The following is a 58,737-nucleotide window of genomic DNA, read 5'->3' on the forward strand; positions in this document are numbered from 1 at the left end:
ATTGTTCTAATTGACAGACAGAAATACAGTGGTACCTCCGTTTACAAACTTAATTCATTCCGGAGGTCCGTTCTTAACCCGAAACAGTTTTTAACCTGAGGTGCGCTTTCGCTAATGGGGCCTCCCGCTGCCGCCACGCTGCTGCTGCGCGACTTCTGCTTGCATCCCAGGGCAAAGTATGCTACCAGGAACACCTACTTCCGGGTTAGTGGAGCTTGTTACCCGAAGCGTTCGTAAGGAGGACAGTACGTAACCCAAGGTTCCACTGTACACAAGACTTTAGGTGCTGCCATGGGCCTCCACCGCACCTGATAACAAACACACACACCACCCTTAATGTAGCTGCATTCTCCCCCCCCTCCTGCCACCACCATGGAATCAACAGCCCAACCCACCTTCCCTGCTGGGCTGCCAATGTGGCGTCTAACCTTTGGAAGGGCAGTGATGCCACTTTAGAATAGGACTGACCTTGATTGCCATCTGTGGTGGCCACCATCTTTGGATTGCATAGATCATTGTGTTCTAGGTAAATTAAGATGGTGGGCAGCCACCATAGATGGGACCTAACCACGGCTCCCAATAAAAAGCAGCAGTGCCTCCCGCTGCTAAGACACCACCAGAGGAGAGGGGGGTAACACTGAGGACAGTGAGTGATGGCATAGCTGAGTTGAGCTGCAGTGAGGTCCACAGCTAGTGTGCCAGGGCTGCATGTAATTAACAGCATGTGGAGAAAAAGTAAGGTTGCATACACTAGTTCTATTCAGTGGTCTCCGCTTAGGAGATATGCACCTAATTCATAGACAGCATGGGGGCAAGCCTGGCACACATGCTGCAATGACAGGGCTAGCACACATGGCTCTGCTCTTTCTTCATATGCTGTTGATTGCATGGAGAATATCATGGCGAAATAGAGTTCAGTGAAGAATGTGAGTTGGAATCAAAGTCTATATTGTGGCTGGAATAGGTTGGGAGGGACAGTCACCTGGGCTTTCTATTGATGTGAGAGGAAGTGGAATAATGTGCTGTACTCCTTTTTCGGGAGTAAAGTTACATTGATGGCAATAGTGGAAACAATGGCTGAGTGAGTGTAGGATTTGGACTAAGCCACCTGCCAAGCCTCTGCACTTCAGCCATTACAGGCTCTTTCCCTGTGATCATTCCTGACTTTTCTGCATTCAGTGTAAAGGCCTGAATAAAATTTCAAAGCATGTGCAGCTGAGTGCATTCTCCCATCAGATCTTCACGCGGAATGCTTGATAGGACACGATTCTACTTTTAGAGCACAAGTGGTGAACCTCGTGCCAAATTTGGCCCTATAGTGTTCTCTGGCTGGCCCCCAGGACTCTGCACAGGCCACACCCATTCACCAGGCATGCTCAACACCCTCCTTGAGTGTTTTGCCCTGCTAGAATGTGCCCTTGAACTCTGACATTGCAGCATAGAGAGGAAAGCATGAGTATACAGTATGGAGAAACTAGCCTAGTTAAATAAGCAGGGAGACAATATACAACCTTGTCGTACTCCTTGCCCAATTTTGAATCAATCAGTTGTTCCATATCCAGTTCTAACTGTAGCTTCTTGTCCCATACAGAGATTTCTCAGGAGACAGATGAGGTGATCAGGCACTCCCATTTTTTTAAGAACTTGCCATAGTTTCCTGTGGTTGATGCAGTCAAAGGCTTTTGCATAGTCAATGAAGCAGAAGTAGATGTTTTTCTGGAACTCTCTAGCTTTCTCCATAATCCAGCGCATGTTTGCTATTTGGTCTCTGGTTCCTCTGCCCCTTCGAAATCCAGCTTGCACTTCTGGGAGTTCTCAGTCCACATACTGCTTAAGTCTGCCTTGTAGAATTTTAAGCATAACCTTGCTAGCGTGTGAAATGAGCGCAATTGTGCGATAGTTGGAGCATTCTTTGGCACTGCCCTTCTTTGGGATTGGGATGTAGACTGATCTTCTCCAATCCTCTGGCCATTGCTGAGTTTTCCAAACTTGCTGGCATATTGAGTGTAGCACCTTAACAGCAGCATCTTTTAAAATTTTAAATATTTTAACTTATTTAACTTATGTGAAGAATTCATCATGTGAAAGGCTGGACTAGATGAATCCCAAGCCAGAATTAAGATTTCCGGAAAAAATATCAACAACCTCAGATATGCAGATGACACAACCTTGATGGCAGAAAGTGAGGAGGAATTAAAGAACCTTTTAAGGAGGGTGAAAGAGGAGAGCGCAAAATATGGTCTGAAGCTCAACATCAAAAAAACCAAGATCATGGCAACTGGTCCCATCACCTCCTGGCAAATAGAAGGCGAAGAAATGGAGGCAGTGAGAGATTTTACTTTCTTGGGCTCCTTGATCACTGCAGATGGTGACAGCAGTCACAAAATTAAAAGACGCCTGCTTCTTGGGAGAAAAGCAATGACAAACCTAGGCAGCATCTTAAAAAGCAGAGACATCACCTTGCCAACAAAGGTCCGTATAGTTAAAGCGATGGTTTCCCCAGTAGTGATGTATGGAAGTGAGAGCTGGACCATAAAGAAGGCTGATTGCCGAAGAATTTATGCTTGTGAATTATGTTGCTGGAGGAGACTCTTGAGAGTCCCATGGACTGCAAGAAGATCAAACCTATGCATTCTGAAGGAAATCAGCCCCGAGCTGAGGCTTCAATACTTTGGCCACCCGAAGAGAAGAGAAGACTCCCTGGGAAAGACCCTGATGTTGGCACTAGGAGAAGGGGACATCAGAGGACAAGATGGTTGGACAGTGTTCTCGAAGCTACGAACATGAGTTTGACCAAACTGTGGGAGGCAGTGGAAGACAGGAGTGCATAGCTGCCAAGTTTTCCCTTTTCTCGCGAGGAAGCCTATTCAGCCTAAGGGAAAATCCCTTTAAAAAGGGGATAACTTGGCAGCTATGCAGGAGTGCCTGGTGGTGTGCTATGGTCCACAGGGTCACGAAGAGTCAGACACGACTAAACTACTAAACAACAATAGCCTTCTAGTTATTGTAATTGCTCTGCTCACTTTTGCCTCAGGCTTCACCCCCCACTAGCCCGTGGCCCCAGAAAACTGCTCAGAATAGACTGTATCCCATGAGCTGAAATAAGGTTTCCTAACCCTGTGCCAGGCATAGAGTGGGGCGGCAAAGATCCATGTTAAAACAGATACTGCAACAAATAGACACATCTGTCGGCAGATCAAATTAAAGCAGCAGTACTGACAAGTTTTACATACAATACAGATGAAGTTACGTTTCACACTTTATTTTGATGCGAGATAGGAAGATTCCTAGTTGCAAAGTACTTAACTCATTAGTCCACATGTTTGAAACTCAGCCTAGAGAAGTTATGGAAAATATTCTCATTGGGCAAAGATACTAGAAGGGCTTGTTTGTGCTCGTTCCATAGCTGTGTGCTTGTGATATACAAGAATATACCCATGGCATTGCTACTTTAACTCTGACGTTTATTTATTAACACAGTGACGTTTATACCATGAGATCAGGGTACTCATTTGAAAGCCAATCTAATTAAAGCACTTGAGGATAGCGAGCTGACAGAACGAATGTCTCTAGATGCATTTGAGCCTCTGAGGGAGTTTGGGGTGTACCATGGCGGAGTCTTCAGATGCTCCCTCACTTCTGCCTGCAGTAAGGAAGAAGAAAAGCTTATCAATCAAGGACAAAATTAGTATAATAGCTGCAATAGAAAGTGGCAAGAAGAAGACAGACATTGCGGAAAGGTACGGTATAAAGAAAAACTCCTTGTCCTCCATCATGAAGAACAAAGATAAAGTTTTAGAAGCCTTTGAATTGTGGCAATTTGACCCTAAAAGAAAAAGGTTAAGAACTGCATTTCATACAGATCTGGAAGAGGCACTGGTGAAGTGGTACAGAATGGCTCAGTGTTCAAATATACCAGTGAATGGGCCGATGCTACGCTTCCAAGCTAATGATTTTGCACAGAAACTTGGACATAACGATTTTAAATGCAGCAATGGCTGGCTAGATCGTTTTAAAGCAAGGTATGGACTGGCATTCAGATCTCAGCCGGTTGTAGCTACTGCTCGTACTACTTGTACCACTACTGCTACCACTACAGAGGATACAGCAACTGCTTGGCATCAAAATATTCTGTCTTACTATTTAAAGGTTTATCAGCCAAATGATATATTTAACATGACGGAGACAGGATTGTTTTATCAGATGTTACCTAGTCCTACTTTTACATTTAAAGGAGAAACATGCTCCCTGGGAAAACTAGGCACAGAAAAAATAACTGTAGTGGTTGGCGTAAATATGGATGCTTCAGAAAAACTTCCGTTGCTTGTTATAGGAAAGAACAAAACTCCCTGGTGCTTTCAGGGTGTCACATCACTGCCTGTGGAATATCAGTCAACTACTATGGCACAGATGACTTCAGAGCTGTTTGATCAGTGGGTGAGCAAACTTGACAAGAGATTTCAAATGCAGGAGCGTCACATCATTATTTTTGTGGACTCTTTCCCTTTTCACGCAGAGGTAAGGAATTTAAAGTCTATCAGACTTGTATCCTTTCCTTCTTGCTCACCCTCCAGATTTACAGGTGTGAAACAAAATATCACCAAGTGTCTGAAAGTAAAATACCGGTGCCTTCTTATCAAGAGATTTGTAGACTGTGTTGAAAGTGGTAAGGAATTCACGCTGACTTTGCTTGATGCAGTTGACATGTTATACTTCTGTTGGAGGGCTGTATCTCCAGGAACAGTTGTTAAAAGTCATAGCAAAGAAGGGTTTAGATCACAAACTGGGGAAAACATTGATGAGGACACAGAAACGGAAATTAATTTTGATTTGGCTGCCTATGCTTTGGCAGCAGGAGTTGAGTTTCCAAAAGGCTTGTCTTTGGAGGAATTTGTAGCTTTCAATGATGACTTGATAAATTGTGAAATGCCTCCTAACACTGAAATATCACAGGCTAAAAAATGTACTTCAAGTGGAATTTATGAGAAGGATGAAGATGATGACTTTCCAGGATGTAAACACCCCTTGCCATCAAAGAAGGAGGCCCTTACTGCTTTGGATACTCTTCGAAGATTTCTTAGACATCAAGATTTGAAGGAATCTCTTCATACTTCCTTCACAGTTCTGGAGGACTTTATTCACCTTGCAGCATCTAAATAAGTACTTTAATGGAAACTACTAATTGCTTAGTTCGTTTTAAAAACAACTCTATCATATAGTACAGGCCTATAAAATTTGAGGCCTATTATGCTAAACCCGGCCTATGAGCCTTGTATGGTGGATTTTGCTGCCTCCATGGAACTGCAAAAACCCGGAGAGCTGTCAAATGCCCACCACATCTTAGTGCATGGCTGGTGGATTGTGTCTGCCTTGGCAGGTCACAAACTGGACAGACCCAATGAACAATGCAAGATTTTGTGGATTGTGTTGCAATGGTGCTACCCTGATCCATAATTCTGTCTACGCTCTCAAGTTACAGTTGTATTCTTCTCACACCAGAAAAAATTCAGAGTAGCATTTGAGGCTGACAACAACCCTGTAAGGTAGATTATGGCAAGAGATCGAGGTGTATCTTTGTAAGCACTGCTGTATAACAACTAGTTTATGTTAATGCAAGGTATCCTAAAATAGTAGTTTTTCTTTCTGCATTGATTACAGTATTATGATTAGATATTTATTTATACCCTGCCTGATGGGACTCAAAGCAGCTTACAGATATAATGTTCTGTTACTGCTTTCTGTTTCTTTAGCTGAAGATGCTTCCCCAGCTCTTCCAGTCAGTAGCCCTTGAGTGGAATCTTGGCATATTGCTTTGACAAGCAATTCCCCACCATCTAACACATCTAATATTATACCCTTAAAGAGATCACATTACAAAACTAACTGTGAGATGCATAGCAGCAAAGTGGGTCAGGTTTGACATGGATGTAAAATGTGACTTGAGCTGCCAGCATGAAGTACTTTACGCAAAGTGTGTGAAGAAAACACTAAAATAAATGAAATATTTAAGACTAGAATGTACTTACATTTCACTGGCTCTGTTTCACATGATGCAGACTAAATAAGTTATTTTGTTATGAATTAAATCAAGTAACATTAACAGATAACAATATATACCCACATGCTCAGGCCTTTATAGCAGCTCAATATATTAGGAAGATGTTAAGACCCAGAGGATACAGACTGGGTATCTCCCATCCTAACCTATCTCCCTAAAGCTGGGGAAGAAACAGAACTGGCGAAGAACCAGAGGTCTGCTTAGAAAGTGTATACTTAAGTGGGCAACTGGTGCATCTTGGCACCCAGCTGGTGATCTGAAAGAGAATGGCCTGGCTTTCCTAGCGTAAAACAGCTCAGTGTGTGCCTGACCTTTGCCCTGCTTCTTTGTTCATTCTAGCACTGGATCCTGACTGGGTCTCCCTTTGCTTTGTGCCACAATTCTGCCTGCGCTTTGGTCTCTGTGCCTGGTTGGACTCCACTAAGATGAGCTGATCTCGGACAGAAGCAGAAAACGATCCAAATAACTGGTGGTATTCAACTAAGTTTTATTAAAAGCAGACCCACTGAAATTAATGAACGCGACCAAGTTAGATCTGTCGTTTTTAGTGCATCTACTCCAAGCAGCATACCACCCAAAATACTGGCTAAATATTTTCTGAGCTGTTCTGGATAAATAAAAACAAAAAACAACCCTTCCTACACAGTCTGAAATTTCCAGATGCTTCAGACTATAACTCCCACGAGCTCCAGCCATCCTGGGTAATGGATGGGAATAATGGGAGTTGCAATCTGACTGCTTTAAGGAAAACCATTTGGCTCACTCTGACTTTAGCTGCCCAGATGGGTGGGGTATAAATTAAAAATTATTATTATTATTATTATTTATTATTATTATTATTATTTAAAACTCTATTTCTCTGCACCTGATGGCAAATTATAGTGCCTTACATAAAAGTGTGTGTGTGTGTGTGTGTGTACACAAGATTCTGACTACTATTCTTACCACCACAGCGCATGATGGTGATCTCATGATATAATTTCAGCAGTACTGTTTATGGCAGTATTCTAAAACGTGTATCCCAGTACTACAGAACTTTCTCTCTCTCTCTCTCTCTCTCTAATATATATATATATATATATATATATATATATATATATATATATACACATACACATATATATATACATATATACATATATAATATGTTACTCTGCCCATCTGGTTGATGGTTTTCTTTTCTTTACGTTGCTTAATTCATGTTTATAGGGGGCAGGATCAAAGGCACTTTGCAAAAAATACCATACACAAATTACATAATCTTTGGAAAGTGATCCTGAGTATGTACTTTGGCTTAAGAATGTAAGAGTGCCAGAGAGCAACTTAGAGGTTTATTGGCAGGGCAACAACTAAGGCTATGCACACATTGCATTTATTCTGGCTCTAGAGTGCTCCCACTGCTGGTTTTTGAAACCGTGTACACGTGACATTAGTCGCAATCCATGTCTATGATGTAGTTCCTCAAATAACAGAGGACAAGTTTGCTCTATCTTCTCCATGACAGCCACCCAGATATTTGAAGACTGGTATTATACCTACCCACTGCCTTAATCTTTACAAGGTAAATTTATGGTGGTATGGTTTAGCATTGATTCCACTTATAAAAGAGAGCATTGCTGTTACCTCATCCCTGCCTTTGTATGTCTTGGGATGTGGTAATGTTGTTTCCTGAGTAAACAGTCATTGAATGACACTCTCACACACCTGGAAGAAGAAGAAAAGAGAATTATGTTAATACTATTTGAGTTAGGGATAAGGTAAATACATTACCATAACACTGCTAACAAAATGCATCACACAAAGTTTCCGTTTTATTACTTGGTCTGTAATTTCATTTTCGGGTTGTGTTGGTCCTTCCCTAGCAATGTCCCTGCTCTTCCCCACTGTTATAACACTCTTGCTTCCTGTAGTTTTGAGGCCCTTCAGATTTGGTTGGTCCAACTACCTTTAGCCATGCTGGCAGGGGCTGATGGGAATTGGAGTCCGACCACTTTTGGAGGGCCACAGGTTCCCCCAGGTTGCCCCTAGGTCTTGTTGATCCAGTGTGACAGCACTTCCCCCTCCCTGCAAAATGTTGTTATGCTCATAAATCCTACTTGGGTGACTTTAAAAGGTGAACTTAGTGGACCATGAAGTCCCTTAAGAAAAATAAACCTATATTTGGCAAGTTCAGATACGCAAACAGTGGAAGCAGAAGTAAAAGAATTTAGAGAAACTGTTGAACATCGGCATTACAAAAGAAAAGTCATTTAAAGATTTATTGCTTCTTAATGAAATTTGGTTCTCTTTGGATATGCATATTCTGGGATTCATCACCCCTAGGAGCTAAATATAGTTACTCTTTTGAAAACTCTACTTTCAAAACTCTACTTTTGGGGGGTGGGAACCCTGCCTGCAGCCAGGCTTTGGTCCAGGCATCCCCAAACTTCGGCCCTCCAGATGTTTTGGACTACATTTCCCATCCTCCCCGACCACTGGTCCTGTTAGCTAGGGATCATGGCACTTGTAGGCCGAAACATCTGGAGGGCTGCAGTTTGGGGATGCCTGCTTTGGTCAGTAGAGTGTACACACAGTTATAGCCAAGAGCAGGGGAGGCTTGTGGGATTCAAGTTGTTTTTATACAGTACTAGAACTCCCAAGATCCTCCAAGTGGAGCTAACTGCAAAAGAGATACATCTAAAATTAAAGAATTGTGATCCCAGGAGTTTGAGTGCTAGAACTAAATGGAATTCACAGTCCTTCCATACCTTTCCTCCAAGGTGTCTTTATTAAGAGAACAAAAGGAAGGGGGCTCTGTGTCAGATGCCAAAGGGGTGGTGCCCCTCCTCCAGATCTTAGATAGCTAGAAGGACAAAGCCTGAGTTGGAGAGCAGAGTTTGCTGTGATGTGACCTAGAGCAGGCATCCCCAAACCTCCAGATGTTTTGAACTACAATTCCCATCATCTCTGACCACTGGTCCTGTTAGCTAGGGATCATGGGAGTTGTAGGCCAAAACATCTGGGGGCCATAGTTTGGGGATGCCTGACCTACCGTGTTTCTCATATTTTAAGGCATCCCTACAAAATAAGGCATGGCAGGATTTTCCTGAGGTGGAAAAATATAAGGCATACCTCGAAAATAAGCCGTACCAGGTGGTGGGAGCAGGTCTGTGGCAAAGAAGGGTTGCTGCTGCCGCGTTAACCCCCGGGACCTGGCTGCAGCCTCAGCGCGCAGCGCGCGCAGCCCCAAGACCCGGCTGCAGCCTCAGCGCACAGCGTGCACAGCCCCAAGACCCAGCTGCAGCCTCAGCGCACAGCGCGCGCAGCCCCAAGACCCAGCTGCAGCCTCAGCGCACAGCCCCAAGACCCGGCTGCAGCCTCAGCGCACAGCCCCAAGACCCGGATGCAGCCTCAGCGCACAGCGCGCGCAGCCCCAAGACCCAGCTGCAGCCTCAGCGCACAGCGCGCACAGCCCCAAGACCCAGCTGCAGCCTCAGCGCACAGCGCGCACAGCCCCAAGACCCGGCTGCAGCCTTTGCGCACCGCACGCTGACACCCGGGACCCGGCTGTAGCCTCAGCGCGCAGCCCCAGGACCCGGCTGCAGCCTTTGCGCGCGGACACCCGGGACCCGGCTGCAGCCTCAGCGCGCAGCCCCAAGACCCGGCTGCAGCCTTTGCCTGCCGCACGCGAAGCCCTGGTGGGAGCAGGTCTGTGGTCTGTACAGATACCGGTACCGGTACTTAATTAAAAAATAAGACATCCCTTGAAAATAAGCCATGGTGTGTTTTTTTCAGGAAAAAATAAATATAAGACGTGTCTTATAATATGAGAAACACGGTAGAGGAAAAAGCTGCAGGCTGTAAAGGCAAGGAGAGAGTCAGAACTGGGGTGTTAATGCTGTGAGCCTCTCCATCTCAGGCTCAGGTTGTATATATGTGTAAACAAACCATATATCATAAAGACACCACAGTCTCTGCTGTGCCTCATTTCCAAAAGGAAACATAAATCCTGGGTAAGTGCCTGGAACCCCTGGAATCTCTCACTGCTCAGAGAATGGGGTGAAGTCCAATACTATTTTATTTGGGCAGGGTGTATGGAATTGTATTTGTTGCCATTGTAAAGCAGTTGGGAATCAGAAATCCTTGCCAGTCTACTTCAGATTACGTAGTGACCTACCAATAGATTACAGTCTACCTTCTGCCCATTCCTCCCATATCAGATGTGATCCTATGCACACTGATTGGAAATAATCTCCATTGACCATAAAGGACATTGTTTCCAAGTAAACCTGCCAAGCACTGAGCTGGGAAGTCTGATCTAAATTACAACAATGTTGCTCCTGTGAGTTTACAAAGGAGTTAAGCAGAATATGATAGCAATCTTTAGAATTAAAAAACAAACAAATGTTTTAACATATATATATATTTTAAAAAACCAGAGCCTCAGCTTTGTTCTAGCAATTCCAAAAATTGAGACTACATATTCCTCACCCCCCAGGCATTTACCTTCACCAATTTAGGTTCAGCTTTCAAAACCACCTTAATAATGAAACGCTCCAAGCCCTTAAGATGCACATCTGTTGTTGTTAACATTAAAACCCTTCTGTAAGTAAACTGTAGCAGGTCATAGCAGGGCACTAGAGGGCGCTGCTAAAGCAATAATCAGAGTACTGTATATGTGTGGTTTGGTGTGGTGTGGGAATTAAACCCCAAAAATATCCAGCCAAAAGTTTAAAATGATATTGGTGGTTTCGTATTCTGCATAGTGTTACTTGTTCACTTTTAAATGGACCTAGACGTATTTGGTCTCTTTTCCTTGTGTACTTCTTAAATATTATGGTTGCAAGATCTTCAGTGAAGTTCTATTTTTAAGTTTTCATTTATATCAGTTCTAAGGCGATGTGGTACTTCACATATGAGGAAAGAGGATGGGGAGAGAAGAGAATACTTTTCACTCTTAAAACCCACCCTTTGGACACATAACCAGGGCAGGGAGCAAACCTGAACAAGCAATATAGCACACAAACACACCTGAGGTACTGGGTCACTTCTATTTTTCAGCCTACTGTACCTCACGGGATAAAGGGGGAAGCTATTTATGCCACAGGAAGCGTGGGGTTTAGAGAGATGAATAAATAAATCAATATGATTGCTTTAAAAAATTGAAAGTTGAACTCCGTGCCCCGATGCCACATCTGGCAGAAAGACCTGATGTAGTCAAGAGATGAGGAAGGTAATGTATTTCTGGTCAGCTGTGACGTGACCATTGGGCAGAGGGAGGCAGCTGCCTCAGGCTTCCCTTGCTGAGGGGTGGCAGCGCAGCAGCGGCACCTCCTTGACTGTTCCTCTCTGCTGGAGGGCAGAATTGGGTGTGCCAGGTAGACTGCCCTGCACCCAGTAGCCCTCAAGTGTGCTGGGGAATGCTGCTATCCTGTTGCCAGCCTTGAAGTTTGAGTCAGCTCTCGGTCCCTTCGCCTTCTGAACATGAAGGCTGGCACCATCTTGCCCTTTGCCTCAGGCAGCAAAATGTCTTGGGCTGGCTCCTTCTGTGGTTCTGCGTACTGCAGCGTTACCCTGTGCTTTAAATGAGCAAAAAAACACCTTTATTGTCTTAATCCGCCCTGCCCCCAAGTCCATGTTTTGCTGTTTTCTGGTAGTCCTAGCAATGAGTCGAAAACCAAATGAATTGAAACTCTACCAGCTATTAAGGTAGAATGAAGGGCTTTAAAAATGGCACGATCTTGTCCCCAGCAGTTGATGGCCTGCAACAGAACAGAACACAAGGCTTTGCTTCAACCCAAACCATATGCTTTGACTCTGTGCCAGGCTGGTAGCTGCTGCCACAGAAGCACCAAGCAATATGTTTTATAGGCACATTGTTGCTGGGTGTCAACATTTACATGCCAATGCTCTGCATGCTTTCCCAGCTTGCTTTCTGTTTTGTGTACTTAGCGAGGTGTCCAGGATAACAAGCCAAAAGATGGAGGGAGATACCTTGTTGCTTGGCACCAAGCCTTTTAAGATCAGGTGAGAGTTATGTATATGAATGTGGTGGAAGTCTGCAAAGGAGGAGTAACTGCGGGTGCATTCGCACATTCATTTTATGAACCGAAGTCTGTAGGGGTGCTTTCGGTGTGTCTGGAGCTGTGCACCATATCTTTAAGAGCACGTACAAAGGGATCAAATGTAGCTATTTTGGTAAGACACTCTGAATGCCAGACCCAATCTCCATCCACGTATCTGTCACATTTATTTCCAACCCATTTTCTAAGGAGTTCAGGGTGGGGGAATTGGGATTACCAGTATCCCATTTTATGGTGTTGGCAAACACTGCAAGGTCACTTTAGGTCACTTCCAGAGACAACCTGCTCAATGAGCACTCATCCTGATTTGTTTTAGGGGAGGCCAGGTGATGTTGCAAGTGTTTTTTCTCACTTTCTGGTGCATATCCCCATCACTTTTCTTATCAGATCTTTGGGGAAAGCAGAGTTTGTTATGCACCACCTCCTAAGCCACTACAATCATGATGACACCTGAATCTGCCAATACATGACTGAATCCAACCGGAAAATAGTGGCAGTCGGGAAACACCCTAAGCAGAAAGATTAAGGGTTGCCCAAGTCCACCAAGTGAGCCTTATGGTTGAATGGAGAAGAAGACTAGAAGTCAGATACCCCTAATCAGTTTTAACTGTCCAATTGTTTCCGACTATTTCAAACTGGGTGCGGTTCCTTTTGGTCTCTGCTCTGCAGGTAGGGGCAGATACCTTTCACAATTGGCTTTGACTTACACAGGAACATACGAAATGGCCTTCTTCAAAGTCAGATCACTGCTCCTTCTAACTTCTTGACACTGATCAGCCATGGATCTGCAGCGTTTGACAGGTGTATGCATATGTCTATTCTAAACAGATGTGAAGAAACTGAGATTTTGGGGAATTTAGAGAATTATGTTTCAAAAATATCAATGGATGGTTTGGTTATCTTTAGCTTCATTCTCTGTGTTGCTCGCCTGTTTTGGTGTGTGTCTCTTTCCCCACTAGGTTTCAGTCTCCAACAAAATAGAACAATATTTATATATTTTTGTGTAGCATAGTAAGTAAGGTAAGTCTTCAAAACTTCATCTATATTACAGATGAATTTATAATTATATAAAGGGCATTCTCTGCCTTAAGCCACCTTTTGTGGAATTCCCTCCCTACAGAGGTGCATCGGAATCAAGAATACAGAATCACAAAATTGTAGAGTTGGAAGGGACTCTGAGAGTCATCTGGTCCAACCCCCTGCAATGCAGGAATTCAACTAAAGCATTATTAAGAGCTCTAGTTCATCTTGCTTGTTTCCCCATACTCGATGCATTAGTATAGAGACAATTGACATCACGAATCATTTCCTCCAGCTGCTTCCTTCTTTTAGTTTCTTGCTGTCGGGGTCTTGTATCCTTGGCCTGCGCAGAGTATCATGGGAGTTACAAAGCCTCATGGGCCTCTGGCCCCAGAGAGAGAGATTGGCCTGGGAATCTAAACTTTTGAACCTCAGGAAGGAGGATCTGATGATTTCCACCCTGTTCTGTGACTGTTCTTTGATCCCGTGTACAATTTCCCCAACCTTGCAGCTGTGAAATCTCACATTCCTGCGTGATAAGAAATTAGGGAGGAAGGGCCGTCCGGTGTGTCTGGGAACTGAAAGGGCTAATTGCCTTACAGGTTGATTAATGAGTAAACACAGGGCATCTGTGTAGCATCCTAATTGATTGACAAGACAAACGGTTGTGGATCTTCTGATTGGATTATTCAAATGTAAAACTAACGGAGATTGGCTAATGACCTGTAAGCCCACGTGGGAATACCTCGAGGGTTTTGGGGATTTAAGTCTGTAAGAAGTAAGCTCTATTGTCCTTTTGTCTTGCAAAATGGCCCAGCAAGGTGCTGCTGCTTTGTTCCTTTTCAAGGAGCCTAAGAGAGACTGAGGTCTGCTGATGGCTCTTGACTGCAGCCTGCCTGGACGGAGAGACGCAGTCTTGATTTCAATTTTACCTTAAGTTTGTATCCGTAAGTTAGCTATACTTTTCTTGTTTTATCTTTGTATTCCTTTTTCTTGAGAACTGTTACATTTTGTATTGTTTAATCCTCTTTTACAATAAATAGTTAAAAGGTATTTCTTTGTGGATCTTGGTCCTTTCTGGTTACACTGCTAATTCTAGTCCTCAGCTGCTTTGTCCTCTACCAGGATAAGTGTTAAGTGTTGGTCCCAGTTGGCTTTAAGAAGCACCCGGGTGGTGGCAGCTATACCATTGCAGGAATTGTTTTGTAACCTTTGTTAGAGTCCCTGAGTACAGCTAGATCCTTTCCCATGTAACGTGGGGCAGCCAAGCGGGCTCCGGATGGAGGGCTGGTGTGCCGGTGGGGAAAGACATTGAAGGTGCTGCAGGGCTTTAACACCACACTTGCCCTTTAGCAGGTTTCTGGGAGCACCACTTTATTTTCTTGTGCATCAATGAAGCTATTATCTCCAGTACTAGGTGTTCTTCTTATGCTTGTAATATTGCCTCCCTCCCCGTCACTGGAACCTTTGCTATATAGCTTTCATCAAATGCTGAAGATGCACCTCTTTACCTTGACCTTATAACTTCAGGTGTGCATTTTCAGAACCCACCCTTTATTATGAATGCTTTAACCGGTTTTTGATTTTGAATTGTTGTAACCGACTCTTGGACCTGATGGTGAAGGGCAGGCAACAAAATCAGTAGTAAATAATAGTGATTGAGAAGTATTTTATTATTGTGTTCAGTTATTACTAATAAAATAAATATTCAAAAGTTATTATTAGCCTGCATTCTCAGAAAATATGGATATTACACATATGATTGAATTTTACTCATTTGCACATTATAAGATCTTGGACTCAGCTATACTGCTGCAAATAAAATGTTTTAAATATGTTGTAAAGTGACACTAGATGGCAACAGTGAGCTATGCCAAATTCAATGTATTTTTCAAAACGTTTTTAAAGCATTTTCACAGCGTTTTTAATATGTGTGTAGATTCCACCCTTGTTGCTCTGATGCTTTTTGGTGAGCAGCACCATTTGAATGTTAGGAAGGTTTATCTTGCAGGCTGAGAAGCAGGGTGGGGCGGTTGCAAAGGCAACTGGCTTCTCTGTTGAAGTTGCACTGTGAATCATGCTGTTCTGTTAGGCGAAGAGGCTCTCTCCCTAGGCGTGGTGCAGCCTGGGGGACAATGATTACGCTAATGTGCAGTTACTTACCTTTTCCAAGCACTTGGGCATGTGGGTTACATTTATCTGCCAGGGTGGAGCCTCAAACCAGATTTGCCTGGCAGAGTGTCTGTGGCAGGATCGCCAGCAGTTAGTCTGGAATCGAAGTCTGGAATCCTTCGGTGAGCTACTTGGAGTGCAGAGTGGAAGAAGAAAGAGGAACTATTGTGCTGCTGGGTCCCAGTTACGCAAACCCCCCTCTGACACTTCACAGATGGAGAGAGAGAGAGATCATACTCCTGTGCATGAGTGGGTGGTGCTAAGGTCAGAGTCAGGAAACCTAGCAGCAAGTAGAAAGCAGGAACTAAAATATATCTGCAAACAGATGGCTTCAGACACCAAAAGCAGTGAAGCAAGCTACACACTGAACGGCAAGTCAACTTCGTATTATGTACACATCTATGAACATTGATGCCATTTAGACTATTTTACACCAAGGCACCACACTATTAACTAGCCCAGTGAGTCCATAGTAGCAGAAAAAATATATATTATTATAGAATATTTGGGGGCATGTGAGGATTGCTCTGCCTTTCAAATGGAGCAACTGCAGCCTCCCCTCTCGACAAAATCAGCAGTTGCCTTTAAAGGAATACATTTTCTGCCAGATTCTTAGCTTGCCTCAGTGAGATCTTTGAGCTTGAGAATTATAGCTAACTGTAATGTAAAGGGGATAGGAGGGAACTTGCCAACAACTTTGGTAGGCAGTTTCTTCGTGACGTTTCCTCTGTGTTTCAGTTTTAGGTGTCACAGGCATGTATATTTGTGCATCAGTTTGCAAATTTATCTTTAAAAAGGACTGGAGAAAAACTTTGTTTTCAGTAATATATGCTTTTTTGTGTGCACATGAATTCCCTTAATATACCGTAAGCATTTTTGCAAGCCATTTCCCCTAATATAGTTTTGTACATGGTGTTCACTAAAGCAGGCATTTGTTGTGCAGGCTTTGGGGTTGGAGAACTGCATCACAAAAGTTGGAGTGGTACAAAATTCAAAGGGTAGCTGTGTTTTGGTTTGCTTATTGGTTTGGAAGTTGGGTATTTGGTAACGCGAACCTTGTGAATTTATCTACCATTGCTATCAGAGGTTGGGCTTTTGCCCAGTAAGGGCTATGTAAAGCAAAGTTTTCCAAACTGATTCTAGACAACTGAATGGTATGCCTTTCCATGGCATTTAACTTGTCTATCCTGAACTGACCTCATTATAAAGGCTTTTGGCTTCCAGTGCACCAGTTTTTCCTGTCTGTAGGAACATATTGTTATGGGTTGGGTTGGGGGGGGTTGTCAGTCTGGAGCAGCATTCGGCAGCCTGTGCTGGTTCACTCCAGCGGAGATCCCTCTGTGGGCACGCGCGCATGCGCACGTGATTTCCGGCATCTGCATGTGTGCAGATGTGATTTCTGGCACCACAGAAGCAAGTCCCCGTGCAGTGCTGCACTGGTTTAGCACAGCGCGGGAGGACTTGCCAAGCGGGTGGCTTGGTTTGGGGGCGGCTTGCGGGCCAGTTAAACGACCCCTGTGGACCGCTTGTGGCCCATGGGCCTTAGGTTGCTGACCCCTGGTCTGGAGGATACCTGTGGGTTCCTTCCAAATTTGTGATCCTATGTATGTAAGGTTAGAATTTATGAGAGGAAACCAACCAAGCCAGTTCTGTTGTTAATGGAATAACCAATAAAGTTCTGGCATTTACTGTACATGTCATAAGAGGCTGACATTGAAACAAATGGGCAAAGCTTTTCCCACCTTACCTGCTGGATGCCACATCATCATCCTAGGATGGGGAACAAAAATGGCCAGGTTCTGCATGTGTGAGTTTCGCAGATGCTGGGAGCTGGAGACACAGAGACAGGTGGACCCCAGAGCTGTGACTTGGGGCTTCCCTGGAAGCCAAATTGGGAAGCAATATCTACTAGAGTGTTAGTGCTGTAAGCCTCTCCACCCTATGCTCAGGCTGTATATATGTGTAAATAAAGTCGTATATTCTAAAGACACTACAGTCTCCATTGACCTTCATTTCTAAGGAAACCAAACCCTTGGTCAGCTCTGGAATCACTGGAGTCTCTTGTTCCTCAAAGATTGGGGTGCATGCAACAATATGATGCTGCCTTCCACAGAGTCAGATCATTGGTCCATCTATTGCATAATGTATTTTCTATTACACTGACAGACGGTGACCCAGCTCTATCTAGAGACACCAGAGATTGAACTTGGGACTGAGCTCCAGCTCTTCCTCATCTTTGTGACTGCCTGCCTGCCTGCCTCCCTGCCCGTGCTTTTGCTGGCTGACCTTCCTATGAATCCTCATTCCAGACCCTTTCAGCTCAGCCTCTCCTAGTCAGCAAATGACTGGAGTGAACCTCCAGTTAATCTGCTTCAGTGCTCCACCCTGACTCTGGTCCCAGTCTTGCTAGAACTTGTACCTTCAGCCGTCTGCATGCTCAGTAGCATATGTCATAGGCTGAAAGATTGTGATTAGGTCTCCCCAGACTGCATCTAGCCACAAAACCACACTGGCTCTCTTCTATGATCATGATTTCTACCACATTCTTCTACTGATTGCATTCTGAGCAGTTCTCAGCACAGATTAAGAACAGTGATAATAAAACATTAGGTTTAATTTCCCCAGGATTCCAAGACAGCTCCAGCCTCAAAACCCAGAAATCCAGCTCCATATAAGAAAAATGGAAGAATGGCATCATACTGTATTTCACGGGGCCACAGACAGGTGGCACTGTAAACTGCAGAGGCGGTAGATGGGCAGCCTAGGCAAGCCATAGGAAGGCAGACAGAACAGGCTGCAGCAGCAGGCTTGCTATGAAACCTCCTTCACCTGCCAACCCCTGCTGCTGGACACCTCCTCCCCAGCGAGCTTGGGGATCTGCTGTTTCTGCCCCCACTGCCAATTAGAAGTGTGGAAATGTGGCAAGAAGCAGTGGCCGCCCAGCCTCATAATCCATTGCTGCCATCACTGAGTAGAATAAAGAGTTAGATAAAGTGCCTGCAGCAGAGGAAGATCACAATGCTGGCTGGCTGCTGCCTCTGGCCTCCTACCTGACATCAGAGGTGGAAAGTCCTTTGTGAGCTTCCCACACTTCTCCACCTCCAACATTAGAGGTGCAAAGGGGAAGCACTTTGGGAGACTGTAAAGCCCTTTCTTGCATTCCCTCCCCCCACCCCCTCAACCTCTGGTGTTGCAGGTTAAAAGTGGGAGTGTGGGAATGAAGGCTGCTGCCGCCACCACTGGCACTGCATGAAGCAAGAAATGCAGAAGGTAAAATGCCAGCTTCTTGCCGGCTTCTCACAGTGGGTGCCAGGGAACCCTGCAATGGATTTTGACAGGTGGGCGGGACAACCCACCTGCCAACCATGTGGTGGGATAACAATGTCATGTGAGCAGCAAGTGAGTTCCCCCACCCACCTGGCAAAGCTGGTTCATGCAGTAGGAACTAAAGGTCCCCCACTAAGGGGTTGGTGGGGCTGAAGGGGGAGTTGATGAGCCATGGAAAAACCCCTAGTACAGGCATAGGCAACCTTGGCTCTCCAGATGTTTTAGAACTACAACTCCCATGATCCCTGACCACTGGGATCCCTGTTAGCTAGGGATCGTGGGAGTTGTGGTTCCAAAACATCTGGAGAGCCAAGGTTGCCTATGCCTGCCCTAGTACTTGGTATGTGGGTGTCACTTTTATAAAGTTTTTGTGATCTGCCCTGGTATCTATACCAGATGGAGGGCAGTTTAGAAACCAGAGAAATAAATAATCAAAAAATAAATATTATTAATATAGTATTTATTTACATTCATTATAAATATTATGTAGTTTTTGTCCTTGTTTGAAGGCACACCTCTTTATCCTGAACTTTGATACCTGTCAATACATATATAGATATATATTTAGGTCCCACCCTATTCCTTTGACTGTACTTTGCTTTAACTGAATTTATACAGCATCATATTTTTAAATGGTTGTAGCCCGCCCTAGGACCTCATGGTGAAGGGTAGGTAAGTAATCTAATCATAATCGTAATATATTCCAGAGTTGATCCTCATAACAAGTGCTGGAAAGCAGATCTGGTGAAGCCAGGCTTAGATTAACCTCCGGCCAAATTCCTACTTTCTTCATTATTCATATCCTGGAGAAAGTGTGAGGTTATTGGCTTAGACCAGCTACGGTCTGGGAAGATTGGTTTGTTAGGTGACTTTGGCAGCAAACCTTGATCCCTTCTTTAGTACTTTGAGTTCCGCCTCCTACACATTTCCATCCAGCTTGGCTCCTTGTTTTTGTGTTTTGATAACTGTTAAGTAAAGCACTCCAAAACACACAGCTACTAATAAACAAACAACAACAACCGACTCCATCGCTAGCCAGCAGATTAATACTAGCATTGTAAACCCATTAACAAGCTGGCCAGTAAATGAATCATTGACCTATTTCTCAGAGATAATAGCTGAGAAACTGTAACTGATGACCTATAAAAGCAGCCGTGTTTAAGAAAGATTAATTGCTGCACCAGACTGAGCCAAGACATATTAGCTACCTCCTGGGCTCCTACCAATCACAGACAAGGCTCCCCAGAATGCATCTACTTGCTCACCCTTTGTCAGCCAGCAGATTCTGATTCAGATTGAGGGTGCATCTGATGTGTACACTGCGCATTTGTGCTTCATGCTCTGGTAACCGGGAATCTATCTGGCACTGTTGGAGGGGAAAACGACAATAAACAGCTCTTGAGATTAGTTTTCATGTGTGACTGTGAGTGTACAGTAAATGTATTGTATGAATGGCTCCTAACATTACTTGCTTCTTTGTAACTGTCAACTGGATAAATAAATTCTACATAGCAGCGGTGATTTCACAGTGAGCAGTTAGGGTGTATTTTATTTTTTAAAAAAATAATAACACTGCAGCACCACAAACTCACACAATGTAACATTGTAGTAGGACTAAGGAGGCCTGGGTTCAAATCTCCATGCGGCCATGAAGCTCAGCCTTGGCTCTGTATTTGCCATTCAGTCTTATCTATTTTACAGAGCTGCTGTGAGAATAACAGGGTGGAAGGGAGAGAACCATGCAGGCTGATTTGAGTCCTTTGCAGAAAGATGGATTATAAATGAATGAATGAAGACTATAATCTGAAATCTCAGTTTTGAATGTGTGTGTGTGCGAGAATCCAAATCTCTTGACTCCATTCTCCCCCACTATGCACAAGGAAAACATCCAGGGTGGAAAAACTGTTAATTACTTACACCCTGAAAAATGCATTTAAAAATGCATTTAGAAATGTATCTGAAGAAGTGTGCATGCACGTGAAAGCTCATACCAATGACAAACTTAGTTGGTCTCTAAGGTGCTGCTGGAAGGATTTTTTAATTTTGTTTTTAAAAATGGTTGTGTGAATTGGTTTGGGGCCGGTAGGGGAGGGAACTAGCGTCTGGTAGTGTGGGTTACCATCTAAAATACTCTAAACACTGATAATAGGATGAACATTTTTTAAAATTTCATCCTGTGCTCTACTTTTTCTGTGGGTATGAATTGTATTCTGAATTGTATGTCAATGCAATAAAAAGAAAGTTATAGAGATAATCCGTAACATTTTCAACTACTGGTAATTATCCATTGTAAGAACCAGCATCTTTATTGTCTGCAGTCCCTTTCTGAAGAAGCAACTTGATGTGGCAGGAGGTACCTAGTGATCCTAGCATTTCCCCCCTCTGCATTTCCTGACTAACAGGGCAGGCCTTACATGGAGGGAGCAATCTTGGTGTGCAGCTAGCTGCTTTCCAGGCAGCACAATTTCCCGCCCTCTTTCCTTCCCTCCCTCTTTGTGGCATTAAGAGCAGGGTGTGAAAATGTCTAAGGCCGGCACAGCTTGTTAAATCGATATGGATCATCACACAATTGCCCACAAGTACGCCCCTGGAGATGATACTGCCGCAAAGAATAGTTTCTCATCACCTATTTTTGCTGAATGAGGATGAGTCTGACAAGCACATGGAATATGTTAAAAATGGCTCTGCCTTTTGACATTGTACAAAATGTTCAAAACACTATGCACTTTTGTGTTGGAACATTCCTCAGGATTATGCACATACAGTACTATCTATCTGTATGCAAGGATGTGGGTCTGTTTTTTTTCTATTTCTGATGTGAAAACGGAGAGGATAGTAGGAAGATGCCTCATATTGAGACAGAACAGGTAGAATCATAGAATTATAGCTAGGGTTATGAAACATCTGGAATTTCCTGGACATAACCGGAATATTGCAGTCTGAAGCAGTGTCCAAAAACTACTCTCTTTTTTTTAAAAGCCCAACAACTTTGAAATTTTTGAAATATGGCAACCCTATCATAGAAGTATGGGACGTGGGTGGCGCTGTGGTCTAAACCACAGAGCCTAGGGCTTTGCCTATCAGAAGGTTGGCAGTTTGAATCCCTGCAATGGGGTGAGCTCCCATTGCTCGGTCCCAGCTCCTGCCAGCCTAGCAGTTCGAAAGCACATCAAGTGCAAGTAGATAAATAGGTACCGCTCCGGCGGGAAGGCAAACATCATTTCCATGTGCTGCCCTGGTTCGCCAGAAGTGGCTTAGTCCTGCTGACCACATGACCCGGAAGCTGTCTGCGGACAAACGCAAGCTTCTCGGCTTATGGAGCAAGATTAGCACCGCAACCCCAGAGTCATCCACGACTGGACCTAACGGTCAGGGGTCCCTTTACTCTTTACAGTTTATCATAGAAGTATTGTTCAGTCAGACAGAGGTTTTTCAAGGTTTCAGACATGAGTTTTTCTCAATACTTCCTGGAGATATGTGGGCTTGAACCTGGGAATTTTAGAAAGTGGAGTTTGTGATCTCTGCCACTGGGCTTATGAAACATAACTCACATGCATCATGGGTTTTCTGTGTGGCTTTGGGACAAAACAGTATACAAGCTTTCAAGCTTCCCAGAACTTTTTATATGTCTACAAAAATAGTGTTATGAGTTTGTGGGGTGTGAGACACTCTAAGTTCCTAGGTCCAATAAAAGTGAGAACTAATCAAGGTTTGGGGGAATTAAACTGTGGCAAACAGCTTATGTTAGAGATACTAGCCAGGCCTACCTGATCATGGCTTGTTGAGTGAGAGTTGTTAGGGGAACAAAGCTTGATGGTGGCCAAATCATTAACCAAACAGGGGCAGGGAGATGGGCAACTAACAGCATACGGGTGTGAGCCCCTCCTTCCTGTAGAGAGGTAGTTAGGTAAAGGGACCCCTGATCATTAGGTCCAGTCGTGACCGACTCTGGGGTTGCAGCACTCATCTCGCATTATTGGCCGAGGGAGCCGGCGTACAGCTTCCAGGTCATGTGGCCAGCATGACAAAGCCGCTTCTGGCGAACCAGAGCAGCACACGGAAATGCCGTTTACCTTCCCACTGTAGCGGTTCCTATTTATCTACTTGCACTTTGACGTGCTTTTGAACTGCTAGGTTGGCAGGAGCTGGGACTGAGCAACAGGAGATCACCCCATCGCAGGGATTTGAACCATCGACCTTCTGATCAGCAAGCCTTAGGCTCTGTGGTTTAACCCACAGCACCACCTGTGAGGTAGTTAGCAGGAGACAAAAGGCTAGTTTTTAGAATGGTCATTGGCAGTGATGTGCTGGCAAAAACTGTGAGGCTGTAAAAAGGAGACAGAGGGCATGGCTGATTTCTCTGCTGGATCCAAGTTCACTGTGCCTATGGGAGAAGCAAGAGACCTTATTGGAGTGTAATGCTTGGAGGCTCAGGTGGTATTGATGTGTAAGTAAGCCATAGATCATAAAGACAAAAAGCTGTGCCTCATTTCCAAAGGTAACCCAAATCCTGGGTAAGTGCCTGGAACCCCTGGAATCTCACACTGCTCGGAGATTGGGGTAGCATGTAAAGCTTTTTGCAATTTTTTAAAAAGTCCCATTTTAGTGGTCAGCTGGTACAGGGACCAAATATAGTCCTGTCAGGGGCAGCCTGTCCCATTTCGCTGCTTGAGGCCAAACGGGAAGGTGCAGCCCAACTGCCAAAGCTTCCCTTATCTGGGTCTGGTGGCAGCGCCCGTGAAGCAGCAACAATGGTGAGTTCTGGCAAGTTATCGTGAGATTCCAGTGAGATCCCGCTGGTGAAGAAGTGGTGGTATAGACAGGGTGTCTGCAGTGGCACCAACTTTGGGGGGGGGGGTCTGCCACCCGAGGCAGGTGCTTCACCCCCCCATGGGTGGGCTGGCCCTGGGTACCAGTCCCTGGCACACTCTGTGTGTGAATAATTGCTGGTCCACCACATCAGATAGTTTGAGAAGCACCATGCCTTTCATTTTTAAAAGCAATATAAGAAGCCGCCTTCAAGCAAGTCAGACTGTTGCTCTATCAAACTCACAGTGACTAGCAGTGGCAACTGAGGATTTCAGACCGGAGTATTTCCCAGCCCTACCTAGAGATGATAAGGATCCAACCTTTTTTGCATGCAAGGCATGTACTTCATCACTGAACTAGATATATTTGAGGCATTCTTGTCTGGGTGGGAAAGAGACTGTCAGGTCTTGAAAACAGGAGAGGATTGCGAGATTCTCACACGTGGATTTTCCTGGTGGTTTTTTTTAGCTGAATCAGTGCTTTGAAAGCAACCTTTTGCAATCGTTGCTCATTTGACAGGCCCAAACTAAATTACATCACTTCCTACGAGCAATCAGACATAGTGCATCTCTTTAAGGCATCTTACACATCCAACCACAAAGGCAGGAAACAGGAAATGTACATGTTCTGTACAGCTAAGGGAGAATGAAACAAACTTCGTACCTGATCACAGAGACGTCAACATGCAGAAACACAACTTTATGTTGCCTTTATTTCTGTTGCTCAGTGAAAGACCTGCATGCTGTGGTAAGTAGCAGTAACATGCTCTCTGCATTGTTAAGGAGAACTGACGATAGAGGCACGTTTTATGCTTGAGGCTATGGAACTGTTTTGAAGTGTTACACCCAGAAAATCGGGTCCCTGCAAAGGCTGTCTGTACAAACTTGCACTCTGTCTTGTAGCTCTTCTTCCCAGCAGTTTGCTGTCTTTTCTTTCCTTGGATCCAGCTTGAGCTACAGATCTGAGGTGTGTTGAGATGTGTGTGAAGCCTTTGTTTCTGAGTCATTGTTGGTTCTGCCAAATGAGTTTTTGTGTATTTTTTGTTTTAAGTCCTGTGCTTCTAAGACTGCAGTCCTGTGCACACTTGGCATGAGCACCACTAGACTCGGTGGGTCTTTTCTCTAAGTTGACAGGCATAGGGTTGCCTTGTAATATCGGTATTTTATGGGCAAGTAAATCCGCACTCTCATTGTTACTGTGATAGCTGAATGTATCAAATAATTACTGGGTAGTAAGTTCCTACCGTAGAAATATTGAGCATGTGGTGCTGTTTAAGATAGTATCAGGCCCAACACAGCAAAAACGTGTTTTGGGGTGTTCTTCTTCCCATGTAAAAATAATTGGGGGTGGAAACATTGTCCTAGTTTTATTTTCATATACAGTATTTGAGACTATTGGTGATTAAGTTTCAGTCAGAGTTGACATTGAAATTAATGGGCCTAACTTGGTCATCTTCATTCATTTCAATGGGTCTACTCTAATAAATGGTAGACTACTATTTAATGTGTCTAAACATGCACATTTTGTACAAGAGAGACAGAGAGGGTGGCAGTTATTGGTTTTTTCTTTTAATCGTAAAGGGGTTGTCTAAACATGCTGCACCTAAATCCAGCAAATTTACTTCAAAAGCAGAAGTCCCATTTGCTGATATTCATAACTGGTTGTGAAAAGGAAGTGAAAAAAGTTTTTCCACAAAGGTTTGGGTTACCACAAGCCTGAGAGTTCATGTATTTGCCTTTTTTCCCTTTCATTGCTTTAAATTACCCAGTGAGTTTGTTCCTGCTTATACTTTATAATAATATGAAAATAGTTCATTCCACCTTCTGTGGGCTTCCTCCCTAGTGTCTGAACTGCAACCGTACCTGACCTGAAGATGGTGGGATAAAATATGAATAGTGACTTAGCGAGTTATTGTGGGATTCTATTATTAATATAATCTAAATCTTGGTAAAACCCTAGACTGGTAAAGCTAGGTTCCAGACAGGAAGAATTTAGTCACAGGCAAATTTTTAATAAAAGCTGAGGTTGGTAGAGAAGAAAAAAGTCTGCAAGCTCCACAGAGATTGAAGAAAATTGTTGCCACAAGAGAATGGCAGTTCGATTGCCCACCAGCTATGGTAAGCTATAAATGATGACTTATTCTGCACAAGGAAACTGTTCCTGCATTGGTCCTCATTGCTGCTCCCTGCTTGCACTGGGGGAGAAGGAGAAGAGGGTGAAGAAAGAGCTGTGAGTGGAGAGGGGTCTTTTCTCCATCCTTTGGTCCCCCTTGGAAATTCAACAAACCTGTCGCACCTGGAACTGGGTGCAGAGAGTGCAGCTGAAAGGGAAACAGCTGTGGGCAGCCTGAGGAAGTGCCATGTACCTTGAGCCTAAAAAAGCAAGGCTAGAGTGAGAGGCTAGGCTAGGGTGATATTCACTGTTTCTAGGAACGCTTATCACTGTGAGACTTCTGTGGGTCAGCTGAGTTTGTTTGGAGGCTGGAACAGAACCCAGAGGCTGAGAAGGAGGGTGTGTCAGAAGGCAATATTGATTTCTATATATTATTATATTTACTATATATTAGTAAGTTTGTATTCATATATTTTTATCTGTAACTGTGTATTTTGTAATACTTTGTTTAAGTTGTCTGTTGTTTCCTGTACACCACTTCAATATATATTTAATATTTTAAGCAGTATAGAAATTAAATAATCAACCAATAATCAAGGAGCGTCTTCACCGCCATTGTTCAGCCTGAGGTCCAGCGCCAAGGGCCTTCTGGTGGTTCCCTCACTGCGAGAAGTGAGGTTGCAGGGAACCAGGCAGAGGCTCTTCTCAGTAGTGGCACCTGCCCTGTGGAACGCCCTCCCATCAGATGTCAAGGAAATAAACAACTACTTGACTTTCAGAAGACATCTGAAGGCAACCCTGTTTAGGGAAGTTTTTTATGTTCAATGTTTTATCGTGTTTTTAATATTCTATTGGGAGCTGCCCAGAGTGGCTGGGGAAACCCAGCCAGATGGGCAGGGAATGAATGAATGAATGAATGATCGCTGGGAGGAAACAAATCACAATCCCTAGTTTAGTGTTATATCTGAATCAGGGATCATGGTTTCTTTTGTTCCCAACACACCATAACCTCAGGCCAGGTTTGTTCGTGACTTAACTGATTGTGGTTATTGGAGCAAAACAAGCCACAATCCATAGTTAGAATGCAATGCTAAGCCAGGGGTCGTGCTTTGTCTGCACCCAGTAAAAATGGGAAAGAGCAAGGAGGAGCAAAGTGGGGGCAGTTTGCTTGTGTATGGTAAGCCATGGTTTATGACATGGGTGGAATACCCTTTTGGCCTGGGTGAGACCACCATTTGTCTCCCCTTGCCCTACAGATGTGGGGGGCACTCATCTGTAAACCATCAAATGACCCACAGGTGGCCACATCCACCTGTCATAGATGACCTGCAAGGAGGGGAGTCTCCATTGCCACAGGGAACTCTCTGTCAAAGCAGCGCCCAGCAGGATTGAACCTTCCAATGCTAATCATGTAGCATTTGCAAAGCAGTCCATAAGAGAGATGACGTCTGTGAAGAACTTTGGATGTGTATTAATGTTTTGCCTACCGCCATTTCTTGCAACAGCTTGAGACGTTAAGCTTCACAACTTTTAAAATCTCTAAGGAAGTTCTTGCGAAAGGCAACTTCTGAAAAAGAATGAAAGTATGAAGTGGTTTCTTGCTCAGACAAGTTTCAAGGAAGAGAGACCCGAATATTTTAAAGCATATTAATTGAAGTATAAATCAAATGCTAGCTTAGGTTGGGCCAAATATAGGAGCATTTTAGATAGAAATGGCTTTTGAGAAATGAAAGCAGATTTCTCATTGTGAAATAGCCAGGTGCTGGATAAAACTCGTCCACAAGCTGGCTTGTTGACGACAGGCTCAAAAAATGTTCCTGGTTTTGGCAGCATTGCTTGTCTCCGTATCAAATTGCCAACAATTATTAAAATAATACCATTGTTTGGATCCTCTCCAAATTCCTGATCATGATTAAAGACTGACTTGAAGACACAAGACTCCTCAGGTGTAAGAACCCTTTGACACTCGCAAGAATGTCAGAAGAACCCTCCTCACTGGATCAGACCAAAGTCCTGTTATTTACACTAATATGTGCATTTATATGCACTTGTTGTTGTTTAGTCGTTTAGTCGTGTCCGACTCTTCGTCACCCCATGGACCATAGCACGCCAGGCACTCCTGTCTTCCACTGCCTCCCGCAGTTTGGTCAGACTGATGTTGGTAGCTTCGAGAACACTGTCTGACTATTGGTCGAATAAAGTATTTTGATTGAGAGCTTCGAGAACACTGTCCAACCATCTTGTCCTCAGTCGTCCCCTTCTCCTTGTGCCCTCCATCTTTCCCAACATCAGGGTCTTTTCCAGGGAGTCTTCTCTTCTCATGAGGTGGCCAAAGTATTGTAGCCTCAGCTTCAGGATCTGTCCTTCCAGTGAGCACTCAGGGCTGATTTCCTTAAGAATGGATGGGTTTGATATTCTTGCAGTCCATGGGACTCTCAAGAGTCTCCTCCAGCACCCTTTACCCTTATACATGCATTTATGTACACGTTGCTTGGCTGGAAAACTGCATTGCAATGTTCAAAGAAAGTGTGAATGTTAAAGGATGGCTGTGTTTCTGTTCACATCTTGTTTCAGAGAGTGAGAGTTTTGTAAGGTGAACCTTAAAATCCAAACTGAATCAAATTTATCCCCATCCTCATTCACTTCAAGCTGAGTTAGAATATCCTTAATGAGTCTTAGGAGCCTGCAGAAAATAGTAATAACTTCTCCAGACAGGCCACACCTTGGAGTCAGCTCTCTAGGAACTGACTCCTGAGTCCTAGTTGTTTCTCTTCAAGGGCCTACATGCCAGGTAGCTGGTTGATAATGCGTATAGCATACATTCTGTCTCTGATCCTCCTAACTGAGCCCAAATTGTAGCCTCTCACAAATGCTTGTTTGTATGAAAGTTTCATTAACTTAAATTGTCCTTAATTCTGGGCATATATGCTTAGGATAACCTCTGACTTGGGAGCTGTTTCACAAGAATGGCTGCAGTACTCTGTCAAGCTTTTTAAAAAAATTGTTCAGGGTTTTTTTCTGTTCTAATGTTTATATCAAACGTGCAACTGACTTACTTGTCCTTCTGTGAATGGAACTGAATCCTGGATATGGTGTGGGTGGGGTGGGGTGGGGTGGGGGAAGCCTACCAAAGTTTAGACAAATAGTTCCATGGTCTTTTGTTCCGGACAGCTTACCTTAGTTAATAAAACATCAACAAGTGGAAAACTCGCAGTTTTTCCTTCCGCTTACCTTCTCTCCCTACATGAAAGTGTCCTTTTTGAAGAAAAAAAAATGAGAGTGTTATGATTTTAATTGTGTGGGGGTATTTTTAAGGAAAAATAATGATTGGGAATGAAGCAGGCCACCTCAGTAGTCAAACTCCACTGCTTACACCCTGCTCTCACATCCAAAACTCAGAGGAGAATGATGACCCACATGTTGACTTAAACATCACCCCCCCAAATTCCTGAAGCTAAACCCATCCATCAAAACTAAATACCCACCCCAGCTCTCTCCCCCTTCTCCTTTACAGCGCCTCCTATCTCGAGCTCACATTTTCAGTTCCCTGTGTTACTTTAGAAAAGGGGGAATGCTCCCCTGAGGACACATTCCACTGTGTCTCTTAAGATACATGCCAATAAAAAGGAGCATTAGGAGAGGCGACGAATTCTCCTTTAGTTGGTAACACTCTTAATGGGAGGAAATGGAAGAACAGCTTTTCTCTTCTTAAATAATTTGTTTCTGGCATAGATACAATGAAATATTTGTGTGGCATTCCCTTTTTGAAGTTCCTTTAATACGCACATAATATTGCAGGGCATCCCATAGCAATTGTAGCGATTTTCTTTCCTTTTAAGAACAAAAACGCTGATTGAATCAATAGTTTTACAAGTAATTTAAAAAGAGAGAAAATAGCATTTGCTTACCTACCTGCTCATGTGATTCAGCCCTTCATAGATTTTAGAGAGGTGGTTTCTTCAGGTAGCAGGTTTTTGGGTATGGGGGTCTTGAAAGGGCAGCAAATTGTTACCTTTTTAGTTAATTATTCTTGTATTTGTGCTCTCAGGGAGAAGCCCTTGTAGGATTTTTTTGTGGGGAAGGGGGGGTACCATTTGCTAATCAATCCTAGGCAGCAAAATATATTGGGTTTGGCCTCCTCAGGGAAATCTGTCATCTCAAGGGTATTTTATCACCAGTCAATCAATGTGATTTTCATTTCACCTGATTGCCCTAACCTTAAAGAACACACTCTTCCACCAACATGCTAGCTTGTCCTCTTCTTCCCAGGAAGTACTTGGCCTAACCTTTTCTGGCTATTCTGTAACATTAACCGGTTGGTTACATTTCTATTCCAGCTTTCCACAAGGGCAAGAGTAGCCAACATGGAGTCCTCCAGATGCTGTGGACTACCTGCAACTCACAGCATGCCTACCACTGGCCTTGATAGCTGAGGCTGATAGGTGCAGGACCAGCCCAAGACATTTTGCCACCCAAAGCGAAATAAACAATGGTACCCTTCCCATTCCATGTTGAAATGCTGACCAGGTTAGCATCTGACTTTCACTTCAACACTGGTGATGAGGCAGAGTCCTCCACATACTTGAGGGCAGTGGCGTAGCTTAGGGGGCACAGAGCAGGCCCCATGGTTCACAGAGCTCTGTGTACTCTCTGCCCATCAGCACCTGCTGTCTGAGGTCAGTGTCTCAATCTATCTAGTGGTAGGATTGGCCCTGGGTGCAAGTTGTAATCCACCACACCACTGGCCTCATGCTGGCATATGGATGAATGGATTTGCTGAATGCTACTACGATGAATCCTCCAGCTAAAACTCTGTAGTGCACTTTCAGTGAAATTGCCCTTTCACACTTTTTGGTGACCCCATTTGACACAATGGCATCTCTGTCCAATAAAGATGGGGAAAGGTACTAGCATAGGCATGTGGATTGCAGACTTCTGAGATATTTGACTGCAATATTGGTATGTTACATAGCCAACTGTTGCTTATTTTTATCTCTCGTCCCCATCCCTCCCTAGGAGTCTGGCAGCACAACTGGGAGAGTGAAATGGCTTAGACTGAAGTTATTTTGGGAGCAATTAATTTATAAAGTGTCTGAAGTATGTGCTGCTCTCAAAGGCAGGAACAAATATTTACATCTCACCAACCATAACATCAAGCTTTTGGAATGCCTTCTGAATTTGATACCGGGGGTGGGGTGGGGTGGGGGAGAATGATCTATTATCACTGCCTTTTTATTGGTCAATGCATGTGTGCATATAAAAAAGATTTGCCCTTCCATTCAGTACGAGAACACCAGGTCTCAAATTTGGATCACTTCACTGTGCTCTTTGCCATGACTCCAAGATCACTTTCTGGAGTAGCTACAGCTAATTCAGAAGCCACCTGTTTGTAGTCGGGATGTTCATTCCTCAATGGAGATGTTAATTCCTTTTAATAATGAAAGGATAATAAATGAATAAGCATAATTGATTTCTTCATTGTCATACGAATAAATGAATGGGACTAGTAATGCATCCTATCTGAATGAAAAACAAAATTAAGGAAAATTGGTTCCATGAGTTTGTGCATTTTTACTTTCCTTTAAAATGTGGTCCCTTTGTCTAATCTGTCTGAAATTTGGCTAGTCTGGTGCCTGAGGATGGAGAAGGGGTGTTGTTGTTTGTGGTGGTAATAGAATCAGGGATCCACAAACGTTGGCTAGGCTCCCTTGCCAGCCATTATTTGTGGTAACCACCAGCCCTCTCCCATGCATCCTCTGCCATGCACAGAGAACTTGGGAGAGAAACAGAGTCTGTTCTTATTTGTGCAGGTTGTGGGGAGGGTAAGGAAGAATGGAAGTCTTTCCTGCTGTTTGGAAAGGAATCCTGCTATTTCTCACCTGATTGGGGGAAATGCAATGGAAATGAGATCTGCAGGGCAGGGATTTGCGAGGTGCTGGATGTTTGGATCACAAGAGGGCAGTTGCCCGTGGTGAGTTGACAAGCAGATTTATTGATTCCTAAGTAGAATGCAAGCAAATGTCTTAGATAGAAAATACAGAAGTTACAAACTTCAGCAGAAAACAGGTGGGGTTTTCATTACAATCACTGAAAACAACAACTGAACAGATGCAATTCTGACAAATGGAAACTTAAATGAAACTTTAAAATGAAAAACAAATAGTGATTTGTCTCACACACCTCTCGTTTTTAATGTGTGTTTCATTGTACTTATTTAACTGAGGTTTCCCCAGCCATTCGCTTGCCAGCCTTCCAGATTCTGCTGTATGCCTAAAGCTCAGCACAGCAGCTCTCAACTTTTTTCTGCTTTTGAGATTTAGGATTTTTTTTAAAAAAAACCAAAACTTTTGTTCCCCTTTGTTCCGAACAGCTGTATAAGTTTGAGGCTGTTCTGTGCTGCATCTTCAGTATACCTTGTTTGGAGGAAGGTGTTTTTTGTTCTGTACGTGTCATGCTGTAAATATTTGTTCATAATTTTTTGTGTGCATTGAATACTATGTACCATTGTATAATATGTAGTAGCTTTCATAAAGCAAACCATAAATATACTGACTTTTCTTACCAAAAAACCCAACAAACCAACTTTATTTTCCTAAATGCTTTGTAGTGATTTGCAAACTCAGTGCTCCACTTGTTGTTGTTGTTTAGTCGTTTAGTCGTGTCCGACTCTTCGTGACCCCATGGACCAGAGCACGCCAGGCACTCCTGTCTTCCTCTCGCAGTTTGGTCAGACTCATGTTCGTAGCTTCGAGAACACTGTCCAACCATCTCGTCCTCTGTCGTCCCCTCCACTACAACCCCCTGATTCCAGATTTACAACACACTGGTTTTAACAAATCTTTGTGGAAACGATTATAGATCTAAAGGACACAGGCGTGAGTTGTTGTGTAATCAGAAGATGTGGGTCACAAGGGAAATGCTAAGTCTAAGATCCCATTGCCAATAACACTTTTTGAGTAGCCAGGCAGTCAAGGATGCTTCTTAAGTGCCTCATCAGAAAATGAATGGATTTTTTTTTAAAAAAAAGCTCATTTATTTTTAGTTCCAGTTATCCAAATAAAAGTGATATATACTTGTCCCCCCCCCCAGATCCAGATTAAGACCTTTAGAAACCCTAAGCACTTAAAAGATGTTGGTGCCCCCATAGATATATTCGAAATATAAACAATAAAAATAAAATGTTATTTTTTTATATGAAACAAAACCTTCAGTAAGATAGAAAATACTGTTTCTTTTTTATACTTTCACTTTATTTATATTTTTTGGGGGGGGAGTTCTCCTACTTTTTCTGATGGAAAAATTATGTGGTGACCCCCTTTCCCTTTATACCCTAAGCACGTGCTTATTTTGCTTAATGGTTAATCCAGCCCTGTCCCCCCCCCCCAATTTGGCAGGCTCTACAACAGCACTGGCAGATGAAGAATATTCAGGGCATGGCTTGACAATACCTGTTACCACAGAAGTACCTGTACTGAATACACTGGGATCACCTACACCTGTTATGATTTTGACAACCAGTGACCAGGGTGTGCAAACTGCCACTACATTCGCAGAAGCAGAGAATACGAAAATGGGAACCACTGCCTCTGCAGAAATGGAAGACCTACTACATCCTGCTTTGATATACGGAATCCCTGCTGCTATGCTTCTAGTCCTGGTTGTTTTGCTGGTTGTCTTCATTGCAAGACGTCGCAAGCAGAAACCACCCAAGCAAGGTACTGTAGATATTAAAGTTTCTTGGGTGATGTGTGAAGGACCATGTTAGATTATATATATATATGGAGGACCAGGATTGCCAGCTTGGCCCCGTGACCGTGGGTGCCCAGTCCTGCGGGTGCTATGCAGCGTGCATGGCCTGGACACTGAAATTTGTGGGTGCCTGGCCGCTTCATGGGGAATTTTGTGGGTGCTTGGGCACCTAGGGCCCCAGGCAGCTGGCACCTATGTGGAGGAGACAACTGGCTATCCCATGGTAAATGTTTGAATTGGATTTAACCCTTGAATTAGGTCTAACTTTAAGTTTAGGAGTGAATACTGTGGATGGGGATGAGTATTTCAGCAGCTGGCCTGCCTCTAACTTCCGGACATTGGGTTGAAGGTTAAGATTGGATCCTGTGCTCATACAATTGCATGTGTGTATAATGCATGATAACAATATTCTCTCAGATTACCTGTGGGGTGACATATATTTTGTCACAAATCAGTCCAGGGTGGCATTCTGTGTGATTCCTCGCAGCCCCCCAAAACGAAAGAGAATACATTTTCTATTCACTGTGAGAGGGAATAGACCCAGGAGGCAAAGTTCACGGTCTGGAAGGAAGAGAAGCTGATTTCGGCAGCCTGTGCTTGAGCACTGGGATTGTGAGCCGTCAGTGCCTCATAGATTCCATGCTGCTGAGCAGTGTGGTTGAAACCAGGCACATTTCTGAATTCCTCAGCACACTATTATTTGGCTAAACACAATTCCAGTGCAAACAAGAAATCCCACTTAACCTGGTCTGACTGTGCTTCTTAGTCCCCACTGCTTATCTCTCTTGTCCAGGACAGCTATAATGGGATTTTCCTTGGCTTTTCGGCTCTTTCTCAAGGGTGTTTGGCCATAGATAATTCCCCTTGCCATTTTTCTTGCTTTGCCCTTATACTTACTATTGGATTTATGCCTCTCCAATAAAGAAAGAGGAGGAAATAAGGCCTCCTCAAAAATTAATTTTATTCTTAACATTTCCCCCCACAAAGGTCTTCCAGGATAAACGTGGCAATCGCACCTACCGCTTGCTAAGATCAAAACATGCTGCAGGAGAATCATGGGTCTGTGATGTCTTTAATCCACCAGCTAGAAGGATAATGCAATCCAGGAAACAACATGTTTCCCTTGACAATGATTCTGTTTATGATGCAATGGAAAGGGAAAACGGGCAGAGCCTTTAGAAAATATACAGTGAAATATAAAGGGCTGGTAACAGTCGGAGAAGCTTTAAGATGGTGATTGGACATGCACAGATTCAAATACTTAAAATACAGTATACAAGCAGTAGTTTAAAAGTGTGATGGCTAATGAAGCTTTTGAGTATTGGCATATAAACACACAGGGCAACTGTCAACAGGCATATTTTCAGTTGCAATGCCAGGAATTATTGGCACTGGTTTTTGGTTGTGTGTTTTTCTCCTCCTTGTGATACTTTGGCTGAGTGTGCACCATATCTTTAAAGCACATTCTAGGCACCCCCACCCCAAAGAATCATGGGAACTGTAGTTTGTTAAGGCTGCTGGGAGCTCCATGAGGATTAAATACCAGTTCCTAGGATGGGGACCAGCAGGATGAAGTGGCATAGCATGGGGGGCCCACAGGGGCAGTTGCCCCGGGCGCAAAAATTGTTAGGGGTGCAAAATTTCAACACCTGGTGCTGTCTCAATACAGCTACATGCTTCCGTTGCTGAGCTCCGTTGAAAACAGCTTCTCCATGAGAACCAGGAAGTGACCGCTCAAGATAACAGGACAGCTCATCTTCTTTTTTATCTCTGCGGCTGCAATCTCCTGGGTGATGCAGACACCTTAGGGTGACTCAAACCCTGCAATACACACCTAGATTAAGGAACAGGGTAACTCTGAGCACATTCTCAACCCAGAAATTTGTTTTCAGTACCAAAACTAAACCAGTACGTTTCCGAGCACAGTTCAAAGAGTTGGTGCTGACCTTTAAAGTCCTAAATGGCCTCGGTCCAGTATACCTGAAGGAGCGTCTCCACCTCCATCATTCTGCCCGGACACTGAGGTCCAGCACCCGAGGGCCTTATGGCGGTTCCCTCATTGCGAGAAGCCAAGTTGCAGGGAACTAGACAGAGGGCCTTATCGGTAGTGGCGCCCGCCCTGTGGAACGCCCTCCCATCAGATGTCAAAAAGAAAAACAACTACCAGACTTTTAGAAGACATCTGAAGGCAGCCCTGTTTAGGGAGGCTTTTTAATGTTTAATAGATCACTGTGTTTTATTTTTCTGTTGGAAAAAAATGCGCAAAAACTCATTTCTAGTTCCTCTGCCCCCATCCCAGCTTTCTTCATTTCAGCATGGGGGTGGAAAGATCTTTTCTTGTTTTTCAAATTATTTTTGCTTTTTTTCTAAAAAAAAATGTTTAGGGGTAGGTACTCTCATTTTGACTCAAGAAAATCACCGGGAAAGGAAATGAAGCCGCCATTGGAGGTGGTAACAACAAAACTGACCAATCACCATGCTAGATTCCAACTCCTACTTCACACATTAAATGCTCGCTTCTGTCTGAGACTCAGGGAGCACCCTGACAGGAAATTAGGCCACCCTAAGGGGTAGCAATGGAACTGATGATTCACCATGCTAGAGAAGAAACTAAAAATTTAATTTCTTTTTTAAAATTTTCTTCTCCCGTTAGATTCACAAAATGTTTAGGGGTATGCATACCCCTGTGCCCCCCCCCAGAAAAAGCACTGCATATTACTCAGAAATCTACTATTAGAACCCGATCTACTTTTCCCACCAATGACTGAGGCTGCAATCCTATACAGTCGTACCTTGGTTCTCAAACGGAATCTGTTCCGGAAGTCCGTTTGACTTTGAAAACATTTGAAAACCAAGGCGCAGCTTCCGATTGGCTGCAGGAGTTTCCTGCACTCAATCAGAAGCTGCGGAAGCCACATTGGATGTTCGGCTTCCAAGCAATGTTTGCAAACCCGAACACTGACTTCCGGTTTGCAGTGTTTGGGAACCAAAACATCCGAGTCACAAGGCGTTCGAGAACCAAGGTACGACTGTACATGCTTTCATGGGACTGGATCCCATAGAACACAACTGTTATGGTCCTAGCCTCAAGCAATAGCCAGAACTCTCAGATGGAGGAGAACTGAAGTGGTAAAGTCCATGACTACCATACCACTGGCTGAAGAACACAGTTGGGTTCCTCATTCTGAACCTGAGGCTGGCAGACAGGAACTTGCTGACCAGGACTGCTGGAACACTCACCCCTCCCTGAACCCAATTCACCCAAGAAGCCAGGCGCTTCTTGCTCCACAACACCTGTTCAACAGTACGGGGAGCAGCCCCAGAGGAGAATGCACTCATTTGTACACCAGGGAATTTTGTCAGACTGAGGGCTGCGTTCCTTTGCAGGCAACTTCCTGGGGGCAGGAAGTGGTGGACAGGGCCAGAAGCAATAGTGGGCAGAGCAATTCTACACACACACACCCCATCAGTGGTGGACAGGGCCAGAAGCAATAGTGGGCAGAGCAATTCTACACACACACCCCATCAGAACCCTCCATTCAGGAAAGCAAGAGGCACTTTTGGAGTTTAAGGACACATTCTAGCCAGATAAGAACACCCAAGGAGGATGGTAGGCAGGGTTCGAGGCGAGTGCAGCCTGGGAAGAAGGTGGTGCCTGTGGAGCCAGATTGTGGCCTTCCAGGCATTCCATCAGCCTCTGGGCCTGAGGTTTCCTGTTCCTGTTTTAAATAGCCACACACCTCAGGTAGGGGGTAGTGGAGTCTTCTGGGCAGAGTGGTCCACTCACCTCCTCCTTCCATTGGAACAAGTGGCTCACTGAGAGCTCTCCAAGGTCCTGCTGCTCCAGGTTGCCTTGTGGAGTACCCCCGTCACATCCCATGAGCTTTTGCTTGAGGTCAGGTCAGGACAACTATGCTGTGAATTACCAACTGTGAATCATTTGTACTGACAAAAGGAGCAGCCTATATAGCATATTTTGGGGGGTGGAACTTTCAATAGAACTTGAGGCCTTGTGGAGACGGCATGGTTAAATCTGTGGTCCAAACCATTAATGTTTCTGCTGGGAAAAGTGAATCAGTGCCTACATCCTCACCCCCCCCCCCAATCCTTTCCTCCCTCCTATACCTTGATAGGTATAAAATACACATTTCCTTTCAGTTGTTCAGAAGACAATTTCCTCCTTTAAAAATACCGCATCCTAACCTCCAATGGATGTGGTTTCCCCTCTTATTCCATCTGGTGTTTCATCCACCTGCATCTCTCCTGGCAATTACTCTTACCTTGGTTTATTTTCCTCTGTTGCTCTCAAATGCCTTTCTCTCCAGGTTTTAGGTGTTTGTGTGTGTTCGTGTTTTCATCTTGCCCCTTATCTGTAATCTGCTACCGTCTCTGTTCATAAACAGGTGCACGGCACATGTACAGCATTAGGCTGTGTGGAAGTAAACAATTTTTATCACAGTTGTTGACTTCTCATTATGTTGCTTTCACTGTTGGAACCTGTTAGCCTCAAGAAATTCATTGCTTCCAGTCTCCTGCTCACCGCTAGACTCTGATCTGAATATTAATGCAGCTTGGCTGTAGTCAACATCTTAAATTTACCCGAGCTACTAATTTCAACTTGGGCTTAATATCCATTTTACTGCATTTTACTTTCTAGCTGTCTCCAAGTTCATATGTTTTTCTTTCTTTCTTTTATTTTTGGCTTTGTGCATAATAATTATTCAGGAAGGTAAAGGATGTAATCCTGGCCCAATTTCCCTCATACTATGGAACAGCCTTTCTCAACCTTGTGCCCTCCAGGTATTTTGGATTGAAAAGCATCTGACACCACAAATCAACAAAGCAAGAATGGATAACCAAGGGAAAGGGGGAAGGGAGGGAATGGAGTATAGCTGGGTCAAATCTTGAGCAGGAGCATTCTAATCTGCAATATTTAATTGCCAGCCCACCCCACATCTCTCTATCTCTTTTTTAAATGAATCATTTACTTCTTTCTGAAATGCATTTCATTTTATTTCAGAGGAACTAGCAAGTGAAAGCTGTAAAAGGTAAGACTGCTTCTTGTTCATATCAACAGTTGTGGAACTCTTCTCATGGCCCAGGGCCACATAGACTCTTCAGTATGACAGAACCACAAGTCATCTAATTTTTTAAAAATGGTTGTCATCTTTAAGCAATGTTCCCCATATTGCAATGATGGGATCTACTGGACTACTAGCTTATTGCATTAGTTTTATTCCAGATTTAGTAACATTTATTGATTCAACAGCTCACACAATGATGCTCTTTTCTAAATTAAGCACACTGGCAGCTAAATACTTAAATACAGCCTAACACGTGGATTGATTTTAAAAATGGTATTAAAAATATCTGTCTAACAATTCTAAACTTCATGGTCCAAAATATGTTTTTGTTTTCTTACTCAGTCCTATTTTTGAAGAAGACACACCCTCTGTAATGGAAATAGAGATGGAAGAGCTTGATAAATGGATGAACAGCTTAAAACGAAATAGTATGTATTGATCACATTCTACTCTTGGAACTTTTTCTTTTCTAACAAGTCCATCTATTCCCACCGTCTTTGCCTAAGTTCTCTAAAATGCATTTCAGTCTATAATCTGAAATACTAAAATAGTAGCAGAAGATAACTGCTCTTTAAATATTGAGGGGATTGAAAAATAAATGTGTGTCCCTTTAGGATGATGTAGTTTTTATTTCAAAGCCTAAATATTTGTAGCCATTTCAATATAGCAAGTGGCTTCTTTGAGAGTGTTGTGTGTTTTAGTATTAAGGAGTGTTTTTTGGCATTAATTTGTGATAAGCTTCGCCACTATTGACTCATGGCTCCTAACACTTTTTATTCACCGCCGTCTCCAGGATCATCTTACAGGCGTGTTGCTATGACCACATCGTTTCCTCCTTGCAGTCTTTTTAGGTTTGCTATCTACCCTTCCATTACCTGGAATGAAATCATTGTTTTCTCCACAAGCAGATGGCTAGTTGTGATTATTGCCCAATCTGGAAGAGAGCTGGGCATATCCAATTATTCTTAAACCTATGTCTCCTGGCTTCTTATTCCAATCTGCATGCTTGTTTGCCTCAAACACTGTATATTAAATCAAGCTTCTTGGCACAGGGAATGTGGTTTCAATATCTTATTCCAAGAGGTTCACAAAACATAGCTGCCGGGGAAAAGAAAGATATAAAAACCAGAGAAAGGGTTGAAATACATGCAGGCACCAAAGTGCCCAGACCACAGAAAGTGCCATAAAGTCACTGTGGTCTAGTGGATAGAATAGTACAAGTGGAAACTTGGGCCCAAGGTTGCTTCCAGATGACCTGTTTATTCAGCATTTGTCCTGATAGGTTTCCACAATGTTTGCGGGAAGGTTATACAATGTCAACTGCGTATTGAACATTCATCCTGAGTTGCTTGCAGGGAGATTATATGACATCTCATCAAGCAGTTGCTACCCCACAGTTCCCACTGCATTTTCCTCTTACTTTCCAATGATAAAAGTCTGGTCCCTCCCCTCGGAGTGGGGGAATGGGTTTGTTCTGCAAGAGCTCCACTTTAATTGCACAGCCTGAATTTGCTGGCATGCCACTGAATTCCACCTGGAAAGAGTGACAGTATGGAAGCACCCTAACTTCCTGCTCAGAAAGATCTCACTCGGTGATCAAGGTCAAATTGCTTCCTCAGAGCCTCAAAGCCCTGATAACAGAGGACCACCTGTCCAAGCTGCTGTAAAGACCTTGTATACCTAGAGCCTGGTTCAAAGACTGTGCAAAAGGGGGAAACTGTGCATAATGACACAGATATTGAGTATGGCAAGTCACCTGCATCCACATCAGAACCTCCTCCCCTTTCACTCTATGCCTGTTACTTGACATTACAGGGGCCTCTTCTACACTCATATGGCTTTGGTAATCTACAGAGGATGGTAGCTATTCCCTTGAGATCTGATCTCCGTAGGTTATTAGATGTGCTCTTTGTGCAACAGGATCTGATGTGCACCTTTACCAGGTGAAAGAGTGGATTGGAATACCTCAAGGCTATTATGATTGCTATTGTTGTTAATGTAAAGTGAGTAATTTGCTCATTGTTCGTATTGGTGAAACCCTATGTCCTACAGACATTTTTTTGGGTCACAGCTTGACTTGATGTTTGAGTCACTAATAATTTCTGTAAGCATGTATATCGTTTTTGTGCATGGCTATTAGCGACAAATAGTGATATGAATCATCCCCCCCTCAAAAAAACCCCTGTTCTGTTGGGTTTCCCCAAAATTCTTTTGGAGATAAGGGGGGGGATTATTAACCCCCTCAAAAAACCCTTCACATAGCTTAAGACAACTATTCTTTCCAAGTCATGCTTCTTGAAGAAGGGACTGTAAAGTCCCATACAACTAAACACAGATGCCTTATGTCCAACTTGTGAGGCCTCCAGGTAAGCAAATTGGTAGGCATTCCTTGTCTGCCATAGCTGCCAAGTTTTCCCTTTTCTCGTGAGGAAGCCTATTCAGCATAAGGGAATTTCCCTTAAAAAAAGGGAGAATTTGGCAGCTATGTTGTCTGCTGATCAAATCACTTTGGGATAGCATTACATATCCATGATGTGTAGATGTGGGGCTTACTTGGTGGGCTTTCAGATGTTGCTGGACTTCAGCTCCCACCATTGCTCATTGTTGGCCATGCTGACTGGGGCTGATGGGAGCTGTAGTCCAACACCCGGAGGACCACAGGTTAGCAACCCCTGCTCTGGTCTATACCTTTACGAAATTGTGCAATACTATGGAAATACTACCAACTAACGGCAGCATTGGAATGAAGAGCCCAGGTGCTTAAAGGTGTCCAATCTCCAGCACAAGATAGGAGAGGTTTACTGGTGTGAACATGGCCGTCCTTCTTAGACTGGGCACCTATGCTTACTTCAAATTTAATTTGGCACCCGTGGGTTTGGCGCTCTATCCTTTGCCTGATGCAGTAAGCTGCGGTGAGCCTGACATTATGGTACCTGGCAGAAGATACGGAGCCTGCCTTAAAAAGTGAAGCCCTGACCTTGCTAGGGGTCTTCAAAGTGGGCATGCGGCACTGATTTGCCACTACTCGGTGGGTGCTACCCAGCAACAGCATGAAAAGGACAACAGCACACAAACTCACCAGCTGGAGTAATCCAGCAGAACAACAGACGTGACATAAACAATTGTATGATGGGCAATTTATTATTACCCTTTTTATTTTTAGCTTGTAACAAAGGCAAAGTGCTAGAGATGGGTGCTCTGCGCATATATATATGTATGAAATAAATAAAACAAAGGTTACTATGGCTTCTGACTTATCCACAAGGGTTTTAAATGGACTAATGGCTGCAGACATAAAAAAAAATAAAAAATGATGCCCAGGTCCTGGAGGAGTCTACAGGGCAGTCATTGCTATTCAAATTGAACAGACGTTCACAAAATTCCCCAGGCTAATAGTTTCACTGTCTCCAATCTTTTCTTAGCTGAATGTGAATATTTGCCTCCTGTGAAAGAAGAAAAAGACTGCAATGCCAGCCCAAGGTACTTGCGATTTCTCCAATTACACTTCTGAAGGGGACACTGTCAGCTTCAATAGATCCAAAATTGAACAATGGTCTCTTCTTCTTTGCAGATGACCCTGAAATCTATTTTGCTTATCAACATTACTCTGTTGTTTGAGGCACAGGATAGATTTGCTAGCCCACTTCTGCCCCACCACTGAGAGATGGGGTTTTATTAGTCTCATTGGCGAGATGGATGCGGAACTTCATTTTGTGAACTGTCCGCTGCTAATTCAATATATCTTTTTGGAAGGGATTATTCCTAAGATGGAGTTGTGTTTCTGTCCAGCTCACTGGTTCTATACATGCTGAGTGGCTAGTATAATAAGAACATTCAAAGGACTTATGTAGCTGATATACAGGTGAAACTCGGAAAATTAGAATATCGCCGAAAAGTGCATTTTTTCCCAGTAATGCAACTTAAAAGGCGAAACCAATATATGAGATAGATGCTGGCATGCAAAGCAAGATATGTCAAGCCTTTATTTGTTGTAATTGTAATTATTTGTCGTTAGGCGGGTCAATTATAAATGGAATGTAATTAATGAAATGTAATAGCGATGTTTATTTTTGTATTATTGTAACTATTTGTTTTATTACTGTGGAATTTCCAAAAGAAAGCATTTGTAATAATAATAATAATAATAATTAATAATAATAATTTGCATTACTGAAATAAATGCACTTTTCGATGATATTCTAATTTTCCGAGTTTCACCTGTATGTGTTGAAGGTACAAAGACATTTTGTGGTTGCATTTTAAACGGACGATTAGCCACTGTTCTAGTAACTGTGAACTACAAAAAAAGAAAATTAACACAATGAATGCACTTTCCAAAGCACTCCCCCCCCCCAGTTTCTTCTAGAATTTGCCTTTGGGTTGCCCCTTTACCTCTCACAAGCCACAAACATTAAGGGGAAGGGATATAGTTTAGTGGCATGGCATCTGTTTCCCATGCAGAAGGTCCCTGGTTCATTCCCCAGCATTTTCAGGTAGGGCTGGGAGCATATTCTGTCTGAAACCCCAGAAAGCCGCTGCTACTTAGTTTAAGACAATACTGAGCTAGAGAGACTAGTGTTCTGACTCAGGTTCCTATGCTTTCTATGTTTATTCTTAGAGTGGCTGAAAATATCCGTGTTTGGGGGGGGCGGGGGGGGGGAGAAGGGCAATATTTGAAATCACCCGCCTTTGCTGCATTTCCAAGATGCTGGAATAAAATGTTGACTGGTCGCTTTTGAAAACCGGCTTTGCAAATCAGTGGTGAGCAAACTTCAGGCTTGAGGGATCTCCTTTATTTTTACAGGAACCACTGAGGTCCCCCAACCAGAGCCAGTGCAAAATTGAAGCAGGGGACAGAGCCTGATTCAAATACAGTGGTGCCTCGACTTACGAATTTAATCCGTTCCGATGGCGCCTTCGTAGGTCGAAAAATTCGTAAGTCAAAAAGCGCCATTGGAAACACAATTTCCCATAGGGATGCATTGGAAACGGAAAAATTCGTAAGTGGAAGCAACCCTATCTAAACATTCATAAGTTGAAAAATCCCTATCTAAAACCGCCACGGTTTCCTTTCGTAAGCTCGCGGCCATTTGTTGTTGTTGAGTTGTTCATAAGTCGAGATACCACTGTAGTGTTTTGTGGGAGGAGGGACAGCAATTGCCTACCGCACCTCATAAACATCTTTAGTTACTACAGATGAGGGATTTTAACAGAAACCTCTAAAGCAGGCATCCCCAAACTTTGGCCCTCCAGATGTTTTGGACTACAATTCCCATCATGCCTGACCACTGGTCCTGTTAGCTAGGGATCATGGGAGTTGTAGGCCAAAACATCTTGAGGGCCACAGTTTGGGGATGCCTGCTCTAAAGCTAGCCTGTGGGGCTTCACTAAGCCATGGTCAAAGGAAACCAATAAATGCTAATATTTTACAGGCGAGGCACATAGAAAGGGAGTTACTTGAAGATTTTACTTGCTATTGTTAAACCACTGGAAGTCAGAAAGCTTTTTTTACTGTGACTCACACAGAGATCTGCCAGTAGATCCTAATCTACTCTTCGTCCATCCCTTCTGTAAATAAAAGAGCAGCGTGGATTTCTGGGAGGGAGGGGAGGAGAAAGAATCACTGGGACCACTAGGTGGCTCTGCTTTATTATGAATCATGGCAATAGTGTAGGCGTGTGTCCTTTATGATATGCTACTTGAAATTAGGTATGTTTTGCTAAGGGAAAAGGCATAGAGAGCTTCAGGTGACAACGAACACCCTTTAGAGAATTGAAGTGTGCGATGCGAGAACAAAGGTGTCTAATCAAGTGCCCTAAGGAAACTTCTGTGGACATTTCCTCCAGGGTAATTTGATGCAGTTCAGTGTAAGCACTCAGCAGATTTTCTTCTTGCAGATAGGCTTGATTGTAGCAACCAATCAGTAAGATTGGGGAAGTGGGGATCTGCCAGCAAAGGTTCTCAAACCATTACAGTCTCATCCAATTGATTCTGTGGTGGGAGTGAATTTTTGGATTGTTCTGGTTTGTGGGACCTACTTTTGCATTTTACAAGGACCCCCCCCCCAAAAAAAAGGTTATCTAGATGCAGAATAATGACTCAAGGAAGCAAAGTCGGGTGCAACATGGTGGTTCATAAGTGTGACTTGTGATGGCAACCGTTTCACACACACACACACACACCGTCTTGCTGTGTGCACCAGGCTGGAATGCCCCTCCTTGACTTATCTTCTTGTTATCACCACTCACCCCAACGGGTGAGTGAGGCTTCCCAGGCCTGCGGACCAATTGCCTGGAAGTGGTGGCACCAAAGAAACTGTTACAGACAGTGAAATCGCGAGGACCAAGAAGGCAGAAAGGGACCTGTGGTATAAAGAAAGCAAGGGACGGTAGAGAAAGTGCAAGAAGGAAGCTGGCAGGAGAAGGTCATCAATCACTCAGCACATGAAATCAAAGACTTTGCAGGCAATAGATTCTTGAAGGAAATCCCATGCTAATTACATTGCACCACAGTTCCACAGAGATTGTGAGTTTTGAGCTGGCCCACAATCAATCTTGGTTTCTTCTGGTTATCGGCAAGGGGAACAGATCAGAGACTGGCAACAACAACCACCTCACGACAGATCAGGATATGATCTGTCATTTCATTGTGCCAACGTGTGTTGCATTGAGAGTGTGTAAACATATGAATTTCCGTTCAGTCTTGACCTAATCATAACACTTTTCCAGAAAATTAACAGCTTTTTAATACTGTACAATACTAGGTTCTGTGTAACTCAAACATTTGTATGCTTGATGCTAGTCCAATAGTAACATGTGCTCTTTCTCATTCTATACACAGGTCAGGGGTTTAATAGTTTAAAAATAAAAATGTGAAGGGGAGGGGGCCTAGGGGGCCCAAGAGGGTATATGAAGGCACCCTTGGGTGTCACACTGGGAGCCCCAGATCTAAGCACATTAAGAACTGACCACATTAAAAAAACAAAAACTAATTGTGTGTGTTAGGAAAGTGCAATGTTCAAATGTGTAAAAACCTGCTAATTATTTTATTAAACAATGTTTACACAGTGACTGCGAATCTTGAAATCAAGAAGGCATTATATGGATTGAAGGAAGACACAGCAAATCTTCTAATTCCTGAGATCTGAGGTGATCTGGATTTGAGTTTCCTTCACCTGAAACAGTCAAGGATGCTCAGGCATTTGTCCTTTCCTGCTGCTTCTGTTCCTCATCATGATGACATCAGTTCTGCAAAGCAAAGGTCCTGGGAAAAAAACATTCTGCTGTGAAATTCAGAAGGAATAGGAAGAGTACGATCCTCTTTCAGACATTTCCCAGAGCAATTCATTCCCCCGCCACCCCTTTGATCAATCACGTTATGGTATTATTTTGTAAGGTTGCCCATTACACTAATGTTTTCTTATACTGTACCGTATACAAAGGACACTGTGTCCTTGGTTCTGAATTTCTTTGCTCCTGTGTGTTTAAATCACAGTTCTGAAATACAATCCAAGGAACTGGCATTTAATTTTCTTTCTGGTAATGATGGTGATACTTCACACAGATTTGAACAGATGAGGGCCACAGAAACGGGCAATCATTCTATAAACGAATGTAAGCATGGACATCATTTCAAACAACCAGGAGCTGTCCGAAGATTTGGGACAAGGAAATACTGCGAGATTTGGAAAGCTTGTATTGTGTTGATATGGATCATGTCATTATATAGTTGAGTCACTAGATGGTGCTGGACTGGTATCTGAAGGGAGCCAGGAGTTTCCTGTGACTGTTCCTTTTAAAGAGATGTAATAAAGTTCTTTTTCTAGCTTCCTAGTATGCCCTCTAAGTCTTCCATGACAGTGTTCTACTTTTGGTTTCATGGAGTCCAAACTTCTCTTGTAAATCTTAGGAGCAGGTTTATCCACCTGGTAATTACCTCCAGTGGTGCTTGCCAGTCCTTTCGAGAAAGATAGTCTCTTGTCTTTACAGTACTTTCTTGAAAGCTGTTTTAAATTGTTTTTATTATTGTTTTTAAGGCTGTATCCTAGCCTGGGACCTTAAATAAATAAATAAATAAATAAATAATGCTTCAATGGTGGGATGTTTCCTTTGAATGCTACTTGCTTAGAAGAAATGTAGAGGATTGAACATAACTTTGGACATACTGGGGAGGGGAGGGGAGGGGAAAGGTGGTGAGTGTCAAGATACCTGGGGTGAATCATTTTTACCTTTCCAAATGCCTTCTGCTCCTCCCTAGCTGAAAGGAGTGCTAACTTGGCCCCACAACTGTGGGTGCCATGCAGTGTGCATGGCCCTGGCACTGAAATGTGTGGGCGCTCGGCCCCCTCATGGGGAATTTTGTGGGTGCTTGGGCACCCAGGGCCCCAGAGAGTTGGCACCAATGCTAGCTGACATAGCATTCCTTTGCCTTGTGTTTAGAAAAAAGCACCCCTTGCCTTCCTCATACTGGGCCATCATTGCGATTCTGTAGTAGCAGAGAACTTCAGGTGAGTCAGGGCCCATAGCTGCCAAGTTTCCCCTTTTCTCAAGAGGAAGCCTATTCAACATAAGGGAATTTCCCTTTAAAAAAGGGATAACTTGGCAGCTATGGTCAGGGCCGTCGTTAGCAGATGTGGCGCTGGGGTGCAAATATCTGCCCAGAGCCCCCAAATTACCACGGGTCGCACTGCCAGCCATGTGGAGTATCCCATCATTATGGTTCCTGCTTAATTTTTATATGATCAAGTGCTGATTGGAATTAGGAAGGTATTTGTTCACAGAATGAGCCAACAAAAATATATATGCTATTATGCTGTATGCAAGTATTTTCCTACTGGCACAGCACATTTGAGGATGAAGGCACAGAGAACATTACAGTAAATGATTAGTGATGCAGATTCCAAAAACCTTACAAGCATGAAGCATCAGAACATCATTTCTGTATCTGTAATAACTAGTGAGAAGGCTTGCCAGTTTAGCATAATGTGTCAGTGACCGGGTTTTTTTGTAACTTTAATTCTGATTATTTGAATTTCTGTTAGCGTCAGGGAATTCATGGACTTATTAGAAGTTTTGGAGTTTCCAGCAAATATTTATGGCTTTGGGGGAGGATCAGGATTATAATTTCTAAAAGTAATTATTGGCATAAAACGTTATGTTAAAACTGTAGACTCCATGTTCTGTTTACAAGAAATACCACTTCTGTTTTTTGTTTTTAAATCATTTGGATATCAGATTGGATCAATGCACATTTTGATATGAGCAATTTACCTGTCCCATAAAATTAAGGAAACATATTATTCACACAAAAACCCACCCCGTGTAATAAAAGCAAACTGAGTACAAATGAATAAAAACAAAAACATTCATCTCTCCAAAATGTGTAGCTATAGAGGTTTAACTCACAGGTGTACATTATTAAATGAAAAATGCAAAAAATAATAATAATCCAAAAACGTGTTGCTGAAATCTAGGGTTACTAGCTCAGCATATTTGTTCTGTAAATAATGGCTTTATTTAAGTGAATAATCTCTCTAATTTCCCTTACAGTGTATCTGTAGAGAGGATGGATTTCTTTTTCAGTGTTTGAAGATTCACAATCCAGAATACCTGCCTACAGATTTGAGGGCAATGCAAAAAAAGAAGAAGAAGCAGCTAGCAAAAAAATGTTATATGTTGAAAATATATTATTTACTTTCCCCCTTCTTTTTTTACACAGCATAAAATGTTCTGCATAGGTTATGAAATTTGTTGCAAAGGGATATTCCAGAAGAGTATTTCTAAGTTTGTATAATAATAATATATTCTCCTCCTCCTCCTTCTTTGGCGACCACTTGTAGCCAAGTAAGATTGTCTTCCATAAACATGGTTTTAACAATGAGTCCATAAGTGACTACAGAGGCCAATTCTGGATCCACACGTCCTTCCACAGTGGGGACATTGGTTTCCGGGCGGGAGTTGATCACGGTGTGGATTTGCCAAGCGTGCCTTCCTCTTAGCACCTTTCTCCCTTGCGTCCGGAGTTCGAGTGTCTTCAGAGCCCATGACACCTTTGGTAAAGGCTGTTCTCCAATCATAGCTGCCAAGTTTTCCCTTTTCTCGCGAGGAAGCCTATTCAGCATAAGGGAATTTCCCTTAAAAAAAGGGATAACTTGGCAGCTATGTCTCCAATTGGAGCGCTCTCAGGCCAGTGTTTCCCATTTGTTGGAGTTTACATTACATTTTTTAAAAATGGCCTTGAGACAGTCTTTAAACCTCCTTTGTTGACCACCAGCATTACGCTTTCCATTTTATATCCTATACATTTTGGAATAAAGTATTAAAATCTTGTAACATTGTCTTTACTTTTGGAAAGGCTTTTTACCTTTCTACTGTTGCTCGTGTGTGCAACTTATGTTGGACAAAGAAACTCCAGCCTGTGGGTCAAATATGGCCTTGCTGGGGCTGTATGCCACCCCACCCAACAACTGACATCGTATGTGACACAGCTGTAAGAAGTTTCCTGCAATGGTTCCATGGCAAGTGAGGTTTACAGCCAGCATCGATCAGCAAGCCCCACGGTTATTGAATGAAAGCAACCAATCCCTGCCCAAAGTAGGGCCTGCTAGCACAGATCCCCTTTGAGCAGGGATTGGTTCAGTCAATCAATCCCTGCAGGTCTTGCTGTCAGCACCAATCAGCTGAGTGGAGTTTATTGCAAGCCTTGAAGGAAAATGCTTTCTTTGCCTTTGCAGTATGCTATGGAATTAAATTGTACAGGGGAAAGGAAGACAGGTTTGCAGCTGCTGCTAGTCAGCAGGAAATGCTTCCATCGCCCATGTGGTCTGAAATCAAACTGTGCAGGCAAAGGAAGTGAGGCTTTCAACCTCTGCTGATCAGCAGCAGCAGCAGCTGCAAGCTCTCTTCCCTTGCCTTTATGTTTTATGAAGCACAGGCAGGGAGCCCCACCCTTCCGTCAAAGTAGTGGGAGTTGAAGGACCTCAGGAGTCAGGTGGGCAGATTCAATTCCTCACCGCAGCACTTTCAGGTTCACATCTTGTTGCTCTCTTGGTCTATGGGAATTAAGGAACTGTAGCTGAGGCCCTTCTTCATGTGCCTCCTTCGCATGAGCTCTGGAGGGTGGCAACATGAGAATGGGCCTTTTCTGCCGTGACTCTTCCCAGGGGGGGTTGCCTGGTGCCTTTTTTATACAGTCGAACCTCGGTTTCCACATGTTTGGCTGCTAAACACTTTGGAAGCCGAACGTTTCCATGCGCTCTGGTTTCTGTCATGGTGTTCTGTTGTGCCAGAAGCGGTTCGGTCATGCTGGCCACATGACACAGAAAGCTGTCTGTGGACAAACGCTGGCTCCCTTGGCCTGAAAGCGAGATAAGCGTCGCAACCCCATAGTTGCCTTTGACTGGACTTAACTGTCCAGGGGCACTTTACCTTTTTTTTTTTTACCTTTAGCGGGAAGAATGCAAGACCTGGATCACAGAGATTTAGGTTAAAAACTGCAGCCAGGAAGCTCCCTTTGTGATGCTTCAGCAAGTGCTATCTTTCAATTAAAACTCATCATTTGGTTGTATGGCACGATCCCATTTAGGATGCCTCGAGCTCTTTGGAGGAAGGGAAAATACAAATGTAGCAAATAAATATATTAAGAGGACAGGGGAAATCACGTTATCTTTCACTGAAATGTTGAGGAGAGGTAGAATGCAGGAATTGTCTCTGACATCCACTGATCTGTTGCATTTTATTTAAGGGATGACAGTTCAACCGCGCCTTTAATTATTTTACTCCAAAAAGAAGAAAAATTGTGTGCAACATCTGCTGCAGCATAAAGGCAGCCTGCTTGACTGCCATCTGGAAGTGTTTGTAGCAACCATACTAACTGTAGCATATGTGATTTATTTATTTTTTTCTATTTACATCTCACTTCTGAAAGGAACCGATTTATTTAAATTTTTTAGTTCTCCGATCATATAAAAAGGCAATACAGACACATCTCTGTCTCAATAGAAAATGCACTATGCAATACCGTAGGACAGGGGTGTCAAACTCAAATTCATCGGGGGCCGCATCAGCAGTTTGGTCACCCTCAAAGGGCCGGTTGTATCTGTAGGACTATGTGTCCACTCTTTATTATCATAAATTATTGTCACTGCATTCAGTTATTACTGTTTTTTGTAATAATGTAAGTAATAACTAGCTCTGAAAGCAGAAACATAGTCAGAATAATGGCAAGTAGATATTCAAATGTACAATTATTGTACAATTTATTGAAAAATGATTTTTGGTAACTGCACTGGGTGGTGGAGGCTCGCTAGGGTTTCATGCAGGACCTTTGCAGAGCTACTAGTACCTGGAGATGCTGGGGTCCTTCTGCATGCAGGACAGATGTTCTGCCAGTGAGCCACCACCCTTCACCAAAGGGACTGGCTGAGGTTGACTCACTGGAGCTGCTCTCCTGGTTCCAGGGTTTAAGGGCCAGAAGTATAAAGCAGCATCCTATGTTTCTGGGGAGAGGGGGAGGGAGAGGGAGAGGGAGGAAGGAAGGAAGGAAGAAAAGAGGGAGTGGGAGGGAGAGAGGAAGGAAGGAAGGAAAGAGGGGAGAGAAAGAAGAGTAGGAAATAAGGAAGGGAATAAAGAAGGAAAGAAAAAGAAAGAGGGAGAGAAGACGGAAAGGGAGAAAGAAGGAAGGAAGTAGAGGGAAAGAAAGAATAAGAATGAGGGAGAGGAAGAAAGATGGGAAGGAAGGAAGGAAGGAAGGAAGGAAGGAAGGAAGGAAGGAAGGAAGAAAGAAAGAAAAGAGGGAGCAGGAGGGAGAGAGGAAGGAAAGAGGTGAGAGAAAGAAGAGTAGGAAAGAAGGAATAAAGAAGGAAATAAAAAGAAAGAGGGAGAGAAGACAGAGATAAAGAAGGAAGGAGAGGGAAAGAAAGAATAAGAACGAGAGAGAGGAAGAAAGAAAGGGAAGGGGGGAGGTCGCTGCCTTGATTCAGCGCCAGAAAAGAGTGCGAAGGGACCCAGGGGCAAAAAGCATTTCCCGTGCAGCGTGAGGCAGCGGGTGTCCGTTTTAGGAGAAGTGCGTAAAGCCTCAGAGTTGCACATTTGTGAGGCTGAGCCGCTGCTGAGCTCACGTTCATGAGGCTGAGCCGCGGCAGGAGGAGGAGGAGGTATGGCAAGAGGAGGCGGAGGCGGCGGCTTGCCGGGTCAGTGCCCGGTAGCGCCATGCGGAGAGTCCCGAGCCTCTGGGACGCAGCAGTGCTCTGTAGCACTTTGAATCCTCCTCCTCCACACGGCGCTGCTGGGTGCTTTGTCTGTGCTTCAGCAGCAGCAGCCATTTCCAGGCGCCGAGCCGTGGCAGGAGGAGGAGGATTCAAAGTGCTACAGAGCACTGCTGCGTCGCAGAGGCCCGGGACTCTCTGTGCAGCGCTGCCGGGCGCTGACCCGGCAAGCTGCCTCCTCCTTCTCCTGCTGTGGCTCGGGGCGCTCCACACAGCGCTGCTCTGGCCGCCTTTCTAACCCCCGCCCCCGCCCCCAGCTGTTTGTCGGCGCTTTGTCGGCGCGGCGCTTCAGCAGCAAGGTCCTGCTGCTGGGTCCCACTGGCTGGGTCGCTCGGCGGGCCACATGACGAGGTCTGGCGGGCCGGATTTGGCCCCCGGGCCTTGTGTTTGACACCCATGCCGTAGGAGAAACAATGGAAGTCAAAGTTAAAAAATATTTACAAATACTATATTTGTTTTGGGTGCTGGGGGACACTCTTTTGTTAGGTCTGATTGATTACTGCTAGGGATAATGCCTGAATAAACAAACAATATAGTGGAGTGGCAATTCCACTTTCCAGCCTTTGGAAAGTGACAGCCTTCTAAACTAAAGGCAGGGGCTGAGAAACAGAAGGCAGCTTTGCACTTTAAATTTGACAAGAAAGAGACAGGAAGAGGAAGCCAGCAGTTGATGGAAGGTCAACCTTATAGTGCATGTTCTCCCTCTCAAAATCTGAGACAAGTTAGCAGATGCGCTGTGTACTAGAGGAGTACCTGTTTGCTTCCGACATGTGTTGATTATATATTTGCATATATAAAAAGAACCCTGTTCATGCATTACAGTGGTCCCTCGGGTTACAAATGCTTCAGGTTACAAACGCTTCAGGTTACAAACTTGCTAACCCAGAAATAGTACCTCAGGTTAAGAACTCTGCTTCAGGATGAGAATAGAAATTGTGCTTCGGCGGTGTGGCGGCAGCAGGAGGCCCCATTAGCTAAAGTTTTGCTTCAGGTTAAGAACAATTTCAGGTTAAGAACGGACCTCCGGAACGAATTACGGTAAGTTCTTAACCAGAGGTACCACTGTACTCATATTACGGCATAAGTATGTAGCAGGATGAGTGGTGCTGTCCCCGCCCCACGCAGCACTCTCAATTGCATCCTTTTGTTATGGTCACTGCATTTACGCTGTGTACACAAGTTTTGAATGAACAGGGCATTCAAAGAAAACTAAATTTAGCAGCACTACCACTGCACTACTATTCGGATTAAAAAAAAGAGATGACTTTCAGACTAGCATGAACTCTTCTACCTTTCATTCAGAAATTAAGGGCAGCTTTCTTTAGCAAGCATCACTTTCCTCAGTGGCTGTGTTGGGGTTTTTGTTCCTTTGGAGAGTCTTAAAAGTAGAGGCCAACTGAAAAGGGCCTCTGAAAGGCATCTAAATGAGCTTTTTGTTTCAGTGTGATGAAATGTAAAATGTTAGCTAATGTGCCATATTGCTAAAAAGCCTGACATTAAGCACTGCATATCTAAACAGAAAGGCTTCTGTAGATACATTGCAGGCGTAAGAGGCAGAAAAGTCTGCATTAAATCTTAGAAGAAACAAAACAGAGCGGTGTGTTTTGCGTAATATTTAAATTCAGTCTAAAATGCTACATGTCAAAAGGTCACTTGCTGTAAGCGGAAGATGGTGCAATCAATAGCTGATTAATTTTCTCGGAAACCTAAAAAACTATGGTGATGGGGGAGAAAAATATTGCTAAAGTCAAATGTAAATGAGAGGCTTATGCTTGCAAAGGGGGGGGGGATGATTTAACTGCATCTTTCATTAGATGGGGCTCACCCAGGACCTGAAACTGACTAGCCGCAAGGCAATTTGGGCAGATAGATGATGCTTTTGAAGAGGCAAGTTTGCAGATTCAGCCTGAGTGGCTGCCAAGTGAAACTGACAAGAGGCTTCTCCAGATGTTACTTTGAGGCTAGTCACTTCCAGCTCTTCTTCCTTTAGCCCCCTCTTTGCAAAATGAGCTCTAGCGCATATCTCATTAAAAAAAAAAAGAACAGGCAAGGAGACAGCAGCATGGTGATCTTACCCTCTCTCCTCGCAGCAAGGCGATCCTTGTTACAGCAAGATTTCTTGTTGCCATCCTGGCTGCACGCCTTGAATGAACCCTGCAATATCTAAGCCATGGCAGAAGAATGTGTTGAACAGGACTCCTGTTTCAGAGATCAGTAAGGACACTCACTTCACAGCAAGGTTCAAAAAGCAAAAGCAGCCCTGCTAGTCCATAAGAAATAACTTCAGAATAAGCCGTTGCATACCTTCAAAGTGTCCCGATTTTCCAGGGACAGTCCTGGAATTATGAAAGGCACCCCAGCTTCTAGGCACTGGTGGAGGAAGGGGGTGTGGTGGGTGCGGTCCGCCCCGGGTGTCATCCCTGGGGGGGGGGTGACATTGCTGCGGGCTAGCCCTGCTCCCGGGTGCACAGCATGTGCGCCGCTCCGGGTGCCGAAGCAGCTAGCTCCGCCTCTACTTCTGTGATGTCCCTGTTTCGTCTGCCAGTGCAGCTGCTGCTCAGCTAAGGGAGGAAGATGAGCCAGGACTTGTCCTGAGTGATGGCAGCTGCGAGGGAGCACCCTGTGGCCTCTTCATGGCCGCCACTGCCAGCCTCCACCCTTGGGCAACTTGTGGCAGGTCCTGGAGTGTGGGTGAGGAGGAGGAGAAGCTGCTGGTGCCCAGACCCACATGATGTGCTGGCTCTGAGGGGCAGGCAGAGGACAGGGCTGCCCTGGGCTAGAAAAAAGGGGGAGCACAGTGGAGTGTAGGGAGTTTCATTGGATTTTTAAAAAATGCTTTATGCGTCCACATCTAATCTTGACCCTTTTTAAAATGTATTGGTGTGTGTTTTTTTCTTTTTGTAAATCTACCAAAGAATAAAACAAAATCAGGATTAAGGGCATAGCTGTCAAACCTCCCGTTTTTGGCAGGAAACCCCCAAATTTAAATCCGTTTCCCGCTGCAACCATGGATTGTAAAATACCCCGTAAATGTCCCGGCTCCCGGCTGGCTGCTCGCTCACTTGCCAAGTGCTGCCGGAAATCGCCTCTGCGCATGCGCAGAACCAATTTCTGGTGCCCAGACATGTGGACATGGGCAGCCCGGCACCGGAAGTTGCTTCTGCGCATGTCTGGACATGCGCAGAAGCAATTTCCGGTGCCACTCTGCCCATGTCTGGGCACCAAAAATCAGGCAGAGCCAGCACTGGAAGTCGCTTCTGCGCATGTCTGGACATGCGCAGAAGCGACTTCCGGTGCTGCGCCACTGCTGATCCCTTATTTTCCAATCCGGATGTTGAAGGCTATGATTAAGGGGTTTTCTCAGGATGGTGGAGGCTGTGTGTGCTGTGTATCATTGGTGTAGAGGTGGCGGCACTTGCCCTTCTTCTGACAGGAAATGCTTTGCGAGGGAGGGGACCAAAATTGGGGGGTTGAGGAGGGTCAATGAGGGGAGGGGGAGTGAGAAAGGTCATTCATCTGAGGAATTTTGGAGGGTATGCAGTTGGGCAATCTTACGATTAGGACCAAAGCTGGCCTCCCCACATAAGGCAAAGTGAGATGACAGCCTCAAGTGGCAAGATCCACCGAGGAAGGAAATCCCAAGGCAGATCTTTATTTCCCTGGTGTTCCTGGTGTTGAACTTAACTCTCCTCCATCTTCCCTGGCAGGTAGGGGGATGCCATTTTGTGGTTCACCTCAGGTGCCAAAATGTATCGGGTCAGGCCTGATTAGGACCAACCAAATACCACAAAAATGGGCTATGCTTTTGAGCTCTCCAGAATTCTTCATCAAGCTAGGTATTGGGGCAGGGAGGGAAGGGGGGGGGAGTACAAAATATTAGACTGGATGTCAAAGTCATGAGGTCAGCTTGTAGACCCAGTTTCAAGATGGAGATTGCAGGTTGAATAAGTCTCTCTGGGGTGCTACAGTTTGTGTGTGTGTGTGTGTGTGTGTGTGTGTGTGTGTGTGTGTGTGTGTACTATATATGTCTTATATATTCAGCTGAAAATTGCAGAAGAGAAGCAGTGTGTTTTAAGAGCATTTGTTGTGGTGGTTACCTTTAATACCTCATAGTAATCAGAGATATAGGTGCTCTTGAGGAATAATCACATGGAGACATGCTAATTGGTGCTTGAGTTTTGCTGTTGCTAAGGAACCTGTGCAGTTGCTAGAGATGTATAGATGGCGAGCAGCTCTGTTCTGGAGTGTCATGTTTTCTTATCTTCCGGCTGGGCACTCTTGTCTAACACAGAATCATAGAATTAAAGAATTGTAGAGTTGGAAGGGACCACAAGGGTCATCTAGTCCAACCCCCTGCAATGCAGGGATCTTTTTACCCAACGTGGGGTTTGAACCCACAATCCTGAGATTAAGAATCTCATGCTGTAACAACTAAGCTATCTAAGCAGTTTGCACAGCCAGAAACAGAGGGTCCCAGGGCAGATCCTGGGACTGGGGTGTTTTGTGGTACAGCAAACAAATGATTCAGCTAATCTGATGCATAATTATCTAAAGCAGCTACTATGTCCAAGAGGTAAACTCTTTAAAACTCATTGGGTATTGGCTCTAGACATTTTTAGCAACTCTAGATTAACTCAATATAAACCTTTCTCTCCTGAGCAGGACTCTTTAGGGAAATAACTCTGAAATTTTTACATGAGAACCCCAAATCCATGTAGATTTTACACCAGTGTACAACGTATTTCCTTATATTAATTATTTCACTGATATTCCTCCACAGAGAAAAGCAATGTTAGATCATACCAACTTTTCCTCAGGAGCTTAAAGAAATAAGACGAAGTGTCTTGATTTAAAATTCATGGGGGATTGCCAGGTACTGTGAAGGGCTTGGGGCAAAAGCCCATAGCACAAATTTGCATAGAATTTGCATATGCTAAGCTGTATATATAGATCCTCAGGGCAAATTAAGATGGTGGGTGACCAGCAGTGCACTTTAAAAAGGTGTTTGTGTGTTAATTTTTTTAAAAAAATGAAGTTAAAGGAGATGGAAAGGCACAGGACATCCAGGGTCACGTGCAAAAAACATGTCCCTCAACCGGCCCTTAATAATGTCCATATTTGAAAATAGATTCATCACTTCTTTACATACTTGCTCCATATGAATACAGTGGTACCTCGGTTTATGAACACAATTGGTTCCGGAAGTCTGTTCATAAACTGAAGCGTTCATAAACTGAAGCGAACTTTCCCATTGAAAGTAATGGAAAGTGAATTAATCCGTTCCAGACGGTCCGTGGAGTAAGCGTTCATAAACTGAAGCAAACTTTCCCATTGAAAGTAATGGAAAGTGGATTAATCCGTTCCAGACGGGTCCGCGGAGTACTTAAACTGAAGCGTTCATAAACTGAAGCATGGGTGTAATTGCTTCCGGAAGTCTGTTCATAAACTGAAGCGTTCATAAACTGAAGCAAACTTTCCCATTGAAAGTAATGGAAAGTGAATTAATCCGTTCCAGATGGGCCCGCGGCGTTCATAAACCGAAAATTCATAAACCGAGGTGTTCATAAACCGAGGTTCCACTGTACAATAAAGCATTCCAGCAATCATTTTGTCCCTTCACAGCTGTTAAAAGTTACTTCCAGTGCTCCCCCCCACTAAAAATGTTTAGGGGAACTTTCATTTTGACTCAAGAAAACCACCATTTTATAGTTCAAATCGGGGGAAATAAATACAGTAAATGGACAAAAGTACAAAGAGTCACAAAATGTTTAGGGGTTTGTGTACCCCTGCGTCCCTCCAGAAAAAAAGCACTATGTCCAAGCACAATGTTTTCGTAAGACAGGATGATATTTAGGACATGGGGCCGTGAAGTGGCGTCCTCTGGGTCTCCACTTGCCTGCCTTGTCGCCTTCTGACCCACCTGATCTGGCTCCTGTGGGGCACTCTGCCTCCCCACTCCTCCCTGCCTCCGTCTGAGGATGGGCCAAGGAAGTCCTTCCTCAGAACCAGACATTCTGTGTTAGGTGGCCTGGACAGCTCCTGTGCTGTAAGTATTTTGGTGTGGCAGCTAGAAATTCTGTTTAAAATTAAGCAGAGAGGAGTGGCAGTAGCCCTGGTGGGAAAGGGAGAGCACAAAGCTGAGGTAACAGGGGATAGAAAGAGGAGTTACCGGTAGGTGGTACAATCTATTGCACTGGGAGTTAGAGAGAGAGAGAGAGAGTGCAAGACCAGGGCCCTCTCAAGGATATCCGGTGCCGTGGTTCAAAGATCCCTCTGGTGCCCCCCCCCAGCCGCCTCCTGGCAGCCCTCACGTGCTGCAAGGGTTTGGAGAAGCGTGCACACGTCGTGGTGGGCCTTGGCGCTTTGGCAGCTCCCGCCACCATGCCTTGAGGGCCCCTTCGCCAAGGGGGGGGAGATGGGAAAGGCAAGAGGCAGCCCTCCGGGCAGGCAGCGCTCCAACGGGACGGAGGCTCCGGGTGCCGCTCGGCATGGCAGAGGCAGGCAAGGGTGGCGAGCTGATGCGGGGAGGCGCCGCGTCCAGCCTCCGCCTCTTCCGTGGCACCCTCTAGCGCCCTCCAGAACTTGGCGCCGTGGTTCCCCACGCCACTAGCCTCTATGGCTAAGACACCCCTGCACAAGACAGACAATATATATGATCTTTTGGAATTTTATTTCTTGCGGTTGGTTTGGAGGATTCAAACATCCCATCCCACTCCGTTATATTTTACATCAGAGCTTGGAGTGCAGCGACTGAGGAAGGAGCAGAAGGTGAGCTGAGCTTGGGAGACACTCTGTAGGTTTTGTGGCTTTGTCTTTTGGGGCTGTGTGTAAGTTTGTGTGCTTATTTGTTTTCTTACTTGTTTGTGTGCTTGTGCTGGTTTTCTAGGGCTGCTGCCTCTTGGATTTGGGTGACTGTCCAGGCTTGTGTGGGTGTTTGTTTCTGGCTGTGACCTTGTTTGTTTCTGGCTGTGACCTTTCACCTAGAAGTGTGAGTCAGGAGGGTCAGGTGATTAGCTGTGGGCGGAGCTAGTCAGAGCTTGGAGTGCAGCGACTGAGGAAGGAGCAGAAGGTGAGCTGAGC

At 44.1% G+C, this 58,737-nt stretch overlaps 2 protein-coding genes across 4 annotated transcripts; both read left to right on the forward strand.

Moving 5' to 3' along the window:
- Positions 1-2,813: 2,813 nt before the first annotated feature.
- Positions 2,814-7,113, forward strand: TIGD4 (tigger transposable element derived 4). The gene has a single exon (XM_035113246.3). It carries the CDS (start codon positions 3,610-3,612, stop codon positions 5,158-5,160), a length of 1,551 nt encoding a protein of 516 aa, XP_034969137.1. The 5' UTR covers positions 2,814-3,609; the 3' UTR covers positions 5,161-7,113.
- Positions 7,114-15,299: 8,186 nt separating this feature from the next.
- Positions 15,300-46,485, forward strand: TMEM154 (transmembrane protein 154). 3 transcript variants are annotated; one of them, XM_035113456.3, is made up of 6 exons: positions 15,300-15,683; positions 32,955-33,275; positions 38,330-38,357; positions 38,736-38,821; positions 41,816-41,873; positions 45,461-46,485. In XM_035113456.3, exons 1-6 carry the CDS (start codon positions 15,323-15,325, stop codon positions 45,474-45,476), a joined length of 870 nt encoding a protein of 289 aa, XP_034969347.1. In that variant the 5' UTR covers positions 15,300-15,322; the 3' UTR covers positions 45,477-46,485. The 3 variants fall into 3 exon arrangements, with proteins under 3 accessions (XP_034969347.1, XP_088516379.1, XP_060134640.1); XM_088660253.1 differs by lacking the exon at positions 15,300-15,683 and adding an exon at positions 23,564-24,195 and having other exon boundaries at positions 32,967-33,275; XM_060278657.2 differs by lacking the exon at positions 15,300-15,683 and adding an exon at positions 23,579-24,195.
- The last annotated feature ends 12,252 nt before the right edge of the window (positions 46,486-58,737 follow it).

Source organism: Zootoca vivipara, chromosome Z1, assembly GCF_965207765.1.
Source record: "Zootoca vivipara chromosome Z1, rZooViv2.hap1.1, whole genome shotgun sequence".
Lineage (NCBI taxonomy): Eukaryota > Metazoa > Chordata > Lepidosauria > Squamata > Lacertidae > Zootoca > Zootoca vivipara.

What these genes read in the sequence shown, in the direction of transcription:
- TMEM154 (XM_035113456.3), top strand. Translation starts at nt 15,323, where the DNA reads ATGTGGGTTACATTTATCTGCCAGGGTGGAGCCTCAAACCAGATTTGC. An exon ending in GCAAGTGAAAGCTGTAAAAG is followed by an intron (nt 38,358 to 38,735) that starts GTAAGACTGCTT and finishes TTTCTTACTCAG; the next exon opens with TCCTATTTTTGAAGAAGACA. An exon ending in GAACAGCTTAAAACGAAATA is followed by an intron (nt 38,822 to 41,815) that starts GTATGTATTGAT and finishes ATCTTTTCTTAG; the next exon opens with CTGAATGTGAATATTTGCCT.
- TIGD4 (XM_035113246.3), top strand. Translation starts at nt 3,610, where the DNA reads ATGGCGGAGTCTTCAGATGCTCCCTCACTTCTGCCTGCAGTAAGGAAG.